Here is a 60,948-nt window from a genome sequence, read left to right as displayed (position 1 = left end):
TGATCTTCTTATATCAGCCACAAGGTATTCACGGTAGGTAAAAGTGTACAATCCTAGGTTTAAAAAGAAAAAGCTCGATGGCCTAGCTACCATTGAGGCAATGAGGCAACTGTCTCCGTAATTTTTTTACCAAGAAAGAAATAGAAGGAGGGAATAATATACAATTTGTTTCTATAATCGTTCTTATCATTTGGGTTGTGTTGGGGTTCGTGTTGCTTAGTCTTTAGTTTTCTGTATTGTGTTTTGTATGTCTTTTGGTCGTTTTTCGTTTTATGCATTGGCATTGTCTGTTCGTTTTCGACTTATGAGTTTGATCATCCCTTAGGTATCTTTCGTCTCTCTTGGCTACTCTTCCTTTACACTATAATTGCTTATTCTAAATTTAAAGTCAGATTGATAAAGTGTGTCCAACTTTGTTCATATAAAGGCCAAATAAGATACAAATATCTTTGTTTAAGGTAGTGACACATCACATTACGTAAAAAAACATGTTGGATTAAACAAGAAGTTCTTGTAAACTTTCCTGTGGACACTTATTCCTTTGTTCATAATAGACAGACTTCATACAGGGGCTTTTCAAGAAAAACGAAAACAAGCTACAATGTAGCATTATCCTTTAACTTATTCTTTAACTTCAGGCCACTAGAGGGCGCAGAATTATTCGAGTAAGGTTCGTGCGATATTTAAGGGCTTGCATGTCTTATCATGATTTTATTTTCACAGTTAATTGCTTCTTTTAAGGACCTCAAACAAGGGTAATTTGAAGTCATAACACACTACAACAATTAGACATTTTACTGACGCCACAAGGGTTAGGTAGAAGATTGTTGAATATTTGTGTAACAATTAGCAAAGATTATGTTTAACTTTTCGAAACCACAATACCATCCGTCCTCCTTTTCTAGTTTATGTAAAGTTTTACCGGATTCTTGCAATGAAAATCACGATGGTTACCATAAGCAGATCACTTACACTACTTACATGCATGCTTTGTTTTTGGTGAGGTTAATGTTGCCCAAGTCTTAGGGTTTTTTGAATGGTTTGTTGGACATTTGGTTGTCTATTCGTTGTGTTCCTTTGAATATGGCGTTAACGGTCTGGTTTCCTTCGACTCATGAATTTTCATTTTATTTTGATGTCATCTCCCCTTTTTACACGTAATGTACTTTGCTGTTCTTGCGTTCCTAGTTCTTAACTTCCGTTAACAGCTGTTTCATATCCTTTTAAGAACTAGAACAAGTGCGTTTCTTTGGTAAATAGGGTGGAAGTGTAAATATGCAGTTACTTTATGACATAATGTGGTTGTCAAATAAGATACCGAGTCTACGGAAAGTGTATGTAACAATGTGTCATATTTTAGAACTATTACAACTCATTGAAGATTTTGAAATTGGAATGTTGCAGGGCAATGTTTCTGTCCCTATATAAATTCAACACAAACTATTTTACCATTTGCAATAGTATTAAAACATTTGACTTTTCTACACTTTACACAAGTATTCCCCATCCCAAACTAAAAGACATACTGAAAGAGTTGGTCATGCTTTGTTTCATAAAAAAGAATGGCTTACGTAGGTTCAAGTTTCTTATCTTAGGGAGGGATAAATCGTACTGTGTAAGAAACAACAGACACGGCTTCCTCCGCCTCATTTTTAGACTTATACCTCGAATTTGACATAATTAGTCTTCTCAGTACTAGAATCTATGACAAACGAGACGATTTTAATTTTGAAATTATCAATTTCCCCCACCTTAGTAGCAATATACCAACTTCACCTGCATATGGGATATACATTTCCTAACTCATTCGGTATTCAAGAGCCTGCAGCTGTTACTCAGACTTTATTAAACGTCACCAATGTCTGAGCAGAAAGTTGATGAACCAGGGCTATGTCAAAGAACGTCTCGTTCTTTTTCTAAAAAAGTTCATCGGAAGATACCAAGACCTTGTTGATAAATATTCCGTATCAACTTCACAAATAATACATGATGGTCTTGAAGTATAGATTCCAGGTACTGACGTTGTTTATCATCTTTATTACGTGTTATAGTGTTCTTTGTAAATTATTAACCTTTACTGTTTAGTCCATTTTTGGTAATATCCTTTTAGCGTGGCTCGCTACTTATACATCCCGCCATTGTCGTATTGTGGTATGGTCATGTTTTGTATTCTTGTCTTTCATGTTTGCCTATGAGCTTTGTCTATATGCCATTTTGTTTTTCTTTGTTGACATATTTGTTTTTTTTTTTGTAGTGATTAAGATTATAACACACTGTTGACTGCTGTACCCCTATTTTTGACATTTTTGCTTAGTATGTCTGTTTGTTTTGTTTACACATTGTTGTCAATATAATGAAATTTTATGCGACTGGCATACAAGTGAGAGGTTTTAATAAATTAGCTACATGTAGCTATAAAACCAGGTTTAATCCAGCATTTTCTACATAAGGAAATGCATGTACCAAGTCAGGAATATGACAGTTGTTTTCTATTCATTTGATGTGTTTGAGCTTTTGATTTTGCCATTTGATAAGGGTCTTTCCGTTTTGAATTTTTCTTGGAGATCGGTATTTTTGTTATTTTACTTTTTTTGTAAAACATTTCTCTGCTTCAAACAAAAAACTCTCTGAAACTGACATTATCAAGATGCTTGATTTCTTGATTGACAACATACTTGTTACGTTTGGAAGACATGTTTTTCAACAAATAATTGGCATTCCCATGGGAACAAACTGTGCTCCTCTTCTTGCCGACTGTTCCTTTATTCATATGAGGCTGACTTCATACAGGAACTTCTTAGGAAGAAAGAAAAGAAGTTAGCAGTATCCCTTAATTTCACTTTCCGCTATATAGATGGTGTTCTCTCACTAAATAGTTCAAAATTTGGTGACTATGTTGAACGCATCTATCCCATCGAACTTGAGATAAAGGATACAGTTAAGTGTTCCTCATATCTTGACTTACATCTAGAAATTGACAATGAGGGTAGGTTGAAAACAAAACTTAACGACAAAAGAGATGATTTCAGCTTCCCAATTTTCCATTTCTATGTAGCAACATTCCAGCAGCCTCTGCATACAGAGTAGATATCTCCCAGTTGATACGATATTCCAGTACTTGTGCTTCCTATCATGATTTCCTTGATAGAGGGTTGCTGCTCACAAGGCAGCTATTAAGCTAAGAGCTCCAAGTACTAGTGGTGAAGTTGAAATCATCCCGTCGTAAATTTTACGGACGCCATCACGTTATGGAATATCTGTTTCACAGATGACGACTGATATGTTCCAGTTGTCGTAATTACAATCTCGTCCCCTTCCCCCGAATGTGACCTACCGAATTAGAAATATCACCGGGTTTGTACTTACATGAGCAACACGACGAGTGCCACATGTGGAGCAGGATCTGCTTACCCTTCCGGAGCACCTGAGATCACTCCCAGGTGTTTGTGGAGTTCGTGTTGCTCCGTCTTGGGTTTTCTAATTTGTTTTGTGTACTGTTTGTATTTGTCTTTTTTAGCCATGGCGTTGTAAGTTTATTTTCTACCTATGAGTTTGAATGTCCCTTTGGTATCTTTCGCTCCTATTTTTTAAAGCCGATATATCTGTTTGCAGAACCTACCTGTCGGATTTAATGTTTGTTAACCTTATTTGCAGATTTCCTTTTAGAAAGTAATTTGGAGCTCGGCAGATTGTAAAAGTCGTTTTCAGACTGACGAGTACTGTCCCCTTGCTACGCTATATCGATCAGATTTGAGACAGATTTATCAGTCGAAGACGTTGGTTTGAGGGCCGTGTATTGACCTGTAGAAGTTTAAGTGTTTTGTTTTGTGTCTTCGAGTAGTTGTCTCATTAACGTATAAACCTTTTTCAATAAGTTAACGTTTAAAATCAACATATTATTTATTATTTTTGAGATTCACAAAACAAAAGACAATCTGTTAATAATCTGGCTTTTTCATTTATTATGACCTGCATGTTTCTTTCATAAAAAGAAGTAAGGCTGATTTTCCCAGGTTTTTTTTCATAGCAGCGTCAAAATATAGAATTTTTTAAATCTTACTTGAAAATTGATTATTAAAAACTTTAAACATTTTAGACTACTTTGCATATTTCCACAAACTCTAAATTTTATTCTTCGCTTCATGTTTCTCTGAAAGGAATTTTGATACGAAATAGCAAATTTTACAAATTTTGTAAAAATTTGCATTTTCGGACGTGGCTTATCAAAATGAATGTTTTTTTTTTTATCCTAATGACTATATATAGCTTAATTTCCATCTGGAAAGTTCTTCCACCTTGTTTTAATGATATAGTGGGTTAATTTGCGAGTGGCTTACATGTTGTAGTTACAAGGGATAAAATAGAAGACAAAATAGTACAAGTAGTTTTAATGATTTAGAAAATTTCCTCTAACTTAAAAATGGTGTTACTTAACTTCATTATATACATGTGTCCGTAAAGAATACACAAACAGCATATATCATTTCAAAAATTTGGCTCCGATTTATAGGACGAAATAATCGGTTTAAATCTATTAATTGGGACCTCAGATATCATTCCTGTCTTTAAACGGAATGAATAAAAAAGTCACAGTTCAAACAGTCCTTATATCTGAATATCTCAGATATATACAATTCATTGTTGTGTATTTGTTTTCGTATTCAGTCATTAATATACAAGTTATCTTTTCGGAACTCTTCTACCAGTTACTGTAAAATCCGGATGATCTCTCACGTCCTCTTTTTACCGGAAGTTCAGTCTGTTTCAGCAAAAATGACCTCAGTTCACTGTTTTGGGAATCACTCATTTTTCCAAACCTGCAAAATTAGATTTGATTTACATATAAACAAATACTTTATCTATTGAAGTATAAAGTCACCGCATGACAAAGATATGTTTGTCTGTACATTTCTGTTATTCGCTGAAAAGTATAAGTCTGTGACCGGAAGTACCATATATCTATCAAATTCAAATACCCCCTCAGTGCAAATTTATTGCAAGTATGTCCCATTTACACTTATATTAAAGATACCATCGAAAGTGTCACACCTGATTAAAGATCTCGAATCTGAAAGAAACTTCAATATACTTAGATATAGAAAGATGTGGTATGAGTGCCAATGAGACAACTCTCCATCCAAGTTATAATTTATAAAAGTAAACCATTATAGGTCAAGGTACGGCCTTCAACACGGAGTATTGGCTCACACCGAACAGCAAGCTATAAAGGGCCCCCAAAAAAAATACTAGTGTAAAACCATTCAAACGGAAAAACCAACGGTTTAAACTATATAAAAACGAGGAACGAGAAACACGTATGAACTACATAAACAGACGACAACTACTGTAATCAGATTCCTGACTTGGGACAGGTGCAAACATTTGCAGCGGGATTAAACGTTTTAATGGTACCAAACCTTCTCCCTTAAACCATTTATTTTTTGTACTTTAGATCTTTTATCACGTGACGTACTTTCAAAAATACATGCTCTGTATTATGCATAATTTAGAAGCGTTTTTAATATAAATAGTCTCAAGAAAAAAGTGTTCTTAGCTTGTATTGGCTGTCTTATAATATCCTTTCGGTTTGTATAGACCCGTACATTTTTGCATTTGTTATTGCCATCCGAACTTTTGTTTTCGAACGGACCTGTTAGAGGTTATCAGTTCTGCACAATATCTGAAACACGTGTCAAACAAACTGAAATAATAGCATATGCATACATGTATGTTTGTAGTAATATTTAATTGAAGCAAATTATTAGTTTTCACGTGTATATGGTATAGAACGACTAACTTGAGCCCTGTCAGGTAGAACATGCAAGAAAGTAGTACATATTTCAAACAAAATAGTTCTTCCGCATAGCTGTAACTTTCAAAATATGTAAAGTATTTTGGTAATTGAAATGAAAGCTGAAGGACCTGCTATTACTGTTTAGACCTCGTTGATAGTTTTGTTTTAATATTAAAAAATCTTATGAAATCAAAACAGTGAGGTATATTTTGCATACTTCTCAGGTCAGAGGTATCTGTTTTTGTACTTCCGAACTTCCAGGAACCAATGCGCTATTATATGTCATTAAAGGTACTATGTTTTTTCTGCACAAATCAGTCTAGGGTATTGTTTTGAGATGACATGACTGTCACTTGTTTTAAACGATAGACAAGTTGGCTATTGATGAGTGAAATTGCAGAATAAACATAGAAAATAAACTCATTATAGATATCCGAATAACAAAAAATATGTACGCCAGGAGCGCGATTTGTCTACAAATACTCATTAGTGACGCTCGAATCATAAAAGGGAAAAAGGTCAAATAAAGAACGAAGTTGAAGAGCATTGAGGACCCAAAAATTCCTAAAGGTTTGCAAAAACAGCTGTATGGTAAGAAAGCAAACAAAACTTGCGGTCATGAATTAGTACTTTTATCCATGTACTATTTGCATTACAAGCAGATCTGGTAATACACATGATACATTTTTTTATTGTGATGCACCGTGACTGTTCTTGCAACAGAAGACATAATTTGACACATGCCTGATTACATCTGTGTGTCTTTAGCTTTTTTTGTGTCTTTGGGTTGCAATCTCCACTACTTATGCTTTTATTCATATACAATATCAGTCACGGAAAATAGGAAAACAAAGCATTAACTATTCTAAATTTGCTACGGTATCTTACAAGCAGTTTACAAAAACCAATGAAAGTTTAAAAAACGACAACCTAAATATTGTACTTTTTGCACCCTTTTAATGTTAGACTACATGTACAACGATAAAAAGTAAAAATGTACACCGCACATTTTATTTATTGCATTTATTTTTCTTGCTTTCTGTATTTTTTCTTTTGTCGAGGTATCTGTTTTTCTTTGCCTCATGTGATTTTTAATTGTCTCCCTTGTTTATCAACTCCCTCTTTTTTTAACTGATGAAAAAAAAAATGGAAAATGATTGAAAGTCATGTCCAATTATGTCATACAGAATACTTGACAATTTTACGGTTTTTAGTGTTTTGTAGAAAATATCTATCATATAAAATCTCGCGTGATTATAACTTTATGCACCAATGAGTTTATTTAAGATAATGAATTGAACGCGAGGTGGTATTTTTGATTTGGAATCAACAAGGCGTTGACATTAATTTTAATTGAATGTTTGCCTGTTTTGTTTTGAGGGTAGCACTAGGTTTATAAAGTTACTTGTTCATAGAAAATCAGAATAAAAGGCGACTTAATCGACCCAAGTTACTTAACATGATAATTAACAAGAAAGATTGAGTGATTTTTTAAGGGTCCTGAGGTGGTTCACAGCATTTAAGTAATAATCGAGTCTTCGCGTTTTTGTATGATTTTTTCCATACTTCCTTGTAAAATTGATTTTTCATATTTTTTATCATGCAAAAATTGATTTGTATAAATGTTTTAAATTTATATCACCAAGTGCGTTCTACAAGGTGTGAATAGGTCATTGACAATTATCGTTTGCAATAAGATTACATTCAACATCGCCACACTTTGTGTTTGTATCGTATAAAATAAAATTGCATTCAAAAACGCAACACTTTTTGAAGCTCGTTTCCAAAATAAAAACCAAGCTACCGTATTTAGCCGTTTTAAATTTTTTTGCATTATGGCTAATATTTTCAAACGCGTATGGTTCCTAAGACGTTTGGATTAGTTAACAAAGTCCTAAGTATCTGCGACTCTTTTCACAAAAAATCTTACGATCAAAATTGATCGTAAGTTATACTGAAATGTGTGTGACTTACGAGTATTTTTACTCTTAAGATTTTTTGTGAAAAGAGCCGCAGATATAAAACCAGTGACGTAAACTTATTTTCATTTCAGTGTAAAAGAATGAAACAGCGAATTGTTTGACTGGTCTGTATTCTGCGTGCTATCGCTGCCTTCTGATCCTTTCTCATTGCTCTACGGTAGAACCTAGAGAATTTCAACTTTTTTGTCAACTTTTATTTCATAGCGGGATCAATGTATTCATAATTTTCTCACTGATTCATACATAACAGGTCAATTCTTCGACGGATGACCCTACCGACGCGAAGCAGAGATTTGGTCAGGATCCCAGGCAATCGCTACAAAACTAAAATCACGTGACTATTCGATAAAACATATTATTCCACTGTTTAAACATATTGATAGTTTAATCAATATTTGATTGGTTGAGACTATCCCATGTGTCATTGAACAAATCTTCATATTCCATTCTGAGGATCGTATTCCCCTCTGTGATGTCGGGATTACTTCGTGCGACGTTACGCGCGGTTATTGTACATAACGTTTTGAACTTCTTATTCTTCTTAAAATAGCGATAGCAAAAATCATTATCATGTTCAAATTTATTTCAGACGATAAAACAAAAAGACTTATAATTAAATTTTGATCCTTACTGTTTATCAATGGGTATGTCTTGTTTAGTTTGACTTACAAAAACAAGCGGATAAGAAAAAAAATGTATGCAAAATAATATTTAATCATATTTCGCTCGGGCAGAGCCCTCGTGAAATATGAATATTCTTGGGTGAACAAATCTTTATATCTCCCTCCGGCACGGGAAATAAATGTATAATATGTCAATCCGTTATTGAAATAGAAGCATGTGACGAAAAGTCCATTATAGTTTATATCCTCACTGGAGTGATCTTTCATTCAGCGATTTTTCAATGTGGTTTTATGTAGCTTGTAAAATCGTTTTAAAAGCTCTGACAATGATGAGATTACAAGAATTTTATAAATATTTTAAAATACAAAAGTGGAGTTAACAACCTTCAATCGATATATTGGTATAAACAAAAAAAGATATTAGCGTTTCGTATGAAAGACGTTTTCCCTCCTTGTTGGGTCATTGGTTTTGGAAATAACCAGCGTTCATCAATTATAATCTAATTATTTTGTCTATAATAATTCCTTTGGTACATGCCCAGGCATATATATAGTTACGGTAAAACAAATTTCATCAAAGCTATGCTAAATATTGTAGAGACATACACAAAGATTGATAAATGGTACAGTCATATGAAGTAATCTGTTCAAAAACAAAACTTTTAATCAACTTTTCAAATGTGTCCAAAGTTACAAGCATTACAACTGTACCACTGAACATGATTAAAACTGTGGGAGTACATGTATTAACATTTATGAACTGTGTGGAGTACGTCAGCGAACTGTGTTGAGTGCGACAATGAACTGTGTGGAGTACGTCAATGAACTGTGTTGAGTGCGACAATGAACTGTGTGGAGTACGTCAATGAACTGTGTTGAGTGCGACAATGAATTGTGTGAAGTATGCAAATGAGACTATACAACCAAAGGACGCAAATAATCAAAAGAATTCTAGAGGTGAACAAATAAATAGTCTTAAAAAAGACCTGTGTCTATTCTCTTTAGTTTAAATGCATCATAAATAAGATCAACAAAAATATAAGAGCTGACACAATCACAAAATTATCCAAAATAAAAAAATAGTATGAATATGTTGTAAGGTTCAGCGAGTTTTTGGTGATCCTGTGATTACGAATTCATACGAATTTTTTTTATTCTGATATATCTTTTATAAAAGTTGTGATGTAGTCCCAAGTGAGCTTTGATGGAGAGGCTTGTCGATCATAAACATGTTTAACCCCAACAAATTCTGTATGTGTCAGTCCCAAGTCAGGAGACTGGAGTACAGTTGTTGGTGTTGGTTGCTGTATGTGTCTGTCCCAAGTCAGGAGACTGGAATACAGTTGTTGATGTTGGTTGCTGTATGTGTCAGTCCCAAGTCAGGAGACTGGAATACAGTTGTTGATGTTGGTTGCTGTATATGTCAGTCCCAAGTCAGGAGACTGGAATACAGTTGTTGATGTTGGTTGCTGTATGTGTCAGTCCCAAGTCAGGAGACTGGAATACAGTTGTTGATGTTGGTTGCTGTATGTGTCAGTCCCAAGTCAGGAGACTGGAATACAGTTGTTGATGTTGGTTGCTGTATGTGTCAGTCCCAAGTCAGGAGTCTGGAATACAGTTGTTGATGTTGGTTGCTGTATGTGTCAGTCCCAAGTCAGGAGACTGGAATACAGTTGTTGATGTTGGTTGCTGTCTATCATATTTCTTATTTATTCCTTGTTTTGTTATAAATTAGGCCGTTAGTTTTGTATCTCATTTTTTTGTCATGTAGGGGTCATTTATAGCTCACTATAAGGTATGAGTTTTGCTCATTGTTTAAGGCCATAAGGTGGGAAATATAGCTGCTTACATCTACGTCATTTAGACTTTAGTGGATAGTTTTCGCATTTGGCACATCTCCTTATTTTCTAATTTGCCCGTTTGTACGTACAAGTAGCGTGTAAAACAAGAACAAATCATTCGATTTTATGAACTCATGTAGATACGTCCTAATTGTACCCTGGTTAATAAATTTCCAGTCATTGTGAAATCCCTAGTCAACAGCACGTAAAATTAACTAACAATTTACTTACTTTTTTATTGCATGTTTATCAACCATGTTTACTGATCCATTGATAAAGTTATCAGATTTATTAGCGAGCGATTAATCAAAGACACCGAGACAATTTCCCTTGTGAAAAAGTCATGTAATTTATATATCATTTAATCTTAAAGGAAGCTGATAAAAAAATCGTTATTAAAGCATTTACGGGTTCGGTCTTTATTACTTATTTTAGTGTTGTTTTAAATTGAAAAAAAAACGTGAGGGGCTTTCATGCAATAATAGTCGCTAACGACAATGATTATTATTGTCTCTTTTTTAGACATATGTGGTCTTATAAATGCAGACAATTACAAAATAGTGCAAATTAAAATGTTTTTTTTTTTTTTATTTAAAAACCCTTAAAAGATTCCAGGCTGACTATGGAGTATATGGAATGCGCGTTTGTCCCAAATATGACTATACACGTATAAGTAAGTACATATAAAATTCGAAATATACAATGTAATCTGGGAATATAATGTTCTAATTCATTACACAAAATCTTTCCATGGCTTCGGGGAAAAAAAACCTTGCGAAAAGCGTTTTTATTAGTGTTCTTCATTCCAGAGTTAAGATGAGGCCTTCGATGTGGAGTAAATTTAAATATAACATCTTACTGCAAGTTCAAGAATACTAAGTCTTGAAGCACCAATTTGTGATAAATTGTATGTGTCTTTGAAATGAAGATCAATTTTCACAAAAGAAATCGACACGGAATCGTTTTTTGCCAACCGTTTTATTTTCTTCGAATATATTTATTTAATATGAAATGACAGATGCAACACATTTGTACTTGGCGGTAAGTGAGCATGTTATAGTATGAGCACTAATTATCAACCGTCCCTAACAATGGGGCAATGAAAAAATAAAGAAACAAAGACAAAACAATCCTTCAAATAAAGTTAATTTCTACAAAAGATGGCTTACGTCCAATGGCAAATATTAGATATAAATGTACATTCAAAGCGATGACAGGTTAATAAACTTCAACCCAGTCTTGTACATTTTTTGATGATTGTATTTGGTGCAGATTGTTGTATTTGGTGCGGATTGTTGTATTTGGTGCGGATTGTTGTATTTGGTGCGGATTGTTGTATTTGGTGCAGATTGTTGTATTTGTTGCGGATTATAACATACATAATATGAAGGGCCAATTGCATCTACCATCCGACTAATTAACACAAATGATGTTTAACTGATTTTTATAGTTTGTTCTTATGTTGTACTGTTACACCATTGTCGCATGTTAGGGGAAGGGTTAATGCTTTCAAGCATGTCTAGCCCCGCTGCGTTCTATATATGCCTGTCCCAAGTCAGGAGCCTATAGTTCAGTGGTTGTCGTTGGTTCATGTCTGTCATATTTTTTTTTTTTTTTTGGCGTATATTGCTTTGTTATAAATTTGGCCGTTAGATTTCTGGTTTGAATTGTTTCCTAATGTTCATGTCGGGTCCTTTTATAGCCAACTATACGGTATGAGTTTTTCTCATTTTGAAGGCCGTGCGGTTGTCAATAATTGCTTACATCCATTTCATTTGAACTTTGGTGGAAAGTTGTCTCATTGGCAATCATACCGCATCTCCTTATTTTTATAATCAATGTTTAAAGTCATATGAAACGAGTTTCTTGCAATTTTAATGCTCAGGAAATTAGTATGGTCAATTTGACACGAAAAAACAACAAAATTTATAAAACTTTCTAATATTAACACCAACCTATAGTTTTTTTTAAACTAAATTTATTTAGTTTGGTCCACTTCATCTTGAGGGGAAAGTATGAAAAAAGTTTAATTGTGAAATTGTGATTTTTTTCATGATAATAGCCCAAAAATGGGTAAAAATTGATTAAAAATGGGAAAATCATTAAAAATGGGGGTACTTTCAAAAGGCCGTAGCAAAAATAGAAGTGCACCACCATATGATTTTTTCTTCATCAATTACTTTCTTACAGTCATATAAACCCATAAATCAGGTAAAGAAAAAAGATTTAATTCTAGAAATTCAGGCTCCTCAGAGGTGTATATCCTTAATTAGCAATAAATGCAGAATAGCTGAGCACGTGAAAAATAAGTGGATTGGTAGAGCGATATAAACTTTTTTTTTTATATTTTCCATTCGTTCCCATTTGTTAATCAAAATTTTTCATGACAGTTATAAAATAATTTGAAATATTTAATTTGTTCTTTGATTATGAATAACTACTATTTACCTTTCAGTGCACGTTTGTTTACATTCTTTGATTACGGGATTTGACTCGCACTTGCGCTGTGTGGCGACCGAAGTTCTAACAAGAGTTCTCGTAGTTAAGGTCGCTGCATACTAATAGATAATATCTGTGAATTAGAGTACGGGAAGACAATAATGCAGGAGCAGTACATTTCTGAAGATTTTGATAAGATGAAGGATTTTCTTTTACAGGAAAGTCCATGTACGTTTTTTTTATAGTACAACTTAGCCATTTGAGTATTTAAAACATACTCAACTTCTTTTTAAATTTGAAGTATCATATGACTTTAATTCGACGTTTCAGAATTTAAAGGACTATGGATACTGTCATTGTTTGTATCCTAAAATGAAAATAACGTCAATTCATTGGTTGAATTTCCAATGTTTAAGACGTTTTTAACCAATCACAACGTGTCAAGTGTACGCTTTTGAAATATTACCCATAATGCATTCGAATCTGATACGACGAATTATGACTTACTTGTCTTCATTCACATTACTATAAATTGCGTCTAATAAACTCGATGATAAATCTGAAAATATAAATCACAAGATTTTTTCAAAATTACATAAAAATGATAACGGAAATTACAAAATGTTTGTAGAATACTGCGACTATTTGGAAAAAAATCAAACAGATCTCATATGTAACATAGTCTTGTTAATCTCATATGTAACATAGACTTGTTAATCTCATGTGTAACATAGACTTGTTAATCTCATATGTAACATAGACTTGTTAATCTCATATGTAACATAGACTTGTTAATCTCATATGTAACGTAGACTTGTTAATCTCATATGTAACATAGACTTGTTAATCTCATATGTGACATAGACATGTTAATCTGATATGTAACATAGTCTGGTTAATCTGATATGTAACATAGACTTGTTAATCTCACATGTAACATAGACTTGTTAATCTCATATATAACATAGACTTGTTAATCTCATATGTAACATAGACTTGTTAATCTCATATGTAACATAGTCTGGTTAATCTCATATGTTACATAGACTTAGTAATCTCATATGTAACATAGACTTGTTAATCTCGTGTGTAACATAGACTTATTAATCTCATATGTAACTGAGACTTGTTCAGAGAAAACCCTCAATCAAAATATGTCAAATTTAGATTTAGAAAATTCATTATAATTTTTTTTTGCAGCAAAATTGAAATTTAATTTCATATTTCATTTTTATTTTTCACTTTAAATTTCATGATGATCTTACTGTTATTAACGTTTGGGAAATCATTGTGTTTTTTCTCTCTCTAATCAAATAGTTTCAACATAAGCCCTTAAGCGATTTTTGATTTTAGATTAATTATAAGTGAATTAAAAATCGATTATTGGAATAATTTTGTTATTTAACGGAAGCTGAAAATTAAACAAATTGAGCCCTTCAACTATAAGGTAAAATTGAATAACTGTAGCGATTTTAATTGACACTTAAATAAGAGCAATATTTTGTATGGACGTTTCGACTTTGTCCTTTCAAAACTGAAAATCGATGTTGTTCAAATAAGCAATATCTTTTTTCTTGTTTTATTTTGGATATTGAAAACGTTTCCGGCTTTGCAATAGATTTATTAGGACAAAATAAAACACAAATTTGCAGGAATGACACCAGTTATCCGGAACAAAGGCGCGATCAATTTTTGTAAAAAATTAGAAATACTGTGCGGTTATGAAATTAACGTCATCACCGTTCCGGCAGATAATCGGGTAAATCATTTTCTGTAACGTCGTGTTTTCAATATTGATATAATAACTTTTTTAATATTCATAGTAAATTTTGACTGAACACCTACACTTCCGCCAAAAACAATTAACACTCCAGCCGTTCGCCATTGTATTGGAAGAAATCTTGGAGTTTTTAGTCATATGAAACTTTAAATAACTAATTAAAGAACATTTTATTTCATAAAGAAATTATCTAAAGAAAGCGTTGAGTGCTCTATAAAAACGAATGTGACGCCTGTTGCAAACGAAAATGTCTGTCGTATCCAACGTACAGAAAGTATAAATATACCATCGAAAGTTTATTTCCAGACTAAAGATCAAATCATGTAGAACGCACGCTTAGTATTTCGTTCTATTGGTAAAATTTGATGAATTTATGTTGTCTGAAATGGTTTATCAATTGTACTACATTACTAGTATGTAACATCGAACTCAATAATACCTTGTTCATACGACAAAAAATTTCAATTTGTCAATACCAGTTTGCGTTCACACATCTTCCGGATTAAACGTGTATTTGTGAATCCGGAGTCAAACATTAGAGGTAGGTAGTTTGACATCCGATTTCAACTTACGTCGGATTTGAATCTAGAAAAAAATATACGTTTGAATGCAAATGCAAATTCTTATCAAGTGCGCATGCATTTATATTCATTTCACTCGCATTCGAAATGTAGAATAACAATTAAATCTTTCTAACCACGTGCGAACGCAACCTGGATTCAATTCAGACTAATTTACGAAAAGCAAATATGACAAACATGAACCAGTGATAACCACTGAACTACATGCTCCTGACTTGGGACAGGCACATAAAGGATATGGCGGGGTTTAACATGTTTGTGAGCGCTCAACCTCCCCCCCCTAACTTGGGACAGTGGTGTTACAGCAAAACATAAGAACAAACTGTAAAAATCAGTTGAAAATGGCTTAACTCATCAGATCGATACAAAGCAGAAAAAACACAGACCGGACGTGGCAGGGTATTTATACATCTCCTCAACAAAAAAAGACACTAGGTAAAAATCCGAGAGTACTCGCAGTTATTGACAACTAGTTCAAAGCCAATAACAACTAATAAAAAAAATCATGTATCTAAGACTAATATATCAATCAGTACACATCCAACATCCAATGGATTTAGTGTGAAGACGTCATTAACAGTCAGAGAAAAACATCACCTTCTTCAATGCCAAAATATAGGTATCGACAGATTGTATTTTAAATTTAGTATGTCCATTTAGCGAATTGATTTTATTACTAAATAAAGATATTTTATGGACCAACAATGGTCATCCGATGATTATTTTTAGTGTTCTGTGTAGAGATTTGTAAACTTTTTTGTCAGTTAGTCTCATTACGATTGACCATGGTGTTGTACACATATTGATAAGAAGATGTGCTTAGTAGATTGCCAAAGAGACAATTGTCTACCAGACACCAAAATGACACAGAAGTTGTATGTCTTTCTTCGAATTATATATATGGTTCCCACTTGGTATATTCTTCAATTTTGAATGGTCTTAAACTTACAATAGACAAAAGTCCAATACAAAATTTCAGGCTCTGTATCGCAGTTGACTTCGAAAGACTATCAATATTTTTAACAACCCGGAAGTAAAAGAGAGGCGAAAGATACCAAAGGGACATTCAAACTCATAAGTCGAAAATAAACTGACAACGCCATGGCTAAAAAGAAAAAGACAAACAGACTGTTTTGAATAATACAGCTATTGATATATTTTTGTCACATATATTGCAAAAAGGTTGGTAACATATTTCAAGTAAAGGAGTCTGAGATATCAATCCAAAATCACAAAACAACAAGAAAGGACATCTAGAGGTCAATATAGAATCTTTAATGTCAATATATAGTTTTCAGCAATAAACTAAGTGTATATCATAGTCTTTCTTATTTTCTTTAATGAAATCAACGTGGTACGCTAAATTTTAGATTTGTTTTTGTAAACATATACTAGTATTCATAAATTTCAATTCTAATATGACGTACTAATTTCTCTTTGAAAACAAAGCCATGTTCTAATTCCAATAGAACATGGGGTGCACGTGATTGACGTCACAATTGAAATTGCAACGTCAGATGTATTTTATACTACGCTGGAGATCAAAATGGACATTGTTATATGCTCATTATAACGCTCGATATAAAGATATTTAAGGAATGACTGTAATATTTTTTCTGTCTATGAAGAAATAACATAAAAAATGTGGTGCACACTGAATAACTCGCGTAGCGTGTTATCTAAAAGTGTGCACCACATTTTTTAGGTTATTTGGAATAGACAGAAAAAATATTACAGTCATTTTTATAATTTAATTTTAAATTCCATTTTTAAGGAGTAAATTTTGAAAAAAAAACGTTGGTGACGTCACAGTCACATGACAAAATTATGTCTATGAGTTGATACACAAAACACTTTCAGCCAATCAGAAGACGTGTTACATCCAAAATTAAATTATTGACAAATATAATGCCTACCCATGTTAAAATGAGCATAGAGCATGGGATAAAAAATCCTTTGTTAATTGAAACTGTCTGGTAACGTCAATTAGACACCAACACAAGGACATAAATCAACAAAAAATATCAAAAGAGCATAAACAAATTTCAACAAGGGACTGATTCCGTTGCAATATAACAAGCTCCAAATAGCCCAGAGTCTATAAAAATGTGAATAACAAGCTCTAAATAGCCTAGTGTCTATAAAAATGTGAATAAATGTATAACAATCAAAGATCTGTCATAAACACCTAAAAAACTGAAAACAACACGTTATAAATGCCATGCGTTCGAAGCGCTTTTCTGGATTTACCTTCATCGGGAACGATCAAAGCCGAATATACGAAAGCCAAGGATGTATAAGACCAAAACCGTTGAAGAGCTTAAAACCAAAAAGTACATAAAACAAGCAGCCAAATCCATCTAAGGCCAACTATGCCTGAGGGAGTTGAAATCTTAGTTTCTGTGTAATTTCAAAGTTTATAAACGGATAATTTTAAATAGTCTGTTATAAATCATGTCAGTACCGAAGTAAGCTCAGTAGTCAGTACTTCGGTACTGACTACTGAGCTTATGAGCTAATTCTCCCAAAACAAACAGCATAAAGATTGCAAAAGACATCAACTTGTCTAATCCTGTTCTGTGAACAGACGTATGAATACAATTTATTTTGTTCAATATATATATGACTTTTCTTGCATTTTAACTGCATAATTTAATGTAACTTTTGAAAGAAACTATTCCATTTTTAAAAAGTACAGTATAATTAGGACATCATCTGAAATGACATTAAATTACAAAAAAAGGAAAAAAGCAGCAGCCAAAGAAACAAATAAAAAAAGAAATTTACGTTACTGTATAATTAGCAAAGTTATACTATTTGCACTTCGTGTCAAATCAAAGTTGGAACTAATTTCTATGCAAAACCAATTAATTATCAATTAATGATTTAATTACAAAATCAATTTCTTTCTGATCTTGTATATTTCTTTGTCATACCATTGTTCGTACATGCAAGAAATCTATGATGTAAAATAGTTTTAAACACTGGTACATGTAAACACATTTAAGACTTCAGAAAAAGGTCAAATAGTCCTCGAAAATTCATTCTTCATTCGCCTTGCTTGTTTTTTTCTCGTAATTGGTATAATTGATCAAAATATCCTTGGATATTTGATATTGCTAAAACGCTATTTTTGAGGAGTTTTTCATGTGTATGTACACTTATCCGTTCAGTGTATCTTTACTTGATTTTGTTTAAATGTTTTTTAATCGAGTTAAGCCATTTCAATTGATATTTTATAGTGTGTCTTTTTGTGTTGTAATGTTACACTTCTGTCTCAGGTAAGGGTGAAGGTTGGCGTCTGTTAAAATGTTTAAACTCGCTGCATTTTTATACACCTGTCCTAAGTCAGAAGCCTGTTCAGTGGTTGTCGTTTGTTGATGTGGTTCATAAGTGTTTCTCGTTTCTCGTTTTTATATAGATTAGACCGTTGGTCTTCCTGTTTGAATGGTTTTTCACTAGTCATTTTTGTGTCCCTTTATAGCTTGCTGTTCAGTGTGAGCCAAGGCTCCGTGTTGAAGGCCGTACTTTGACCTATAATGGTTTACTTTTACAAATTGTGACTTGGATTGAGAGTTGTCTCATTGGCACTCATACCACTTCTTCTTATTTATATTGATCGGCCAACTCACAACTGAATGAAGCCCGAAAGGCTCTTATATTGTATATGTTAAATTTGTAAGTGAAAAGGCTAGTTAAATATAAAAAAGAAGATGTGTTATGATTGCCAATGAGACAACTCTCCACATGAGACCAAATGACACAGAAATTAACAACTACAGGTCACCGTACGGCCTTCAACAATGAGCAAAGCCCATACCGCACAGTCAGTTAAAAAAGGCCCCAAAATGACAATGTAAAACAATTCAAACGAGATAACTAACGGCCTAATATATGTTCAAAAAATGAACGAAATACAAATATGTAACACATAAACAAACGACAACCACTGAATTCCAGGCTCAATTAAAGCATTGATAAACCCCGTTTTCTTATTGCCACACGTCTTAAATACAAATGTAACAAAAACATGATGACATAAGACATCTGCAAAACAATTTATATATGTACCGACGCTGTCTTGACTTGAGACCAACAAATGCACATTTACATGACCAAAACGTAACTTGTGGTATATAATAAAAAAAACAAAATGTGATGCATGTACATGGTTGATTGCCAGTAAGACAACTATCCACCAGAGACCAAGTAACGTAGATCTTAGCACATGACTTTCAACAATGAACTAAATACCACAAAGCATGTTGTAGCCGACATGACAAATTTCACACAATCAAATGAGAAAAACAACGGGATAGTTTATGCAGAAAATAATAAACGAATAACAAATATGATATACAGCAACTAACGACAACCACTGAATTACAGACTACTGACTTGGGACAGGCAGTTGCAGAATGTGATGTAGTTTAACATTTTTTCCTGCGTCCAATCCTCCCTCGAGACAATAGTGTAGTTTAACATGTTTCCGGGCGTCCAATCCTCCTTTAATTGGGGACAATGGTGTAACAGCACAACATAAATGAACAGCGTTCAGATCAGTAAAATAGGGCTCGACTCATCGGCTCGATTAAAAAGCACAAAAAAATAAATAACAAAAAGCCTCAGGTTTATAGATGTATATACGAAAATTTTTAAACAGTGTGCAATGTGAAAGGATATAAATCTGATATTGTCATCATTTGGGAAATTTCAAGAAAAGTAAATCAGTTACTTGATATTAAGTGCCAATCTGGCTTAGAATCAGGCAGTGGTGAAAACATGACCAACAAAAACACACTCAAGTTTACATTAATTTATGTTCAAAATGTATAATGGTGCACGAATATAACTTTCGTTTCCTTTTCCTGTTCTGGTAATTCAAGATATAATTTGGTTGAAATGCATTAAAAACTAACAATTAAGGGGAGCTAACTCCATTATTTGCTATCATTCTAACCAAAATTTATCTAGAGATTTCTCGAATTACCAGACACACAGAAACAAAAGATCTACCATTTCTAACTCAGGATGAGGGTAACTTCAAAATAGGATGGTTAGGTTGGTGGGTTTTTTTCGGCCATGTTTTGAATTTTTTCAAAATTGCCTGATTCTTACAAAGACTGGCACTTAAAGAGTGAAGTTCTCTTGACACGAATATGCAAGATAATGAATCAATGATGTCACAATGTGAAATAGGAAACACGTGATCGACGGCCATTCTGGTGTCTTAGGAACGCAGACAGCAAAGCATATTCCCGTGAACTTAGACTCAGACATCAAGCAACTGTTTCTTGATTGTGACTAAAACTTGCGAGGTGGTCGTTTTAGGGTTTACTCCGCTATAAACACGTCTCCGGTTGGTTGCGTTATAGTCTCGTGGTTGAGAGTAGTCAATTCTCGTTATCTCAAGGATGATGGGCAAGCTATGATAATTTGAGACTAGACTTTTGAGATAAGAACATTAAATTTAATACATCCCTATCAAGCGGGACAGCCATTTTACTTCGAGATAACAGGAATTTTGAGATAACGATAGTCAAGTGTACTTACTTTGTAAACATGCATCCCGAACTGAGCCGTCATCTTCTATACACAGGGCGGAAACCAGATTTATATACACTGAGTCTGGTATGGAGCGTCTATGTAAGGACTTTGATACTGTAAATAAGAGAAAACAAGTTTAACCTTTCTAAAAAGGTAAGAGTACTTGGGTCACGGTATCATATATAACGTCAACATGAAACAATAAAAACTTAAAATAAACGCAGCTTAAAACGAAGCAACAATATAAAGATAGTATCTCTGATTCTATACAAAACATTGACAGCGCGTTTAAAATTTCCAACGCTTTAGGCTTCATCAAGAATGTGTAAGGATTTTGTGATAGGAATTAATACACCATATACTTTCTTTACCATTTATAAGTTGACAAATAACTTAAACAGAAGACATATAGACAGAAATATGGTGACTTCTACCGGTGTGCTAGTTATGGCTAAATTATTCACACAGTCGTACATGGGCTTATCGTTAATAAGCATTGCTCATTAAAGAAAATGTCAGACCGGTTTTCTAGGAAACAAAATGTTGGTTGTCTCCTTTTTTATAAACTGGCACTTTACACATTTGATATTCAAGTGCGTAAACAGAAGACTGGTTTTCTAGGGAACAAAATGTTGGTTGTCTCCCATATTATAAACTGGTACTTTACTTATTGTATATTCAAGTGCGTAAAAAGACCTTTACAATTTACTCCCTCTAACAGGAAATGCCAACGTTTATGCTTAGTCTGCCTTTTATAAATGTCAAGTAAATAATTTGTGACTATTACTATGATAACAAGTAATGCAAAGGCAGTGATTAAATACAAAATGCCAACAACTATCTCTTACATTGTTTAATACATTATGAAAATATATATGAAAATGGTATTTACATGTAACTTTGATAATTTTGAACGAAAGATATTAAAAAACTTAAAAGCTTTTCTCCTTTTCAATTTTTTGATTACATTGCATACATTTATGACTTGTAATATGTGCTGGCAAAATTAACTGTTTAAGGCAAGCAATACGAAAGTGGGCGTCTTTTAAGATGTTTATGAAGTTTTAATACAGTTAGAACTGGTTGAATTACATCGGAATATCGTAGAAATGATATGGGTGGCATTTTTAATTCATGAATACAATCAATCATAAATGTGTTGAACACATGCAGTTCAATGAGTTCAAATAGCATGCAGCATTTCATACAAATCTGAAAAACAGTCCAATAACCAGGTCAGCACCGTAAGTAAATAACATGTCCCAGATATATTACTTTACATGCACTTTTTTACCCATCAGACGAAGAACAGCAATAAAAGCGCTGTCCACATGCGTTGGGTTTTGTCACCAACTACATTTAACATATAGAGATTGTGGTTCAGGAACAAATACATCACACATGTATTTATACCTTTTCCATTTCCTTATTGACCTTACCCTCGCCACATTTTTTATGTGCCTTTCCCAAGTCAGAGGCCTGTAGTTCAGTGGTCGTTGTTAATATCTGTCATATTTGTTTTTCGTATATAATCTTGTTATAAATTAGGCCGTTAGTTATCTCAATTGAATTATTTCACACTTTTCATGTCGGGGCTTTTTATAACCGACTATACGGTGTTGGTTTTTTTCATTGTTGAAGGCCGTCCGGTTTCCTATAGTTGCTTACATCGACTTCATTTGAACTTTGGTGGATAGTTTTTTCATTGGCAATCATACCACATCTCACTATTTTTATATTGGTTTTATTTAAATATTTAGAGCAAAAAAAAAGCTTTTAACTACAAAATAGCATAACAAATAGTTGTCAAAAAGACAGTAAACCGGATCTGTATTACAATTATTAGTATCATTGTTAAACCAATGAAGGGTCATAACTCATGAACGGCAAAAGTGAAAATCGTCAATATCGAACTTGATCTCCATTTGTTATCAGTAACAACATATTAAAATTTGAAAAGGATGGTAGAACAGTTCTCAACTTATGACACGGAAATTACTGAACATGCTATTTTCCAAACAATCAAGGATCATACATTATTGCACGGATACAACTGGTGCCGTACCCGTAGTACTTTCCTAAATCAATAACCGGATTTCCGTCGGAAAACGCGGTTAAAACCCAAATAAAATACTTTCTACGGGAAGTCTCTACAAATATTTTCCTCAGAAACAGATACTTTCAAGAGATTTAACAAGTTGACACTATGTTTAAATTAGATTTGAGTTATATTTCAATGACATAGCAACAAAACCATGCTAACCGCTTCGACCTAACGCCAAACATACATTTGGTGGTCAATATACGCACAGAAATAATACAAGTATATGTAGGAACATAAGTCAACATTTTTCTCGGTCAGAAACTGGACCATAAATATTTGTTTGAAATATAATTCAAATAATATAATTACATCCTACTAACACTTTCTAATTACTGGATAAATTATTGATAAAATATTATGAAACTATATTTGATTTTTTAAAGTGTTTAACTAACATGAAAGTAGTTATCAGTTTTCTAATTAGAATTTGACATTAGATCTCCGGTTCCTTCTTCAAGAGAAATGTAAACATTACTGCCCTTTTTATTGGATATAAATATTTGTTACAAATCTGGCCATGTTTGTTTAGTCTATAAAGGACTGTAAATAAACTGAGGTTTGCCATTTCTTAACCAATCAATAAAGCCTTTACAAAACCTCTTTTATTCGTGTTATTAATCAATCGTGGTCTTTTGTTTATAAACTTGAGAAACATTAAAATAACGTTTAAATAACATTTCTGTTGAATTAGATTCAGCAATGTTGAAACAATTTCGATATTGGTTTTAGTCAAGAGTGTATTGCATTGCTTGTATGTACAAATAAAGTGATTTATAAAAAACATAAGAATTAAATAGTGGAAGGATTAAAATGGTTTGTCTTTAAAAAGACAGATAAAATGAAAATTGATTATAAATACACCTATTTTGACTGCAAACATTGACACTTATATGAATATCCTCTACGAATCGAAAACAACAACATAATTCAAATTGAAAACACACAACTTGAACCTTTCCTGAAAGAAACGGAGTGCTTTGCAGTATCATAAAATTTACGTCAGTTTTTTTTTTTTTGTGTTTTGTGATTTCATGGTTAATATGTAATGACTGAGGATATGATATAAAAATTATGTTTACGCATCATGCATAGGTAATATGTAAATAATTTTGTAATGTAGATTATGCAAAGGGAAAGTGATTATTCAACAATAAGTGATCCCCAATATCAACATATTCAGCGATCGGGTTTGGAATACCCATACTGTCATTTAATTGCTTGTCTCCTTCCTGACGTGTTCAAATGCAATCGAAAATGCGACATAATTAGAACCCCATAATTCACAACTGAAAATTCAAACAAGATTAAAATAAAAATAAGTGGTATGAGTGCCAATTAGACAACTGACCTCCAGAGACCAAATGACGCAGAATCAACTATAGGTCACCGAACGGTGCAAGGTTTGTTTGGTATCAATGAACTATCTTTGTCACTTAATATGCACTTGCTTCTTTGAATTCCTTTAAGAATTCGTTCAATCATGCAAATCTCTAATCTTATTAATTCGTGTAAATTATATATTATAGCGTTTGATCTGGATTATTGGAGATTAGTTCTAGTAAACCGAAGAGAAATTTCAGGTCGTCAGGTCAGCTGGATTTAAATATCTGATGGCTCGGCAAATCGAGACACATAGAGAGTGAATTATTACAGAATGTATAAAAGTGTAAAATGGCGTTCGGTCACAAGTGGTCTTATTTTTCTATATTCAAATACGGCGATTTGTAATACTTTTTATTATTTAGAAACAGATTATCAAAATTATTTTCTGTGTTCCAGACATCAAATTGATTAACTTTATGTATTGTCGATTTCGCTGTACTCTTTGGTGTATGAATATATTTGTATGGTACAAATAATTGTCAAAGTCTTGGGAGTAAATTTGAGTTATTTCGAGTCACGTGTGAGATTATCGGAATTAATCACAATGGGAAATTCATATAATTCATGATCATCTAATAATTATATATAATAATTATAATTATTGAATGATCTTTATAGTTTTATTTGACTGTTAAAATGTAGTCCGTGTATAAATATTTAGTGAGCAACGTCACATCGCTTCACAAACAGAAAGTGCTTACGTCAACGCCTTTACACATAAATGAAACTACAAAAAGCTTTCCATTCTTTGATAAAGAAATACCAACTGCTTTGTTATTTGACTATTGATTCCACATTTAAATATACATCCCATCTGTATATTTGACATTCTCGGAATTTTAGGAAATTAAAAACTATGTAAAATTAAGTAGCACGTTTCATTTTTTCCTTTCAGTTTCTGCATTTGCAGTTAAAAAGTATGATTACGCAATTAAATGTCAAATTTGACTCATTGTTTCTCAAAAAGGAATAAAATTAAGATTCAAACATGTTTTTTTCATAAGAAAAGGCAAAATCAGAATGTCGTCTGATGCTGACTTTAAGAAAAGAATTTGCAACTTGCTTTAGAGAAGGACCCTTGTTTTCTTTATTTTGGATATTAGTTAAGGAATGACTGTAATTTTACAGTCATTTCTTATAATTTAATTCTTAATTCCATTTTAAACCGGAGTAAATCATGAAAAAACGTTGATGACGTCAAGGTCACATGACAAAATTATGTCTATGAGCTGATAAACAAAACAACGTCAGCCAATCGAAAGACGCGTTACATCCAAAATTAAATTATTGGTGTATAACACCTTGTAAACTATTATTTGATAAAAAAAAATCCATTAAGGTAGATGTTGATTTAAATAACCCGTTCTTACGGTCAGATTTCACGAGTTTATTGTCCGTAATTATTAAACGATATGGCTCTTACTTATTCATCATCATTATCTTAGCTTACACACACATCTCTCAAAAAAAAACAAACTCGTTCAACCGTGAAAACAAGGATGCAAGGTTCCAAACAATATTTCAATGTTTGCATTGTAAATTATCATTATTTATAAGATACAATCATTTTTGCCTGGAAAGATTTGTATATCTGAAGGTCTGGATTTGGGGAGTTGTATGGGCTGGATGGTCCGTCATTTCTTTATTTTTTGTTAACATATTTTCTGATTTTGTCGATTATTCTCTAATCTTTATTTATGTTGCCTTTTTGTCTCTATTCTTTTTTTTGCCACTTATTCTGCACTTTTTGCCCATCATTTTCAATTCTGTAAACCCCATCCAGACCCTCACCCCTTAGAAGACCTGTAAGCTGTACGCTAAAATGATTAGTGTCGTTATCGTTCTTCCATAGATATGATAAAGAGGATATGCAAGGAATACGTCATTGATACAGCAACCATTGCTTACATGTAACATACTACCTAGACATCTACTTCCGTATTTCAACAAATCAAATCAAATCAAACTTTTATTGCCATATAAACCAACTTATACGATTTGTGACAAAAACAACATTAACATAATGACAAGAAAAAAGCATGTATAATCATATTAAACAAACTAATGAAAATAGTTCAAAATTCAACAGGATTAAGACGGCAGAGTCACTTTTTGTACCGGGAAGTAGTGCGTTATTTGTGTTGTTGAGGATACGTCCAATCTTATCAGAAGAACCTACGGCACGAGTTTACTCTAGTCCTATTGATCAACAATTAGAAGGTAAATTTGCAATGGTATTTTTATACACATATAAACTTAAATATTGGTGAATGGACAATTTTCTGTCCGTTAACCGCCTTTTCTTGTAAGAAATTCGATAAATCCAGAGAAAAAGTATGTAATCCTTATTTGCATTTCGCTGAACTAAAACATAGAGCATTTCGGTATAAGTCTAATTCATTCGCATGTTTTATGTTATACATGAACCAGACATTCCATCAAAAACACCTGTCAGTCAAATATGCAATTAGAAATACTTTCATTTTGAAGAAGAAAATGACGGCAATATTATACTAAACTCTAGTTATATTGATCTTAAATCAGAAAATAGATTTTCAATGGCATTTTTTGCCACGGTGTATTATACAAAAATAAACCTACATATGGGGGTATATAAAACGAAACGGACAATTTTCTGTTCTATAAGCGTCTATTCCTGGAAGAAATCCGAGAGAAACTTTATTTACTCCCACGTTACATGTCCTCTGAACTAAAATATAGGGCATTTCGGAATAAGATCTCAAGATCATTCACGTGTTTTATTTTACAAAATACCTTCTGGAATCCTTATGATTCGTAATAGTGTCATGTTTCTAAAAGATTCAGATGAAAGTACAGGCACATAAAATAGCTGTGCTAGTAAATGTAACTATAAGCGTTAATTTTTTTTTTGCTTCTACCCACATACACAAAGCTGTAAAAGATCAAGTCTCAAAAGTATATAATATTAGTAACACGTACAGTGTGCTAGTGACCTAATATGATATACATTGGGTCAGCAAATTCCACATGGGTTGAGAGTGAAGTAGGACTACCTGAACATCTGGCATTTCGATTATTGGCCTATCAAAGTGATCAATGCTCGTATGCATAAAGCTACTTAAGTTAAGATTTGTTCCGAACGGACGGTTTTTTCTTCATGTCCTACGATAAATTAGTATTACGATTGGATATCTTAACTTAAGTAGCTTTATACATACGGGCTCAAGTCTTCAATATAAGGAACCTACTTCCATAGGTCTATACAAAAAACAATGCCAACAATAACAACTTGTTAGCCTTTAATGTGTTTTCTGCATTTATTTCAATCGTTCATCATTAATTTCTTCGTCTGTTGTCCGGGTGAAACGTTTCAGATTTTTCCTCAACTCCGTGTAGTTTTTATAAAGGGACATAATAGATATAAGAAGATGTGGTATGAGTGCCAATGAGACAACTCTCCATCCAAGTCAAAATTTATAAAAGTAAACCATTATAGGTCAAAGTACGGTCTTCAACACGGAGCCTTGGCTCACACCGAACAGCAAGCTATGAAGGGCCCCAAAAATTGCTGGTGTAAAACCATTCAAACGGGAAAACCAACCGTCTAATCTATATAAAAAACGAGAAACGAGAAAACACTTATGAACCACATCAACAAACGACAACTACTGAACATCAGATTCCTTGCTTGTATACTTATCTTTAGTTAAGATTTCCCTTGGTATTTTAGGGAATTCTTATACAAAGAAACTGTCTTAAAAGCTGATCTTTTCTAGTCCTTGACAGTTGCACTTGTTGTCTTCACAACAATAAGCGCACCTTGTAATCAATTCATATTTCCAAGTCAAAAGGATCTACGACATATTAATCTCAAGTCAATCTAAAGAGAAGAAACATTAATATCTCAGCTCTTATATTAAAAATTCTCGATTCCGTTTTTAATAATCTTGAAGGATGTATACATTGTATGGTAACTTTATGGGGGGATTGTTAACCACATCAACAAACGACAACTACTGAACATAAGATTCCTGACTTAAGACAGGTGCTAACAATTGCAGCGGGTTTAAACGTTTTAATGGTACTAAACCAAACTTATCCGAAACAATAGTGTAACATCACAACATAGAAAGACACACTATAAATATCAATTGAAATGGCTTAACTCAATCAAAAGACATATTAACACCAGTGAACATACACTGAACAAATAAATTTGATCTATGATACAATGTAGATACTAAATGAATAAACTAAGGGGAGAATAATAAAAGTAACATGTTATACCTCTGTGAAATGTTAAACAATTTAAGAAAAACAATATGATTGATCAAAAATATCAGCCATTTGCAATTACTTTAAACACAGGTAAATAAAAATAATTTTGTTGTTAGGTTTACAAAATAAATATTTTTGATGTTCATAGAACGAAGAAGTGAAAATTTATAGTAATACCAAACACTTATCAAAGCTGGTATATACATTTGTAGAACAGATATAACTCTGAATAACATTAAATAACAAAAAAGCATTACAATTAGTATCAACAGGTCAAATAAACAAGAAAGTACGATTTGAGAGTACTCGCAGTTACTGACAGCTAGTTAAAAGCCAAAAACAATTAACAATAAAAAAAAATCATGCATCAGAGACTAAAATCAACTAAAACACATCCCAGGGATTTAGTATTTTAACGTCATAGACAGTCAAAGAAGACATGACTTGTGCAATGCCAAAAATAAATGTATCGACAGGCAGTAGGGTAGTTAGGAGTTAACATCTTTACACCACTTCTAACCGTGTATTAAAATAAACCACGCCTACAAATCCAATATTAAGTATACAGGGTCTCCACACGGTGGCTTTTAACCAATAATATTCCTAGAAATGTATAGGATGTAAGATATACACGTCTAAATATGTTTGTCAACTTTACGACAGACGTTCTCCATCTGTGGCTTTACAGGGCTAACACCATACATATACTTCGTCTGAAATTTAGCCCAATAATGTTAGATCTGCACATTTGCGTTAGCAAGTTTTTGTTCTTCCCTCAACGGTATTTGAACCCCTGCATCTGGGACATCGTGGCAACACAACCTGCACTCTGTCAAACGCCCTAAGCCAATCGACCAGCTACTAGAATGTAAACGATTCCCGTGACCCCAATGTTTCTTTTTCTTTTCTGAAAGCACATTACAAGAGCTATCTTCTCATATTTTATCGTAAAAATCTGTCTTTAAGTTTTCTTTTTATCACAAAATTGAGTTTCCATGCATAATATATACAAAATCTGACAATTTTGCACAACCTGTAGCGTGAAAAAAGCCCATTGACCTATACTTTTTATCATATCATCATGCAAACAATATTTTGTCAAATTATTTAGTAAATTCTATCCATTTAAATTTAGAATCCCCATCTACCTTAAATGTAAATAAAGTAGAAAATGCAACGAACTATACATCTTTATCGTTGCGTCTTCCTTTCGTTTAAAATAGATTGATTTAAATTGAGAATGGAAATGGGGAATGTGTCAAAGAGACAACAACCCGACCATAGAGCAGACAACAGCCGAAGGCCACCAATGGGTCTTCAACGCAGCGAGAAAATCCAGCACCCGGAGTCGTCCTTCTGCTGGCCCCTAAACAAATATGTATACTAGTTCAGTGATAATGGACGTCATACTAAACTCCAAATTATACACAAGAAACTAAAATTAAAAATGATATAAGACTAACAAAGGCCAGAGGCTCCTGACTTGGGACAGGCGCAAAATGCGGCGGGGTTAAACATGTTTTTTGAGATCTCAACCCTCCCCCTATACCTCTAGCCAATGTAGAAAAAACAAACGTACAACAGTACGCACAGTAAAACTCAGTATAAGAGAAGTCCGAGTCCGATGTCAGAATAGGTATACCGCCATCTTGGATTGTGAGATAGCAGGACACAACCGGTCTAGTTATTTGTTCAATCTGCAAATTATGAGGCAGATTGGAAATTAATATGTAAGACTGTTTATTTGCAAAACACCATTTTGCGGAGACTGTGTGATGTAAAGCAATTACATAACTAGATCAAACAATGCTTAAAACTTGGTTTTTTTTTTTACGAATTTAGAGATTAAATAATATCATGATAGGGAAGTCTAATCAGATAATTTTTCACATTCTTAGAAGTTTAGAACTTCTGTTCATTCCGCAGAATGCAGAGCAGGTTGTTTGGGAGATTTTCGGCCGCTTTGTCAAATAGTTTTCCCCGTAAATTGCAGTACAAAAATTTGTTCTGTTGATGTTATTGTAGTGCGCATACGTGATTGTTGTATACGAATCGCATTCTCTGACCGTAGAGATCGGGTCCTAAATATCATTAGAAATACAGATTCTACCACAGAATTTCGTGCAATGCGATTTAATGGTTTAATTACAAAAACAGTTTACAGGAAATCAATATGTAAAAGGTGCACTTGTACTTTTGCTTCCTCGTAACAGGTCTTCGTAGCTATGAATGGACCAACCAATACACATGCAGAATAAGGAAAATGAGACCATCGGTATTCCATTTCGGAACATGTCAAATACTAAAATTTATTTTGAAAATAAGATTACAATATTCCATCATGATCATCATGGTTTTAATTGCGAATTTTATTTTCAGTAGTAGAATATATACATAAAAGGTATTCTCTGAATTGGTTACTAATAATTTACTTAAACTAGATCAAAGTGTATCGTGTTATTAAATTCAATTGCATATAATTTGTGTCCTGTTCTGTTATATAGATACAATGGATAAGCGTGGATTCTTGAAAAAGAAACCATGAGCCCGGAGGGCGAATGGTTTGTTTTTCATGAATCTACGCTTATCCATTGTATCTATAACTTAAACTATTGTGTTAATTTCTTTTCAAAATTAAAGCCTTTTCTTAATTAGAAGGTATTGTAAGTGAGTTTAAATAACCATGTTATCGTGTCCAACGATGCATTGATAAATCTCAGATCACAATTAATTGGTTAACAAAATACAAATATAACACTTCTACCTTTAAAGATCTTTATATTACCAGGCATATGAATATTATCTGTTTATACAAAATAAGACATATTCGAAATTATTTCTAATAAAATTGAAAATGGAAATGGGGAACGTGTCAAAGAGACAACAACCCGCCCAAAAAGCATATATAAAGTATATATAATAAGTATGTTATCGAAACTTTTCTAACACTCTAGGCACATCACGATTTTCTCGCATAGGAATTTGCGAACAAACCTTTGTAAAATTACGTAGTAAAACAGATGAAATCATACTATATTTATAAAACAATAATTGACAAATAGAATGTTATCATTTTTGTTTCAAACATGTGAAATAGCCGATAATAATATATAAAAAAACGGTAAAACTCGCTATTATTACAAAAATATCCGCTATAACTTGCAAAATTAGAAAAAAACAAGGATAGCTTAAGAATTGGAACAACAGAGAGAATGCAGGGATTCGAACCTAAACCGACAAATCCCGATCTTTAACGCATTGATTTTAACCATGCTAACCTCGCGGCTACCAACTCATACTATACGACTGCCTATTGGGTCTATATAAAGGTACAAGCCCTGTGTGTCCTATGAACCGATGTATATCAGATGTTCATTTAAATATATAAAATAAACATCTATAGTGTAACCCATTGGTAGCCGAGATGTTTCGTCGGTGTGTTGATGTCAGTCACACATAACAGATTTCAAGGAAGGGTTCGATTCCCAGTGAAGGCATATAAAAATTACAAAAATTAAAGGTAAGTTTTTAAATTAATTCCATTAGTGAACAGAAATCAGTAAATTAGCCAATTCAAACTTAATGAAATTAGGCACACAAAGGAAACAATTGAATATAATTTGGTGAGTCAATTTCAGCGGCAGATTTAGGAAGCGTTGATTCTAGAAAAAGAATCCACGGTAAATGAATAGGCTGACGTCACCACAATGGTTTAATAAATTCAGATATCACGGTGCGCTGTAGCATTATGTTGAATTTGGTTATAAGGGAGTTTTATGAGACTCGAATTCATTGGTGGTTACTGAACCATTAGTTCTGACGTAATGATCCTTTCTGAATCTGGATCCAACAGGAGGCAACAGACAATCTAAAGAAATTTAAAAATCAAAAGAAATTGTCAATTTTACACTATTGTTAGGGAGCATGCGGTCTACTTTTGATCCTTTGGATGGATGTGTTGTACATTTAGTTTAACTAACAAAAGTGGCGTTTGCCGTAAAGGACGTTAATTTTGTGTGACTGAACTACAGAAGCACATGGCGACCACATTGTTGAAAATCAGAATCCTTTTTTGAATGTGAATCTATTATAAATTTATATATTTGACGACAATTGATTTTTAATAGTTTGGGGCTTCTTACAACATGAAAGTAATAAATAGTAAAAACGTCAAACTCGTCGTATCGTCTGCTCACCAATGTCTTTAAATATGCTCAAAGAACTGAAAACTAAGAACAGAAACAATTCACGGACTTCCAAGATGTCGATGATTAAAAGACTGCTAAAAGGAAATATTTGTAATTGTATTTTTAGTTTGATAAAAATCGACCCAGTCAACCATAAATGTTGATTTTTATCATTTTGAATAACGGAGTTGATCTTTTGAAAAATGTCAGTTTTAAATATCGATAAGAATCAATAGACTGAATGAAGATGGCATCGTTTTGTAAATTGACTACGTTAATCTCAACGCCAGGTAAACTGTTAACGTTAATTAAGGCTTGTTACACGGTAATTACATTGTGATCGATTTCTGACATTTTTATTCATGTCTATTCCGTCATTTTCCATTAATTACACTGATGATGACACGCGCTACATTGTTAACTATTCCTACTAAACAAATGCGGTTTAACACAGATACAACCATTAAATAAATTGACTGGTACTTTTTTGTTTTAAGGAATACAACTGTTTAATTGTATTACCATGATTGTATTGATGAAGATGTTTCAAATCCCGCTTCATTTTTGAAAAAAAAATGTAAAATTAAAATAAACAAAAGCCCGCTTCATAATTTTGTTTTAAAGAAAACCAATTAGTAAATTAAGATTGACAAATCCTTCATTTCTGACAATGTTTCATAATAGTCTCAAAATTAATATACATGTTTTCCAATCAAATGCACAATGTACATAAAAAACAGAAAATAAAACCTAAACAAACACAAACCTAATATCAAATCATATGTTATATCATAGAAAACAAATTAAGTATATATGTGAAGGCTGAACGGCGACCTATAGTACCTACAATGTAACACCGACGTCGTTTTGGTCTCTGGTGGATAGTTGACTGAATGGCAATGTGGTATACAACGCCAGATACCAAAGGAACATCCAAACTCATTAGTCGAAAAAAACTGACAACGCCATGGAAAAAAAACGAAAAACGACCAAAAGACAAACAACAGTATACAAAACACAACACAGAAAAACCAAAGATCACCAAAGGCTGAGCAACACGAACCCCGCCTAAAACCGGGTGTGTTCTCATGTGCTATTTAAAGGTAAGCAGATCCTACATAATGTCAAAATAAACCAGCCAAACAAACTTCTTGCACAATACAAACATGGCTAAAGTCTGGTGGAGATCGACTGTCTAGAAGTAGACCTATTCAAGGACAGAGACAAACATTATCTAGTAACGTCACTAGTGGAGCAGAAACTGCTTACCCTTCCGGAACACCTGTGTTCAACATCAATGTTTATGGTGTTCGCATTGCATAATTCAACAAGATATGAACTACTGATTTAGAAAAGGCATATGAACATGTTGCGGGGTTAAATTAGTTTTTTGGAAAGCATCCTTACCCTAACGATCTCGATCAAAGAAAAAACGAAACGATAATGACAGAACGTACTATAAAGTAGTCTATTTTTTAACTTTTTGTAAGATATTCGGAATCCTCTTGTTTTATCCATGTGGTGTCATCAAAACTTTTGCCTGCTTAACCCTACTTTTCTTTTCACAATTTATTACATATAGCTTAAAACCTATTTTTGAAAATCTTATAAAATCTTTGTTATTTTTTCATACTTTTTGAAAGAAAAAAGGTGCCAATGTTAAATGTATGGTAAATCTAGAGAGAATCATTTCCCGCCAAATTACAAAGGTTTATGTTTCAAAAACAAGGACACGCACCTTTCATTTATTTCTGCCTTTTTATCTTCGTATTCTATGCAATATCAATTTAAAGCAGTCTTGTAAAAAGCTCGTTATTTTGAAACAGAGCAGCGAACACCATTAAAACATATTTGACTCTATATAACCTGCAATATAGACCACAAAAACACAGTTACCCACTAATGATAAACAATACGATACTTTAAAATGCGGCAGAAAATCAAAGCAAGATCAGAGTACATAATCTGCTGATTTGACGTCATTACGTTCTACATACCAGCAGCATTACTTTGGAGTAGATTTAAATGTCAAAGGAGAAGCCAAGAAGGAAAAGTTTGAATATACAAAGATATACACGAAACCCGTATTGCCTATTCCTTGCCCACACATTGCAATCAGAAATGAAATTAATACACAAACATAACACAATATAACGAGTTATTTTTCAGACTACATTTTTCTATACATTTTAACGATAAAACTAGCATGCAATACGTTTAAAGATATCATCAATATTTTATTATAAAATTAAAATAAGATAAGATTGAGGTGTAACCGGTAATTGACTGACAAATGTTCTTCGCTTTTGTTTTACGTAAAACCCCTTTAAAATACCTATGAATATTAGTAACATGTACATAATCTTATAGGCGATTAATCATGCATAGCAGAAGACGCCTACAGTCATATAAACCCAAAAATCAGGTTCAGAAAAAAAGAGTAATTCTAGAAATGTTTGGCTCCTCAGAGGTGTACATGATGAACAGTAACAGTACATCCTTAATTTACCATGAAAATATAGGACGCTTGACTAAAAATAAGCAACCTTCTTATCATACTCTCTTGAAATTTCAAAATAAAAGACCCTCTCCCTAAAATTGAAAATAAGACTTTTATAAGTTTTGTGCATGCGAAGCGCTTTTATGTACTTACCTTCATTAGGAATGCATGAGCCCAAAACTTTGAAAGCCAATGGTTTATAAATAATTTAGGAGCTATGTAACCAAATGTCCATAAAATGAGAAGCCAAATTCATTTAGGGTAATCTTTGCCGAGGGAGTAGAAATCTTTGTTTCTTACTATTTTCAAAATTTATCAACGAATGATAAAAAAAGGTATGTTCTAAATCATGTGAGTGTTGAAAGCACTGACTACTTGCTGAGCATACTCACGAGGACAATTCAATCTGAGATTCCCCAACTTCACGATGCTAATAACACTTTCAAAATTAATGAATTTCAAAAGTAGTAAACCTAACATGAGGTGTAACCTTTTACCTCTATAAGTAAACCAACTAATTTTCGATAGCGATTTATTTTCTCGACTTTCGCGAGTAAATATATAACACGAATCTTAATAATTTGGTTAACAGTATTTCCCTTTTCAAAGATAAGCGTTCCATACATTTACACAACTTCCGTCGAATGTATAAGTTAAAATAAAAAAAAATATAAAATAGATTTCAAAAATCGTTTGGCTTGTTCGACCACCAATTTAAGTGCAAAGCAATTTCGTCTTTTTCGTCGGATTGTTGTAAGTTATAGTTTGCAAAAATTAGTTGGTTTACAGTAAGCATGTGTTATAACCACAATCATGCTTTTGTTTACAATCATGATATCTCCGAATGAAATTGAGCCTCTGAGATCGCCCCCAGTTTTTGATGGGGTTCGTGTTTCTCAGTCTTTAGTTTTCTATGTAGTGTATAAAGACTGTTGTTTATTTTTTTCGTCGTTTTTCGTTGTTTTTCGTCGTTTTTCGTTGTTTTGCAATGATTTTGTCGGTCTTCATTGATTAATGAGTTTTGATTATACCTTAGGTATCTTAAACATTTTTAAAACTTTTATTTTGCATCACCATTTGCTTAAAATTTTAAATTTAAAAATTGTAAGTCAAAATCGAAAATCACCGGAGAGACATTGCTATTAATGGATAAACTGTAAGACAGTACACGATAATGACTCTCCAGTGATTTTGAAGTTTGACTTGTAATTTTTGCATCCGAAACTAAAACAAAATTAACTGTTTCGTGTTGACACAAAACAAAGTCTCTACATAAGGACAATTCTCATTTTATGAGCTTATTCTATTTGGCGTGTAATTGTTTTCAACTGAGACCGTAACGGGCGCTCCAAGGATTGCGTCTTACACTATTAAAGCTGATAGTATTGTGTGTTCTATGGTCCCATAGCGACATGATTTCAATGGAAGAACTTTCTATACTTATAGATAACTTATGCGTTATTGTAAACAATTCAATGAAAGAAATAAAAATTTTCCCAGACTGTAAGAGGTTCCATACGAGATCATTTCATCTTAAAATTGTTTTCCTTAGCTGGTGTCACTAGTGGAGCAAGAACGGTTTACCTACATCGAGTAATGTTGGGGTTCAACAGTAATTAGCTGTATACATTGTAGGTAGTGTTTGTTGATTGTTCATTTCCCTCGTCTACTTTATTACTAAAGTATTTATAAGTTATTAATTTTTTACCATGGTACTGTGCCCTTGAATTTTTAGATTTTTTTTTTATCTTCCCTTTGACATTTTCTTAATTTGTTTATTAAATAAAACTAGTGACATTTTGACGGGATTGACTCGAAGCACTTTAGTTTATTTATGTGTCCCTAGACATGGCATTATGCACACAAAATATAAATCTTACTATAGATCATGTTTTACTTCTTAACTCGGTCGATTTGTTAGCAAAACAGTAGGATGATATTTTTTTCCGTGAATAACCATTTACTACCAAATGTCAAGGTAAATGGGTCCGTTATTGTGGACAATACATTTTAAGATATAATCACATGAAAATTTACACAAAGACGTATACCATTAAATCATTCCTTTATTGCGCCACTAATGATTAAAATCAGTAGAATGTTTTGAATAAATGATCCATATCAGTAGAAAGCTTTGAATAAAAATAAATAAAATAAAAAACTTCCAACCGTTTCTTTGTTAGAAATGACTGTGTAGCTTCCACTGTCTACACGGGACATCCTACAATCAATGTTTGAAAGGAATGGAAATACTGTCATAAAACCGACAATTTTATTCTTTTTTGGTTGATACTTGTTTCTCTTGAATGGTGAAATTTTTGTAAATAGCAGTGTTCGTTGTGAACTCTAAGGGTACAGTTATCGTCATCATAGCTAAGTTGCCATTGTAATTGAACCAGGAAGGAAAACGATAATTTTGAAATCTTAATTGAAGTATGAAGTAAGAATGTCAATTGATTGGTTGTTGTTTGCTTATCATTCAGAGGCCAATATTAATTGCCAACTAAGGCCAAGAAGTAATTAACAATAAATTATTTTCCAGTTCATGCGTTATGTCTTACTTCTTGTTATAACTTATCAACGATTTTAATAGAAGTAACACGACGGGTACCTTATGTGGAGCAGGATCTGCTTACCCTTCCGGATCATCCGATATCATTTGTTTTTGGTTGGGTTCATATTACTCAGCTAGTCCTTAGTTGTTTATGTAGTGTTTTGTAGACTAATGTTTGTTCCAACGACTTGTTCCTTTATACATATGAGGATAATTTCATACAGAAGCTTATTAGGAAGAATGAAAAGAAGCTAGCATTATACTTTAAGGATGTTCGCTACTCTGTTTCAAAATAACAAGCTTTTTTAACGATTGTTATAAATTGATAGTATATAAATAAAGGAGCTAAAAAAGCAGAAAAAAATGAAGGGTCAGTGTGTTTGTTTTCGAGATATAAGCCATTGAAAATTTGGCGGGAAATAATTCTCTCTAGACGTTTCATACATTTAACATTGGCACCCTTTTTCTTTAAAAAATTATGAAAAAATAACACGGATTTTATAGCATTTTCAAATATGGCTTTTTAAACTATATGTAATAAATTTATGAAAAGAAAAGTAGGGGTTAGCGGGGAAAAGTTTTTAATGGCAGTACATGGATAAAACCAGAGGATTCCGAATATCTGTCAAAAATTCAAAACAAGAGGAGCGAACATCCTTAACTTCACTTTCCGCTATATAGTTGATGTCCTTTCACTAAATAATTCCAAGTTTGGTGACTACATGTATGTTGAACGCATCTATCCCATCGAACTTGAAATCAAAGATACAACAGATACAGTTGACCCAGACCCATATCTTGACTATCATCTAGAAATTGACAATGAGGGTCCGTTGATAACAAATCTATACGACAAAAGAGAGAGGATTTCAGCTTCCCAATTGTGCACTTTTCATTTCTGTGTAGCAACATCCAGCAGCGGCAGCATACGAACTATCTATCTCCCAGTTGATACGATATTCCAGCGTTTATATTTGATTCGAGCGTCACGAGTCTTTTGTAGGCGAAACGCGCATCTGGCTTACAAAATTTCAATCCTGGTATCTAAGATGCGTTTATTTACTACTTTGATTTCCGTGACGGAGGATTGCTGCTCAGAAGGAATCTATTAAACCAAGAGCTCGAAGTGGAAAGGTTGACATCACGAGTTGTTTGACCGTTGTGGAATATCTGTATCTATTATCGTCCTTTCCTACGCCTATATCACCCTGCTCACTCACTTCGTAATTCTCGTATCACGGCTTTGAGACGAGAGCAGGCATTATCAGCAACGTCACAATGTCTGAGGAGAAGTTATCATCGACATCACAATGTGTGATGAGACGTTATCAAGCTTGCTTTCGTCAAGCGTAAAACTGTCAAAGGGAGGGGAAAAAACCAGTAATAGAACGATAAACAGATAATCGGGTTTTCTACGTATAGATATCGTAAAATATCAGCCCGCTCGACACAATGTGAACCTTCTAAGCTCTTTCGCTGCGCTCACTCGCCAAAAAGGTTCACATTGTGGCTCGCGGCTGATATTTTACGATATCAATGGGGAGGGAAACCGATAATCTAATTTACTTATCGTAACCATAAAATCCCGTCCTCTTTTCCTCGAACGTAACCTATCAAATAAGACTTACATAAGCAACACGACAGGTGCCACATGTTGAACAGGATCCGCTCACCCTTTCGAAGCACCAGAAAACACCCCCGGTTTGTGGGGTTCGTGTTTCTTTTCGTCGTTATGTGTTTTTTTGTCATGGTTTTATTGTTTTTGATACCCCTTTAGTAACCTCTTTCTTTAATTTATGTGTGGGTGTATTCGGAGACTAATACATATAATTGATTGGTTGATTTTTGGTGTTTTATCGCCACTTTTAAGCACCGCTTTTGGGCTATTTCGTGGCGACCAGTTTTTATTGGTGGAGGAAGCCGGAGTGCCCGGAGAAAACCACCAACCTTCGATAGGAAAACTGACAATCGTAGTCAATTAAGATTGGGGTCGAGTGCATCCACACGAGCGGGGTTCGATCTCACAACCTCAGTGTTGACTGGCTAGTGATTACAGTAGTAACTACTTAGACCACTCGGCCACCGAGGCCCCACTAATACATATAGGATTGCTACGTATATTGCATAAGATATCATGCCCACTCGCGTTTTTAGATTTTAATGTTAAATAAACAGACTGAGTGTAATATGTGTCAACAACCTATTTTGTCATATATATATGTGTGTATATTTCATTCACATCATAATGAACATGGCCGGACGAGCGGACGAAAAAGCGGAAGCACAACCCGGAATACATGATGCCTCCTACTGTTGTAGGTGGGACAGGAAAATTGGTTACGACAGACTAATAAAGATAAATGACATTTTGCATGTATAATTGTTACTTTTATTCAATCATCTTTTTAAAAAAATATATTTTTTTCTCAAATAATTTTATATGAATTATTCAAAATTAAAATTTTTCAAGGAAAAAATAATATAAGGAATAGATAATCAATTTGCAATTTTTATTAAAAACTAGGAAATCGACAAAATGTATTGAGTTGATGATCTTTATAGCATATTTGTTTCTGGTTTAAACTGATTAAAACAATTACCAATTTCAATTTATTGATTTTTTTAAAAACGTTTAAAGTATAATTGTTTGGCTGCTGTTTATTTAACGTCCAGTGGCCAATAGTTTATGCATATTTAGAACAAGAACAAATTATCAATCATTCTAATAGTTCCGGTATTCAAAAAGGGTCGTCCGATATTGTAAACCGGACAATTTGACTGCTAATTGAAGACACATGGCATGAGTCTGTTATATGGTCAGAGATTTTCCATTGCAACAGGCCATCTACAGACCTTCAAAGAATGGTTGCAATTGTACTTTAACGTGTAGAGAGCGTGGTTCTTTTCCATCACGCGGCATTGAATTTAAGCGATGGAAGGAGGTTGTTGCGTAAATTTATACATCTACATGTAGCACAGGCAAACTAACACCCTTAACGCGCGGAAGCTTGGTCCAATGTCTATACCTTGAGATACCCTAGGATACATTAGGGTTAACAAAATAAACAGCGATATTCATACCATATTTGTCACTTGATAGATTAACAAGTATTTCGAAGCCAAGAATTCTACAACAGTTGTGTTCATACAGATTAACCCTTCAACTTTTAAGTGTTGAATAAAACATTCCGTTCGTGCACTTCTCAAAATAACCGCCATTCGTTTATCTAGCCGTGTCAAACTTTTACATTATTTTCATGACAAATTGTTATTTTGAGCGAACATATGGCAGAGTGTATTGACTGATGTTAGAAGTCCATTATTATGCAAGTGCGCAAGCTCAGATGTAGGTTAAGGACCATAATGTATCCAAATAAGGTGAAGTTTATGTTATTTCTAAATATGGATAGTATGTTCTGTTGATTCTTTAAAAGACATGCAACACTCAGTTTAACAGTCTCAAGCTGAAAAAGTTATATATTTTTTTTTTGCATGAAAGTAATATTCTTTGACAGCCCAAGTTGATACCGCCATTTTTATTATGCTCCGCCTACGATAGGAGAGGGGCATTTTTAGCGTCCGTCCGTCAGTCCCGTTCCAAATTAAAGTTTTGGTTTAAGGTAGGTTTAGGTTTTGGTTGTTTAAGGTAGTTTGTGCTCACATAAACATGCAATTTAGTACGCATGTACATTATGAAGTTTAATATGACAAATAAGAGTTTTGACCCAGATTTCCCTGTTTACTAAACACAGAAATGTGATAGTGCGAGCGGGTCATATGGTGTCCTATACACAAACACTTGCTAGATCAAGGGATACGTTTTTATAATTTCTTTTACCAAAAATACATTAGAAATATTTCCCTAATGAAACCTGGATTCAAGTGATAAGGTTCTAAATGAAATTCCACTGTACATTCTGGTCTCCTCCACTTTATTTATATTACGTAAAAGGTTGCACTCTCTTGCAAACGGAACTATAGTTAACTGACATACAAGTGGTAGGTTTAGCTAGCTTTGTCTTACTCACCATTTTCTTCCGAAAATGCATGTACCAAGTCAAGAATCTTACAGTTGTTTTCTAGTTGTTCCGTTGGTTGATATAGTCAAGCGTTTGGTTTTTTCAGTTTCTATGGAGTTTCCTTTTTTAATTTACTTTGGAGTTCGGTTATTACAGTTTTAGCAATGGGTTTCTGTTGAAGCTGAGGTTCATCGAACAATGACTGTGTTGCATGACTAACAGATTCGATTCTTCATAATTAATATCAATTAAAATGGTTGTAACTTGTAATAAAAAAAGACGAAATATTGTTTGGCGTGGCCTAATGACAAATTCGTGTAATAGTAATAATAAAGCTGTTAGAGATTTTATTATCAGTATTTCAAGACATCTTTTAATTGAAAATTGTCATATATTCTATCATAAAGACGCCCGTAACAAAGGCATATCGAACGGAAATAAATAATCTCTAGCTAGAAGCGTCACGTGATAGACGATATGTGATTGAGACGATTCGTTTTTTAACATTTTACAACCATTTTAGCACAATACGAACAGTTCCACTTCAAATCAACCTCAAGGAAATTTATTTCATAAATGATCTCAGTCAGTGTGGTTGTTGTGACAATAAAATTGATGTGCATACAAAGAAAATAAATGGCATCAGTTATTTATTGTAAAATCCGTATCCTTTTAAAGCTTTAATAACTTAAATTCCGAGAAAACAACATTTGAATGCACCTACAAAAAACAAACGTGCATCTTTTCAGCAGAAATGATATTTTCCTCATCTCGAACTTCGAAGGAGTGAGAATGGATTTACATTAAAGCATCAATCATGAAATTCTCAGTTAATGAATTAAAAAAGTACTAAGAAACTTAAGTTTTAACTTCCTATGAAAATTTATACCTTAGATGAAATCGGCTATTCTTTTCATGATCCTCTTTGGTCCTTACGTGTTACGTTATTTAAGGAATTATACCAGTATTGTATTTGAAGAGTTTCCACCGTCAAGTCCAAAGCTTTATAAGGGTCTAGATCTGGAAGGGGACGGGTCGATATTGTTTAATTTCTTCAGCCAATTGTCTATTCTTATTTTTTTGTTGCCCATTATCCTCTATTATTCTTAAATTTGTTGACCCATTATTTTGAAACTGTATAGTTATATAAAACAACTGCAATTATAAATTACCGACCTCCCCCCCCCAAAAAAAAAAATAACAGACAAATAAACATATTAAAAAACAAAAACAAAACAAAACAAATCAAAACAAAACAAAAAAACAACAAAAAACAAAATCAAAAACAACCAAACATACAAACATCAAAACAACAAGAAACAAGAACAACCCAGAAAAAACCCATATTATATAATAGTAGCATATAAATACCAAGAGAAGGCCATGTATAATTTAGTAGACTTAAAATGATAGTTTATAACGCAAATACAAGTCCCATAACAACTTTATTATACAGGAGCATGAGTTTTGAACCTGTTTTTGTAATGATGAACACATAATATATGATATCTTTTCATTATCTTGCAAGATATAATAGTCTTCTGTTGAATATTGCACGATTATGTTTTATATGAAATCTGACCTAATTGTAGTTGATTTTTCCTGCACTGCAAAAGAAAACAGTCACATCTTCAATTTAAATGCAGGACTACCACAATTGGTTCTTCTCGGAATTTTGGGTCTTCCTAATAGCTTTTTCAATGAGGGTAATAACAGCTGTGTGTATTATGTACAATATACGTACATGTACATTGTTGGAAATTAAAACAATAGTTTCAAAAGATTTAGAAAAAGTAGGAAGAAAAGAACGCTTCTCCTGTTTTGTAGATAGTATGTGCAAATAAAGATTTGGGTACACTAAGGGTAAATATTGGCCCTAAAATTCTGTATATAGCTGCCAAAAAGCAAAAGCCAATTTTTAAGTCGACCGGGTGTCGAATCATCAACTTCGAACCGAGTACGAAACCACCGAGGCAGTAAAATCTAAATAGAAACCGGATGACGTAAAATGGTCGACTTACCGTATCTCAAAATATATTTTTATTTTAAAACAAGGCAATTTATTCTGTAGCATTATATGCAGTTGTGGATTGATTTGTCAGGAAATATGATTTTTTTCTTTTGTTTTTATTGATATTCTCAATTATTCTGTCAGATGATTCGAATTCTTACTCCTTAGAGACATGTTATAGCATGTTTCAATGCCGAACCGATTTTACTAAAGCTTCGATGCTTCATAATCGGAAACGTAGAAATAAAACTTTCAAAAGATCCAGACTTGAAATAGGAAGCGTTATTGCTTATTGTTGTATCTAATTTCTAAGCCTTTAATTACAAGATTCGGATTCCGTATTGTTTGTAATTGAAGAAAATAACCTTAATAAGAAGACCATATCAAAGAAATAATGGTCGGACAATAACTAGGCATGATAATAATATCTATGATACTTATAACCTTAAGTAAATACTGCATGATCAAAATGCTTAAGGATATCCAAAAAACCCGAATACAAACAGAATAATTATACGGTTGAAAATTCATGAATAGATATATTGCGGTCGTATTCATTTGTTCGAACACTTCTGTAATTGCTTTGGTGTGTTCTACGTGAAATAACACTCATTTGAACACGTACATGTACCTAATAACTTAGAATCTTGATGTATCATTCTGTATTCTTTATTTTTCCAGTCGTTTTTCTTTAGTTGTTATTTGTTTGCCTATTATACTTTATTCTATACATTTAAGCCTTACCCTTATTATCTATTTTCTTTAATTTTTGCCCGCTTTTCTCTATTCTTTATTCTTTTAGTCCATTTTTCTTTATTTGGTAAGCCACTTTTGAGTATGTATTTAATGAAAGTGCAAATAAGATGGAATTCGAAATAAAGTCACTTAAAATTAAATGTCTTTCTCATGATTTTTTACGTAGTTTTTTTTTATCAAAAAAGGATTTTCTTTTACTCTTCGTGGAAATGCTATACTGATTTTACATTTTTAATGTTCGGACATTCTGCTCCGCGTGTAGCACAGCCACCAGTAATACCAACCTTTAACACAATTCAAAAAGTACGCAGTACTGTATTACCATTTTATAGAACAGATAACTCGAAGCGTGTTGTCAAATCTAAACTTCATTTCAAATCATGTCAACTTAGACGGAGGTTCATATGCAAATTGGTTTTAAAAAAATTTCTTCATTTTTTTTTGTACTCAAATGATAAATTTATTTATGTTTAACATTTTAACAAAAGTTCAAAAATGTTGGCGTACAATTGTTGTACATACAAATAAAACTCGATATGAGAGTCTTGATGGCGGGTCCATCATTTCTGTATTCTTTAATTCTTTTAGGTAATTTTTCTCTATTCTTTATATCTGATGCCAATTATTCTCTATTCTTTATATTTTAACATCCCATTATTTTCTATTTTCTCTGTTCCTTATTTTTTTTGCATTTTATTCTTCACTTTTTGCCCAGCATTCTATATTCTATAAACCCCATCCAGACCCTCCGATATTCTAGCTGGTTCCAACCTTATGTTTATAACGCGTTATTAATTCGCCATTTCCGAGAATAAAAAGGATTATGGGTAATTTTTGGTGAAATTCCATTATTTGGACAACACAACGTTTTTGGTGTATGCTTTTTAAAACATTTCCCAGAATACATCAGGATCGGAAACAGCGAATTGTGCCTAGTTATTATCTTCAGCATGGTGAATGCATTAGTCGTTTTCAGGGCTACATGTACATGTACAACTTATATTTCAATTGCATTTTAAGAAAATAAAACTACCAAGCGATACATACCTTGTTTTTTCGTATTTGCCTGGAAATATTTCTGACCTTAATCAATTGAGATTTCTCTATATCAATGTCGTATTTTGTTTATCCAGACAGAATTAAAAATTTGGTGTATGTAATTATACCATTAATCAGACAAAAAAATCACATGCAAGAATAATGACGCATTACACAGTTGAAGAATATTGCACGTTATAATCATTTAAACCAATGTGTCCAACTCTGCTCAATCAAGGGTTAATAAGTTGTAGTCGTACATTGATTCAAAAAATCAAGGATACACTCAGCCTAATTATTGAAAGTAACCGAAAATTAATTTAAGAATGTCGCAAATAGGATTGAATTTGATTTTAAAAATGTATGTAGACATTCGCACATAATTTTTAAATTTAGTTAAAATGTATACCTTTACTCCAAAATAGCAATAATTTAAAAGTCAGAAAAGCCGTTTCACATTTGATATTTACTAATCATCTTTTTTTTTTAATCAGAAATAGTCTATTTCGTTGACTCTCATGGAATAGAAATGGGAAATAGAATTCATGTCATGACGTCAATATGCGCACATGAAAACACAAAATACAAAGGAAAACGCTTGTATTGCTGTTCTTCAACCCGAAGAAAACCCTTCTTCCCCTCACAAAAATTAATATATACAAAATATTTTAAAACTTACCTGTAAATCCAATTAAATTACTAAAAGCTTACCTGTAAATCCTAATGTACAACTTATTAAGATGACAACTTGCAAAATATATCTTCCCATTGTTAGAGTAAAAAAATCACAGTTCTGTAGAATGTAAATGTCCAGTAAAAATAAGTTTTCTTAAATTTTGTTGACTTCAGTTGTATATTTTCAAATGCATAATGTACTGTGTTCGAAAAACGATAATTTTAAGCAAATTTATTCAGTAAAATGTCGCCCCCGCTGCTTCTAGTACTATAATACACCTTTATCTCTCACTAATGATTTAATAAAATTATTGTACTTTATTTAATTGGTTACATTTAAGCGTAATAAAAGGAGTGACTTCCAATCTGATTGGCATTGCTGCTGATGTAAAACCAATTTTCATTGGTCGTCTTTGTTTAATCTCGGAGGAAACGTAGTTTGACGTGATTTTTACAGCATAGGTAAATCGCTACTTGAATTTTATGTAGGATGTTATCGAATTGCAAATCCTCCCTTTTTTAACTTTAATTTCGTAACTGTGAAGAAATCTATGACTAGCATAAATCAATTCTTTATTACATAGCGCGGAAAATATGTCGTTCATTAGGAAATTAATGTATGAGCATTTTTATTGGATTTGACGGATTGCAGAAATATTCCAGATAATTTGAAACCACATGACCTTTGAGAGAAACTTAATTGTTAGAAATACACTTAGTGTCTTCTAGGAAGCGTCGCATTATTAAATGAACGCACTTGAGACTTTGTAAATTTCAAGTTATATATATATTTTTTAATTATGACGTCTCGTGGGCCGTCAAAGGAGCAGTCCAAAAGTGACACCCTTATTTATGGCACATTAAGCGTTTAAAAAATGTTCAAGTTGAAATTCTTGTATGAAATAAACATCTCTATGCGTCAATGTACGAAAGCCGGTTAATGTCGGGGTGTTGTTTTACTTTTAGTTATTTTAAGACTTAGCGAACTCGTATAACGACTATGTAAATTCACAATGTAAAATCAAAAACAAGAGGAGCAAACATCCTTTATATCTGAAAATAAAGAAAAACATACAATTACGTCCAACACGTTGCTTATGTTAAACACGATTACACACATTTACGCGGGAATTGTTCATGTATGCATACTATTTTAATGTTTAAACCATTATCATTTAAATGAACTTCTTGAAGTATGATACTCAAAATTTAAAGACAAAAATTTTAATTATTGGTAAACATTAATGACTATGCCATCATCAAATTGTCAACATTCTATTTCTTTCCATTTATTTAAAGGGCCATTAGCTACGAGATATAAAAAAAACCCACATTATATATTTTAAAATATGTTTTGTTTTGTTCAATCATTAATGAAAGTGAAATAGTAAAATAATAATTCGCTTTTGGCAGCCAGTTTGGTTCAATTTTGTCAAAATACACTAAGAAACATCGCTGATGAAGTATTTACTTGCAAGTGAATAATTCGACCTCATTGAATCCGTATTCATGTGACCTTCTATTTAACCCATTTGTTAGAGACGGTTGACGCATGAACTAGGCGTGTTCAGCTATTAAAAGGAAAATAATCTCAACATTGAAAGTGAAACAAGGGTAAACCATTTGGTTGACTGATTCGATCCACAAAAAAACTTATTCTTATACAGGATGATTACTAAGTAACATATTTGTTTAATCTATAATATGAAATCAAACAGACCTAGACAAATCCAATTGCACATGTTCGCTATATTTATATCTATATTTATATTTATATCAGGTTATATTACCGTCGACAGTCTTCGGAGGTCACCTCGATAGTTAATTAGATGGGATCTAGACTAAAATACACACGAAATGCGGATGCATATTATCGAGTCCATGCAGTGTTAATTGTTCGTCTTTGACTTTTTGTAAGTTGAATATACGTTTAAGTAGGTTTTAAATCAACTATGAGAATTTGAGTCAAATCGGTGAACATGATTTTGACAGCTAATGTCCCTTTAAAGGTGAAATGTGAGAAAAAGGAGGATTTTGAAAATGAATAACTTGGCTAACTAAGAACTGAAAATAAATGATTTTACACAAGACAAAATGAAAATGAATATTCTGCAACATGAAAAGCAGGATAGTTGAGGATACAAATGCGTACAAAAGTGATAAAAATAAGCATGCGTAACAACAGATGAAAATAAAAGATTAATCCAGAAAAAATTCTAAAGAAAATGTATGAACAATCTTGCACTACATATATTCTGAATTTCAATACTGATGATTTAACAGTAAACATGTTTGGAAGAAAACGCAATTACACGCTGAAAGAACGATTCCATATGTAAGCTTTAAGACTCTGGTGTATGTACTCAACACAAGGCACACAGGGGAGGCGGGGAATCTGTATAAAAGATATTGGATTTTTAAGTTCGATAATGCCAAGATCTTTTTCTTTCTTTCATAATTATTTTTTTGTTGTTTGGGGAGGGGGGTTGAGCACAATCGTTAATTTTTAGTAATTTTATTTCTTATTCTGACGAGGCCTTTATTCAGCAAATTTTGTTGAGTTATCTCCGTCCCCTGGTGGTATTATATTTTTACCTCATATGTCCCGAAATTCCTACGTCACACGAAAATTCAAGTTTGACCTGTGTAGTTGCAGGTCCTTGTAAGGCAAATATTGAGGCAAAATACAAGCCTCAATTATGATTATATAGATATGTCGGTTATATTTTGAAAAGAGTCAAACTAGAGGATCCCTCAACCGGTTCTTACGTATGATTCGACAACCGTACGTACCTTTCGTCAAATTGTTAAAAAGCTCTATAAGAATCTACACCCAGTTATTTTAGCATATCGTGAAACTAGTCTAAAAATAATTATAATATGACGTCCTATTATCGTCAACCAGTATAATCACAATATATCTACCTTTAGCGCAAACGCAGTAATACACAAAAACGGCTGTTCCGCGTTACGACCAACTTATTTATACTACCAGATATTCTCAATTTTCTACATCAAAACCCCAAGTTTACGTAGGCCAAGATTCAGATACAATATATTTATCTCTATTCTACAGCAAAATAAACAAATCAGTCCATTTCAATTTATTTTTCATAGTAAAATTTTTATAAAACGAAAATTCCGCGAAATGATGTTATTGTCTTGGCATGGCAACGAAACAAGGTGACGTCACAAGTATGTTTTCGAAAACAAAAAATCAAATGTAAATACCGGGCGTTTTAAAGCTTCTTGTACGCCTCAGAACGAATCAAAATTACATTGGAAGAAAATATATCAGTGAAAAATGCGATTAAAATAAAAATATTCATTGAATTATATAATATTACTAATATTATCAAAATTAGGTATAACGGAACAGTCAAAACAATATCGTATGTATAGGGATTTCACGGTTAACAAAATTACCGAATTTGTCCTATTAGAATCGAAATTATTCATGGCAGCCGCTAACGCTCAGGGTAAAATAATCGAATATAAATGCCCAACCCATGGTTAAATGAAAACAAATCTACGGCTGCCATGAATAATTTCTTACATAAACAATGTACTTTTCGAAAATTCATAATCCACTTAGGTTTTAGAATATACAAATGCATGATATTATTTTGACGCGACGTATCGTACTTTCAATATTGTTATTACTTCAACACTGATCTGCGCAGGTCAATATATGATATATGATATTTCTATATCGTTTGGTAATCAAAGAAGTTCAATGGCCTTTTATATAAAAAATATTTTTTACATTTGTTGCAATCGACTATCGTGATTTCTTACTGAAATAAAAACTGATAATTTTAGATGTGAAATAAATCCAGTAATGCATTCATCTCGCGTCATACAACAATTAATGGGTGTCACTGTAGTACATGACGATGCAAAAATTAAAACGAAACGAAGACGCAAAGATAAAGACAAATTTAAAGTTCATTGCATTTTCTACTCTATTTACTTTAAAAGTCAATGTAATAAAAAAAGAAAATTCAAATATTAAAAAAGTATTCAACTCGTGACCAAAATACAATAATAAATACTATTTTTCTCTGTTCTTTAGTTTTTGCCCATTTATTCTCTAATCCGTAAACCCAATCCAAAGCCTGATATTTCTCCACTCAAGATAAAATCTTTTTAATTTCAATATGCGAATATCAACTAACGTGAATGGAGAAACGTAACGACAAACAGAGGGGAAAATAGTGGGACCAGAAAGGTCCTTTAATATTTAACTTGTCACATTGGGACGAAAAATCCAATTATGTATACATTCAAAACTAAAAACCAAAATGTAAAATGTACAATTTTAACTTTGCATAGTTATATAGTCAAACAATTGTTTTGTTAACTGTAGACAGTGTTGGTGGCTTTAAAACATAATGCTTTTTAGTGCTTAGAATGCTTTTAATAATGCCTTGCTCCAGATGCTATAATGTTTTATGCTATAATTACTTTACTTGGATGCACATTTATTCATCAAATGGGGTTGATGGCATAATTACACGAAATTAATAACATAACACAATGACAACACAGTGCATTATATAGATTGCATGCCTGTATAATGCACTGTATAACACAGTGCATTATATATATACAGGCATGCAACCTATGGGTTTTTATATTTGTATTGTATTTTCTTAACACATGGCTTAAAAATACATTATAAATTGTCAATTTATTACAATTTTATGGGTCTAATAACTGCTCATGAATACAGGTCTACTACAGAAAAAACAGGTCTAAAACAGAATTTTAACTGGTCTAATACAGGACTTTCACTTCCAGTTATTGGTTCCAAAAGGTGTCAGACAACGGAAAAGTGTATGAAATGTTAGATTTCAAAATTTTTTGTTATTTTTCATATGTAATTTTATATTTTTCTTTGATTTTATACAAATTTGACCTGTAGAAAGGGTAAATATCCAACCATAAAAGATTAGTTTTCTGAGGGCGCAGTTTGAAGTGACTTTACTTTTAACGATTGACAATGTTGGACATCTTCCAAGGGACCACAACTGGGACAGAATTAACAGTAGAGGGGCCTTCAGAACCATTTAAGACACATGTGAAAGAAGCTCTTGCATATGTCTAACTGTAGGTCTGTTATTAAACTATTGTCAAGACACTTACGTCAGATAATTAAATTGTGTCTTAAAATGTCTCGTATGTAGACAAATGTAGACTCTTTGTGTACAATATTGATGGCACTGCAAAGATTCGTTTGTGACAGCTAGCCTCGGTACCATATGAATTTTCAATTCTTTTTTCTCATCAGTCGACGGATTTCTAACCTGCCGTTTCCTTTTTGTTAACATACGCCAGTGACGACATTTTGATGGAAGATAACACGTGTATAAATCGAGAAGCTCACTGGTAAATAAAAGTGTAATTCCTTGCACATTATTAATTTATCGGATTATCCGCCATTCTTTGGATTTAAATGAAATCAACCCAATTAGTTCAAATTCATCCTGTATTAGTCTTCCTTCAGTCGTATTTGTTCTCAGCCACCTTTTGGTTGTTATATTAAGTCATTGGTTGATGTCATAAAATGGGTGTTGTCATTTTCATCCTGTATTATGAACTTGTACAGTCGTATTGGGTCTCGATCATCTGTATTGGCCCTCGGCATCACCTCGAACCAGAACATATCACACCGACCTAATACGACTGTACGAGAACATAATACAGGATAAATATGAAAGCACCCATTTAATAACACTATTGTATTGTATTGTATTGTCATTGTATTGTCATTATATTTTTCATTGTATTGTCATTGTATTGTCATTGCATTGTCATTGCATTGTCATTGTATTGTCATTGTTTAGGTATTATATATCATTGTATTGTTTTTGTATTGTCATTGTATGTGCATTGTATTTTCGTTCTATTGTTATTGTATTGTCATTGTATTGTTATTGTATTGTTATTGTATTATCGTTGTATTGTTATTTTATGGGTATTATATTGTCATTGTATTGTCGTTGTATTGTCATTGTATGGGTATTATATTGTCATTGTATTGTTTTTGTATCGTCATTGTATGCGCATTGCATGTGCATTTTATTGTCAGTCTTCGTCGGTATTAACATTAATTTTATTCTTAATAGATTAAACTATAGCTTAATATGTGTGGTTTTATTAGATCGTTGCATAAGATCGTGCTTTTTTATGGTTGTTTATGACGTCTTTACAGTAAATTTATATTTATTCGCATAAATCAGGCCGTTGGTTTCTCTTTTGAATTGTTTCACTTTTTTTCATAACGCGGTCTTTTATAGTATCAAATGGTCTCGTTCCGTTGCTCATTGTTGATGACCGTATGGTGATAATTTGGTGTTTAGATCCTCGTCTATTGGTCTCTAGTGGATAGTTGTCTCATTATCATGTCATGTTGATTCTGTATTTCATTGATGGAAAAATTTAAACAAAAAAAGAAGGGGAAAAATGGAAAATCAAAACTAATCAGACAAACTAAATCAAATGGTAAAACATGAAAAAAAACGACGAAAAGACAATTAAACAGCAGTATAAAAATGTACTTGGAAACTAAAGACTGAGTAACATGAGTCCGACCAAAAACTGGCGTGATCTCAGCATAAGTGTAAGTAAAACTGTTGCCCATGTGACACCCGTCGTACTGCTCATCATAAGTACTAAATCAGTGTCAAGTCTAATTAGATTAAAGAATCATTGCGTATAAAAAAAATACCGAATTTCAAGGCAAATTAAAAAAGAGGGAGTCCATAAAAACAGACAAAATTAAACGTTATCAAGCAACGGAACAAGTGAAAAAATGTCATATTCCTGCCGGCTTTCCCCCTTTTTTTATAGTAAACCTATGTCTGTATAGTTTCTTGAAATTATTGAGGATAAACGATAGATGTTAGCGAGATGTCTAATGTTGCAAGTAATGTCAGACTTGTAATTTGTTATTTTGGCTGTTGTTTCAGTGATACGACAGATTTGTGTATGTTAGTTTGTTAAGAAGTTTCATTTCACGTACTGATTCCATATTTTCGCGGTAGTTACCTTATTAGAATATAAACTCAAATAAATCTCTTCTAATGATCTACTAATGTATTTAAAGTCAAAACCCATCTTTATTGATGAAGATAAATCCATGTTTAAAAATTGCTCTATGTTCGGGTTGTTGTCTCTTTGACACATTCCCCATTTCCATTCTCAATTTTATTACAAACAATATCAACATTACGGGAATTTCCCTTGTGGGATCCATGGTTGCCGATTAGTAAACAATATGTAACAAGCTCTGCCATTGGTCAGTCGAAAGTATAAAAGCACAAACAACAACAGAACCGAGAGAGTGTTGGGTTGACAAAGAATGGGAAGTGACAAACTTTAATAGAAGCTGGAATATGTCTGAGAAATACAGACAAGCGTTGAAAGTTAACTTTGTTTTAATTTAAGATTGTCGGTGCCGGTGACGGTGCTAAATACGGGTGACGGTGACGGTGACGGTGCTAAATATGGTTGCCGGTGACGGTGACGGTGCTAAAAACGGGTGCCGGTGACAGTGATTGTGCCGGTGACGGTGCTATTGAAGTGATATTGAAGGTGCACATTAAGTGTTCTGTTGGCGGTTCCGACATGATTAATATGTCATTTAATTTATTATACTAAGTTGTTGTCTTCTATAATGTAGTAGGGTGGTAATGTCCTTAAATTGAGATTATAGAAAGATTCTAAATAAGTGACAACCTTGTTACTTGACTGTTGAGTTATAGACTAGTTTTGTTTGTATATGTAAGACCAACCATTACCGGGGACCTGTACAGACCAGTGAGAGAGCCGGCAAGACCCATTCTCTCCGTCGTGGATTATTTTTGATATCAATAAAATATGAAACTTTATTTTATTCAGATATTTTATTTCACAACTGAGAATATATATATAAACACAAGTATACGATTTCCCTTTCTGAACGTGTTTTAGTCCGACGGTAAACAGTGGACGTCGAACCTTACACTTTATAGATCATTTTACTCTCTTTTTCTTTGTGACCCTGTGTTCTCTGGTGGCCGACTCTAGCACCAGGGAGGCAGCGTTTCAATATCTTGTTTAAGCTTAATTCAGATATATAATCAAAACAGTTAAATAAAACATATCTATAAGCTATGGGCTTTACTATTTATTGGTAAGCTGTAATTGTTCATATCTGTATATTATGAATTTATAGATTATCGTTTGTTACATTGTATCTCAACGAAATTGATTTTCTCGCTTGAGCCGGTACGGCGAAAGCGAGAAAAGCAGTCGAGTTGAGATGACCAATGATAATCTGTTTATCGCTATTTTACCTTTGAAGACGTTGTTCATTTCCTTGACAACGGCACGTGTTCCCTTAGTTTCTAGCGATACTTTTCATATCACTCGACTCCGCTGAGAACGGAAATTATCAGTCAGCAAGATCAAAGGAAAAATTCATAAAATAGCGATAAAGATGTATCCATGGCAATCATTCCACATCTCATTATTTTTATATTCATATACTAAATGATTAATTATGAGAAATTGCACATACCTGAATATTATATTTGCCAGGAAGTCAAAGAATATAAGTAATGGAATAAAATAATAATTTTCCTTTCCCTTGGTAATCCAAGAAAAAGAATATTTTCTGAGGGCATCCCTTTCAAAAATAAGTGGGGGGGGGGGGGGGGGGGGGGGGGGTGCAAACATATTTTTCTCATTTCCAAAAAGCGAGGAAAATGAATTTAAAATGTATCAAAATTGTCTGCCATAGCAAGGTTGAGCACTGAAAAACATTGAGTTTCATTGATATTTTTTTAAGCTTTAAACTGTATCATTAAGAATCTTTAATAATCATATTCCACTTAGATTTATAAATTTTACGATTTTGAACCAGTATGAGAACCAATTTGAAGGGAAACTGTTCAGACTTCTTTGATCCCGTCATATGTTGTCATCTTGAATGACGTCATATTAATTCAAAAAATCACATCTTAACATGTTGACTTTGTAAAAAATAACCCTATAAAAGTTTAGTAATGTATGATCTGTCCTTTAATCAAATCACAGAATGCATTCCTATTCTTCTATTTGAAAGAACTATTTTCCTATTAAAAGAAATTACCTTTTTAATGTTAGCAAAAAATCTTTCTTTTAACCAAATAATAAATGTATCGAACAATCTATCATTTAACCAAATCACTGAATGTATTCCATCATACCGTATGAAAGAAACATCGAACGATTTCAAAGTTATTATAAATATTATGAATTAAGTTGTTCTTTTGATTATTTAACTTTAACATTTAATTCTGACAATGAAAATTTCCAGTAGAACGGTCGTGCATGATAAACTGCGGTCATTTATTATGACGTTGCAAAATTACATCCTTTACTCAACATAAACTTCCTTCTATACATATATCTGAGGAATTCGAATTTCCAATTATTTCTTTTTAGGTAGTTTCTTAGTTACTGTGTCCATTTCAAATCTTTCGTTGCCAATGATATCGATATTTTAAAGTATTACACTGCGTTTTAACATACCATTGAATTACACATGTACGGTTCGCCATTCATAATAAAAATGAGAGAGTTTTCCGAAAATTGTTTTACAGTCTATCGATATAAAAAAATAAGAAGATGTGGTATATGATTGCTAATGAGACAACTCTCCGCAAGAGGAGAGTTGTCTCATTGATAATCATGCCACATCTTCTTATTTAATATGTCGAAGGCCTGGAATTTTTTTTTTTATTGCTATTCAAAATGACTTTTCAGCAACGTATTTATAAGATATTCAGAGACAGACCGCTAATATCTAAAAGATAAAATTTACAGTTGAAAACAAAAATTATATCGTAATAACCAGGAACCTTTTCATCTTAAAAGTTAGGAATAGTAAATGATACTTTTAATAGAACACGCTTACATTTTTCTCTTTTTTTTTCGTGTGTGACATTTACATGACTGAAAGAAAGTCCTGAAACCAGTCACTCAAATTCGTAAAAGAATTGAAACATTTGCAACTGGACGAGCATATGCCTATTTAGCTTCTGATTGAATTTTTAATTGTACTTGGAAGAGCATTTCATACTTGTGGTCCACTGTACGATAAACTAGACTTATACAACTCTGTTTTTTGGCTTTGAAATTATAAAACGATGAGATGATGAAAATCTCTTATCGTATTTTTGGTTTGCAAAAGCTGATACAATACGGCTCGCCAAATATTCTGAAGCTTAACCATGTTTTGCCTTTTACATTAATAATGATTTATAATAATGTATTCTCTTTGTAAAATCTGACGAGAAAAGAAAGGTAACCTCCGAGAGAAGAAAGGGAACTAACGTGAACAGAAGGAAATGGACGGAAAAAAGAAGGAAACTGACTAGAAAAGAAAAGTAACTGCCGAGAAAAGAAAGGACATCGATGTAAAAAGAAAGGTAACTAACGAGAGAAGAAAGGGAATTGACGAGCGATACGACAAAAGATCCAAACGGACAGAAAATGACAGGTAACTGACGACAGAAGAGAGATAACTGCCGAAAGACGAAAGGTAATGACGAGAGAAGAAAGGTAACTGACGAGAGAAGAAAGGTAACTGACACGAAAAGGAAAAGGAACTGACGGGAAAAGAAGTAAACTGAGAAGAAAGAATTAAAACTGATGAAAAAAAAATGTAACTGACGGAAAAAAAAGAAGAAAACTGACGAGAAAAGAAAGAAAACTGACACGAGAAGAAAAGAAACTGACGGGAAAAGAAGCGAAACTGACACGAAAAGATTGAAACTGATAAGAAAAGACGGAAACTGACGAGAAAAGAAAGAAAATTGAGAAGAAAAGAAGGAAACTGACGGGAAACGAAAGGTCACTGACGAGAGAAGATAGGTGCATGTAACTGCCGAGAGACGAAAGGTAACTGACGAGAGAAGAAAAGTAATTGATGAGAGAAGAAATAAAACTAAGGAGAGAAGAAAGGTATCTGACGAGAGAAGAAAAAAAACTGACGATAGAAGAAAGGTAATTGACGAGAAAAGAAAGGTAACTGACGAGAGAAAAAATAAAACTAACGAGAGAAGAAAGAGAACTGAAGAGAAAAGAAAGAAAACTAATCCGAAAAGAAAGGGAACTGACTGAGCTAGAAAAGGTTGAAACGGACGTGAAAAGAAGGGTAACTGACTAGAGAAGAAAGGTTACTGCCGAGAAAAGAAAGGTAACCGACGAGAAATGAAATGAAATTGACGAGAAAAGAAGGAAAACAACGAGAAAAAAGAAACCTGACAAGAAAAAAACTGAAAAGAAAAGACTGAAACTGACGAGAGTAGAAGGAGCTTGACGAGAAAAGAAGAAAACTGACGGGAACAGAATGAAAATGGCGAGAGAAAAAGAAATTTAAGAGAAACGGAAGGAAAATAACGACAAATAAAAGTAACTGAAGAGAAAAATAGGAAACAGCTGACTAGAAAAAAAGGCAAAAAAACCCAGCTTTCAATTGAATATATATACAATCTAGTAATTCATATTTAGAACTTAACATGGTGATGCAAAATGGCTATTAGCGCGCAAAACATTAGAAGTCATTCAAACTACAGTTTCCAATTAACAATGTAGCAGTTTATTTTTGTCTAAATGAGTAATTAAACGTTTAATGAATTAACAACATCCCTGAGAGACACTTTTGATGTGTTTTTTTAAAGGCTTTCATTGATAATTAAAAGGCTTTGATCATTAATGATTATGATCATAACATTGTATCAGTGATTTGCAAAAATAAGAAAGTTTTGTCTTCACTGATGAAATTGAAATTCAGTTTGTGCATTCATGGAACTTGGTACATGTAGTTTACTAGTACTCGCTTCGAATATTTGAAATATGCGGAGAGTTGTTTTATTGGCAATCATACCACATCTTCTTATTTTTATATTGATTACTATACTATTTTAACAATTATTAGTAACCCAAGGCTTTTAATCTTTTTGTTTGTGAATCAAGCTTTTTTTTCTTCCACCGAATGATAGTAACGCAGTGGTTGCGAAATTATCAATTACCTCAGAAACCTATTCATGTTTATGATGTTTGTGGGACAATCTGAGTTTTGTGTAACTCCCACCTTGTGTATTTTCAGTGGTTATACTTAATTGGTCAAAAATATGTTGAAATATTAATTAAGTACCAGCTGCATTGAAAGAACACTAGTTCCCTGTCCTTTTATCTTTTTTGGTTCTAACTAAGGCGACTTAGATACCCGTATGTTGCAAGAGAGAGAATCAGCCGACGTTGTAAACGACTTGAACCTGTAACCAGGCAGGCAAATAACAAGAAAAATAGAAAAAAAACGTACAAAAATGGACTCCACTGTCTCAGTTTGGAAGAGGGTTTGGTGCCCGCTAACATGCATAACCCCGCCACATTCTGTATGTGCCTGTCGCAAACTATAAGTCTGTAATTCAGTGGTTGTCGTTTATTGATGTATATCATATTTGTTTTTCGTTTATTGTTTTGTGAATAAATCAGGCCGTTAGTTTTCTCGTTTGAGTTGTTTTACATTTCTTATTTCCGGGGCTATTTATAGCATACTAATGCGGCATGACCTATAATTATCATATATACACATAGGTCACCGTACGGCCTTCAACAATGAACAAAATCCATACCGCATAGTAAGCTATATAATATTATAGTTGTTAATTTCTACGTTTTTTTGTATCTGGTGGAGAGTTGTCTCTTTGGCAATCATACCACATCTTCTTATATTTATAAAAAGACTTCAAACAAGGAATCTTCAGATCTTTTATTCGAAGTGTAAAACTTTTTGGGGGGATTTTTTTCGTTCTTGCAGAAAACATGAAACTTAAGCATGACTGTTAAATGAAAATAAAAATAAAAATCTTATAAGTGGTTAAGGAAGTTTAATATTCTAATTTTCTCCTACTCCTAATCTTCAGGATGAAATTTCGTAGATAAAACATAACCATGGTGAAGGAAAGTAGATTATTTTTCCCGCCTACTTCAAGTCTTTTGATCTAAAGTTTTTAAACATAAGAGTATGAAAGATAATGATTTTATGTTGATCCGATAGTTAACTTTAAATGTTATATTTGTACTGTTAAGTAAATATTCTTTGTAATATTATAGTAAAATGCCAGATTATGTAAAGATTTCATATCAATATTTTAAAATATCAGATTTAAAGAGTGTTTGTACAGTTGTAGTATAGTACAATTTGAAACTATAGATGTAAAGACAATTAAGAATTTTATTTTTTTTACATTTTTGCAAAAATAAACCATTTCAAAAGTAGACATATTTTTTGTTTGTTTCAATTGCCGAGCAAATTTCCTTGAATGATGTATGAGTGGTAGTATTACAATAACAAGATAACCTCGAATTCTTTTATATCATTTCCTATTGTTCTGATTCGGGGAAAAATAATAAATTCATGCAGATTTATTCGAGTAGTTATAACTAGGCTTTTAAAAATATATTAATATGATACTTCTATATATACTTACAGAAAAACCAAACTTTAGTAAAGGCGGAATTTATTTCAATATAACAAACCAAACAGATTAATTTACAATAGAGAATGGAAACGGGGAATGTATCAAAGAGACAACAACCGGACCAAAGAGCAGAATACAGCCCAAGGCCACAAATGGGTCTTCAACGCAGCGAGAAAATCCCGCACCCGGAGGTTGTCCTCAGCTGGCCCCTAAATAAAATTGTGTACTAGTTCAGTGAAAATGGACGTCACACTAAACTACAAAACATATAAATGAACTAAAATTAAAAAAAAAACATACAAGACTAACAAAGGCCAGAGGCTCCTGACTTGGGACATGCGCAAAAATGCGGCGGGGTTAAACATGTTTTGTGAGATCTTAACCCTCCCTCTATACCTTTAGCCAACAATACCTATACCTGCAGCGACAAAATTCTGCACCTCAAGGCGGGCTTCAGCTTGCCCCTAAATAATAATATATAACAGTAGAGCGAAATTGACGTCAGACTAAAGTCCAAAACATACAAATTACCAAAATTAAAAAAAAACAACACAAGACTAGCAAAGGCTAGAGACTTGGAACAGGCGCAAAAATGAAATATAAAGATGAATGAAGATATATTTGTGCTTTGTATAGAATATTGCCATAAAAGATGGGATGTGAAATACCATAACGTATAAAATGTCTGCACGTTGAGTTATATTTACGAACGATGTCCTTGTAGCGATGATAAAATTAGTTATAATTAGACCTTTGGCCAAGTTTTCTTTCGTTAAAATCGAATACGTTATTACATACACGAGCGAATCGAATAAGTTGAGATATATAAACACCATTCGATAATGTCAAGGGAATGTTACCATCTAAAAACGTTAACGGTTATCGCACCTCTGATAAATTATGACGTTATGATTGGTTTAACGCCGTCACGTGGTGACCCCCTATGGATCCGTATGGGGTCAGTAGATTTCATATTGGGTTCATGACGTCACGTTTACAATTAATGGTGACGTCATCGATTAATGTTATTGTATTTCATTGCATATTTTTATACATAACTTAGCAGGAAAAGTCCCGTGTGCAATAAATTCGTTAACTACGGTTCACTACTGACCCCTACGGATCCATAGAGGGTTAGTAAAATCCCTAGGAGATTCGGACTTCGGCCTCACCCCCTATGATTTTACTAACCCTCTACGGATCTGTAAGGGGTCAGTAGCAAACCATATAACTTATTATAATTGACAATAGGAAATAAAAAATCATCTATCTTATCATAAATTTTAGTATTAAGCTTCCCGTTAGAGATACATATATCAAGATCCATGAAAGAGCAGTGTTCATTGTTAGTATT

The 60,948-nt window shown here is 32.9% G+C and overlaps 1 protein-coding gene across 1 annotated transcript; it reads right to left on the bottom strand.

The window, feature by feature from the left end:
* Positions 1 to 4,373: 4,373 nt before the first annotated feature.
* On the bottom strand, positions 4,374 to 46,372 carry LOC127721558 (uncharacterized). Its single transcript, XM_052228320.1, has 4 exons — positions 46,111 to 46,372; positions 20,594 to 20,701; positions 13,187 to 13,238; positions 4,374 to 4,817 (listed from the first exon to the last, which is right to left on the bottom strand). Exons 1-4 carry the CDS (start codon positions 46,166 to 46,168, stop codon positions 4,700 to 4,702), a joined length of 336 nt encoding a protein of 111 aa, XP_052084280.1. The 5' UTR covers positions 46,169 to 46,372; the 3' UTR covers positions 4,374 to 4,699.
* Between the last annotated feature and the right edge of the window lie 14,576 nt (positions 46,373 to 60,948).

Source organism: Mytilus californianus, unplaced genomic scaffold, assembly GCF_021869535.1.
Source record: "Mytilus californianus isolate M0D057914Y unplaced genomic scaffold, xbMytCali1.0.p SCAF_12, whole genome shotgun sequence".
Taxonomy (NCBI): domain Eukaryota; kingdom Metazoa; phylum Mollusca; class Bivalvia; order Mytilida; family Mytilidae; genus Mytilus; species Mytilus californianus.
This window is presented reverse-complemented; position numbering and strand designations above follow the sequence as displayed.

Coding starts and splice junctions, on each gene's coding strand:
- LOC127721558 (XM_052228320.1), bottom strand. CDS start 46,168: ATGGGAAGATATATTTTGCAAGTTGTCATCTTAATAAGTTGTACATTA. Junction 13,239..20,593: donor TCGGGATGCATGTTTACAAA/GTAAGTACACTT, acceptor TTATATTTTCAG/ATTTATCATCGAGTTTATTA. Junction 4,818..13,186: donor AGTAATGTGAATGAAGACAA/GTAAGTCATAAT, acceptor CTAATTTTGCAG/GTTTGGAAAAATGAGTGATT.